Below are 72,089 nucleotides of genomic sequence, written 5' to 3'. Positions count from 1 at the left end.
TGTAATGGAAGTTTACTTATGCTATTTGATCTTTTAGGAAATAGAACGTTACATGCCTTCTATCTTGGTGTCACTTGTCTTTCTGGCAAAAATAACAAAACCTCATTATAGGTCCATTACCTACCCAATGACATGCAGCAAACAGTGTCACATATCCGACAGTCGTGCAGTGTAAACTGTTTGCTGTTTCCCTCTTTCTAGTGCAATGGGCGCATTATCTGAGCGCATGATACCTGCAGTAGTGATTAAACGAGGCAGCTGCGGAAGCAATGTTCATGATTGTGAAATACCAATGACACCACTTCAAGACACGCCAATCCATGTGGACAGTAGCTGCAACCAGTTTCAACCTGCGACCTGCTGTACCAGTAGCTGAAGATTATGACGTGGCAGCTGACTTATATTGTAAGTGATTTGCGCTCGCACATTTGCTAAGGACCTGAGTACTTTAGGAACATTACTTCTAATATTGACAAGTCCCTGCAGGCCCACCATTTGTGTCATCACCCGAGTTAGGCAGAGCCTAGTCTAGGTCTATAGTTGTGGATGCCTCATCTTGTAAGCACTGCATTCATTCAGATTGAGCAAATCGTAAGGGTTGACTTGAGTACTTTGTAGTAGTCGTAATAATTTATTTTATTTCTTGAATGCGAGAAAAAGGATACAGAAGCAAGAGGCGTTTCATGCGCCTGACAAAAGCCTCTGCATCTGTAGTTCATCACAGATACACATTTTTTTTATTGTAAATGTAACAAGCAACAAAACTAACATACCATGTAGCACATGCTCGCCAGCGAAAGAAATACTGCAATAAAGAGCAAGCAAGACATAATAAACTCTAGATAATACTAATACGCATGTCTTAGACATAAAAAATACAGAAACATAACTGGAATAATCATATACCACAGTAATACGACATGCTTTCTGAAAACTCATGAATACGTCATGGTCCATCTATACCTACTCTGTTTACAAAATATAAATTAGTCTTGATAAAGTATCTTTTATCAAATTTTCTTTAAATTTTTAAATGTCCTTTTAAAGGTGATTCTTAAGGTCACTATCTTGTATTTTTTATCAGATGTAAAACTTTCTGAAACTGCTGTTCAAGCCACCATTGCAAAAGCTGAAGCTTCAGTAAGCACCACATCATGTATGTACAGTGACAAATATTTCACGCACCATGCATTCGGATATGAAAAATGCATGGTAATGTATTGCCTGTACATTTAGTTCAGCACTAAAAGATGCTCAAACCCGAATGGACATTCAGGAAGCACTTTGAAATGATATGAAGCGGATAATCAGGCTCTACGCATCGAGTTCCTGGAGGTGAAGGGCTCTCTAGACACACTTCAGCTATCGAAAGCGTCTCTGGAGAGTGATGACAGCCGTGTGCGATTTCCCAGAGGCATACCAACCTATTCTGTTCTGATTGCACTGTTTACTCTTCTCGAAAATAGTGTATTACACAGAGCAAACAAGGCTCTTGCTAAAACCCAAGCGTTTATGCTAACCTTGTTCAGGCTGTGGATGGGAGCGGCTTTACAGGATCTGGCTTATAGATTCTAGGTAAGTGATTTGTTTGCACTGAGTATCATTGCAAGCGCTTATTTTCAGTTCCAAATGCTCTCGAGGGTTCACACTCAGCGGCAAAGTGGTCCCGTTTGCTTAATGAAACAGTGGCTTTCAGAAAAGCATTTGGGACATACATGGCTGTCATGATAGACTGTTGACTTCTCCTTTCAGATCAGCCAAGCCAGAGCAAGAAGAATATTTGACCGATGGATCAAGACCATGCATGTATGTTCGAAGGAGCTTGTGGAGTGGTCTAGGGGTGAACAACTTCAGCAGACAATGCTAATGGCTTTTAGAACATTGTTTAGGACAAGCGTCGCTGTCATAATGGACTGTTCTGAGATAGTAATTCAGTGCCCTTCCTGAATGCTTCCAAGGTCGCAGACATGGTTGCGGTATAAGCACCATAAGTCAGTTAAATCTTGTTTATCATAGCACCTCAGGGTGTCATCACTTTTGCTTCCGAAGGTTGAGGAGGCCGGATCAGTAACCAACTTATAACAGAGTCTAGTAGAATTTTAAATCTTCTTTTCTCATGGCACACAGTTTTTGCAGACAGAGGATTTACCTTTGGTGATACTGTAGGCATTTATCGTACAAGCCTCGAAATTCCCGCGTTTTCAAGGGGCAAGAGTCAGCTTTCAGCCTGGGAAGTTGAAAAAAAACTTAGAAAATTGCTAAGTTCAGAATACATGTGGAACACGTGGTAGGCTTGTTGAGGTGGGAGTATCAGATACGGTCGAGCACCGTCCCCATTGACCTCTCAGCAGTGCGAAGAGGAGACACCGCCACACAACTTTACAAAGTATTGCAGTCTGTGCTGCACTAACAAACTTGATCAAATTTGTTGTTCCAGTTGACTGATCATCATTTTAATGATGAATATTTCTCTCCATGTGATGTTGCGAAGATGTTACTTTGGTAAAATTGATGCACGGCATAGCTTGGCGAAATTGTTCTAGCCCTGTCAATAACCACCATGCCTGCGCGAAATGCACACCACAGTCACAGCGATAGCTAGAACATGAAAACACGATGCAGTAGGTGCACTTGCTTAGCACCTAATGTAGTATGATTTAAAATTTTTTTGAATTGGAAAGCACCCACTATGCCATTATTTGTTCTTCTAGGGTGAATGGAGGTACCTAGTACACAGCTGTAAGGCATTTGGGCCCCAGTTATGCGATGGCGACGATGACGAAGAATTGTAATCGCGGCGTTTTATTATGGGTTGGATGCTTTCAACGACCCACTAGTTATGCAAATCCCTTTTTTCACCTGTTCACGATTTTCTTACTATAGAACAATCTAGTACTAATGTACATATGATTCCTTACGCGACATGAAGCCTGCTTACGGTAAGCATTGACGGGGCTTGAATGACCGTAATTTTGTCTGTGAAACTTGTACTAACTATGAATGAAGTTTGGAACACCTATGCTGTAAGAAAAGCTGCGAATAAAGTTATTTTTTATCTGAATTTTTTTTCTGCCCTAATTGACAATATGTTATGTCACGTGCAACAGGGTATCTACCGATTTGATAGTTTTAAATTCTATGGTGAATGTAAGCGAATTTTGTGACCACCACGTCTGCATAGAAAACTCTGTGCACTGTGAACAAACCCGCAAGGGTAAAAAAAACCAGGCACTTCAAACAAGTACACATACTTATTAGACGCACTCAGATTGTTTTGAGCACGTGCCGTTAAAAAGAAATGTATATCTGGCCAAAATAAAGCGCCTAAGCCAGGCACTGCGATAGTCAGCTGTCTGATGTTCGGAAAAACCAGGAAGCAAACACACAAGTTCTAAGTAACCACAGATGAAACTTCTAAGGAGCCTGCGATAGTCCAACATCACAGTCGAAGCTCTTAGGAATCGTAGCAGTGGTGTCATTTCAAAGTATCTGTATAAAATGAGGACACTGCAGCCTGGCCAGTTCTGCCACTGGAGTACAATACAATTTACTATAATTGCTGTAGCCCATGCCGCTTAGAATGTGAATGGGGTTAAATTAGATCGATCTAAACTGCTGTATTTACTGAGCGAACCCTTGAGGGTGCGGATTGCTGGATTCTATAGTGGATTGCTGTAGTATACTATCGACCTGGATTGCTGTACTATACTATCGATTTGCATTCCCACCTAGTTTTCGCGCCTCCAAAATATACTTTTCATTAAAAAAAAGAGTACTACTCGCGTATTCTGTGTACCTTGCCTTGACAACGAGTAACGACAAAGCGGCAAGAATATAGCCGTACTGCGAAATTGTCTTTTTTTTTTGTTTTTGCGGCGAGCACTAGCATGTTTTTATATTATGTCTCTGGGCTGTATTTTATGTAGTGCAACGAAAGTCCTCAGACGGCTGCAACGAAACCTGCGAACAGCGCTCAAGGTGCCGATGTTTGAATATCTGGTGGCGAGGTATCAATCAAGGTGCAACAGATTACTTGATTTCACAGATGAATCACAAATATCGGCACGTTGCTTCGATTTACGTACTCTGCTGTGGACTTGACGCTGAAAAATATTTGCAGAATAATTTACACAATCTCACGAAACTGTAATGAAAAATTTAGCTGAAGTTACCGAAGAGCTACTTTCGAAACACGAGCCACCAGCAATAAGTATGCAGCTGAGGACGTTTGCTGTTGCATCATCAATAAAAATGACAATAATACAATTATAATTGTTGTTATAATAATAATAAATATGATTATTATAAATGACACGTGCTGCTCGGCAAGGTTTTGCTGATGGCTGTTCTAGCCTGGGAAAACCACACGGCCTTCAAGCTGAGCCGAAATCGCAGCGTAGACAAACATGCATAAATTTACAGACGTTGATAAATTTTTGGGTCAAAAGTCAGATATTCCATGTGATATTTAGAAGAAACAGTAATAAAAATGGTGGATGTACCAATATGGAAGCTAGAGAATGCTTTGGCCAACATGAAGGACAAGATGCCGAGCATAAATTTTCTTGGCCTTATCAAAGGCATGGGCGGCCACAGTTTGACAACCAGTACATCGGCGGAACTGGTGATTTCAAGTTAAACAACCCAAATATGACGCCACGAAAGGACGCGTGGCCTCTACTGCCCTCGCTGAACACGTGGAATCTACAGACCACCAGAAAGACTTGTAAAACTCGTGTGATCTGGAGAAAGAAGAAACCTGCATTTGGGCACGAGTAAGCACGTCACAAAGTTGTGGGGGTAACGAGTGAATATTGCGTAATTGGGTAAAGTTTGGGAATGCTTAATCATTATTTTGTCTTCACTATTCATATTCACTGATTTAAAGAGAAGCATTGTTTTCAACGAGTGGTGGGACACTGTTGCGTCGTAACCCACCATTGGTTGAAGGTACCATTGCTTCTATCGAATCTACTCGAGTCAAGCAAAGCGTCAAGTCAAAGGAAATCGAAGTAAAGACGCCCTTGACTGAATTCCAAACGCGCGTTCCAGCACCTACATATACGGTGTGGTTAGTGAACGATTGTGCAGCGTGAGCAGTCGGTTTTTACTAGCAGACGCTGCCTGCGTAGGCCTTGCGAGGCGAGATAGAAGGTGGGGGGCGACAGTTGGCACGAGACGGAAGCATGTGAAGTAGGGGTGTAGACACCACCCCCGACGCTGGATTTGCTAGTAGGTGGGACTGTAAACTGCTTCGCCTTTAAAAGAAGCGCCTGGAATCCAGATACAGACGACTGTACTATCGGCGTCAAATGAAACCCAAACAGCGGAGTGCGCGTTACAAGCATTAAAAACAGTACAGTGTTGGCCGTCCAGTCATCACCATTGACAGGCGTGCAAATCTGGTTTGGCAGCACTGCGCAATCCACCTAGAGTGCGTTATCTGCGTTTCTGCTCTAGTTTTCGTATGGTGACAATGATGGAAATTGTGGGTGTGCCGAGCGCTTTTGATCATATCACTCACAAATCCTTGCTGTTACTGCAGCGTCGCAGTAAATTCGGTGTCTTGGCACGATAAAACCAAAAGAGGAATATAATCGATTTGCGGTTGATTTTCATATGATTGTCGTATCTCGTACGCCAGCGCTGCTTCACCTGCACCCTTCTTTCAGAGAACGATCCGAAAAGACTTCATTTAAATTGGAAATGCCGAGTGTTTCTTTTGAAGAGAGCGCGCGAATTGTTTCGCTTTACCGGCACGAAGTGAAACAGCGTGAAATTGCCAGCATTATGAACTGACCTTTGTCTACTATGAATTGAATTTGCCAGGCATTCCGTGATGATTGACTCCGTGATGACAAACCGTGCTACAATACTCGCCTTCGGCTGCAGTGGTTTAACCTCTGTATTTTTTAAAAATTTTGTTCCTTTCAAATACCATACCTGGAAGACAAGCATAAATATTGCACTATAGAAGGATCGGGCAGTGCTGCCACACCGGATGTGCGCGCCCGTCTGTGTCAATGACTGGTGGACGGAGCGCACTATGTCATTTAATAAGGCTCGTGTCACGCGCTCCGCTGTTCGCGTTTCATTTGATGCCCATAGTACATAGGCTGAACAGGAATAATGGGAGGCTTCTGCCAATGTACTTAGTACACTGTGCCTTTCTTAAGGCGTTCATTGTGAACAAAGCTCCCTCTTATATCAGGCACTGCAACGTCAGTTCAGTTGTGGTCGATGGGTCGGTGTGTACGCATTACGCCAAGAAGCAAGAGTTACGCACTGTTTTTTTTCCACACCTTGCAGAAGCTCACTGTAGTTGCAGCTGAGAAACTTTTTAAGTTTGATCAATGGTAATGCTTATTTTTTGTGACAGTCACACAAAACTGCTGTAAGTGTCCATGACCTGGCCAGGTTTTGCAGAAACTCAATGACTTTTCCAGAAGGGTCCAAGTTCCCTGACTTTTTCAGGTTTTCCAGATTGGTAGACACCATGACATTACATGCTGCGCGTAATCTGTTGAAGAAAGAATCTTCTTTATAGTCCACTGATCACCCAGAGAAACAAACCTACCAGGAATAATGTTGTTCTCCCACATACAATTGCCTTCTACAACTGCACTTTCTATGCTTTTGAATCCTCTATAGCTTTAAACAAACGTGTTGGCAAGTGTGCATCACATGCCAAGCCTAACATTTCAAAGCAAGAATCTTCAAAAAGACCCAACAAGGGCGGCTCTTATTCAAAGGGTAACACTACGAATAAATATTATGTGCTGTTAACGAAGTATTTATCATTTCTTGGACAATCGCCTCCCAAGGAACATTGTAATATAATGCGAATAGTTTAAGGACTTTGTTCAGTTTTCCTTTTCATGCAGTGTAATAACTTTTGCCTAAACCGATTTTCCAGAATGAATTCTACAGGTTCTTTTATGCATGCATTTACATCTAAGACCAACGGAACTACAATAACGCATTACAATCACATTATTATCGCCACCTGTCAAAAGCCGGAATAGCCAACTGTTGAAGCATAGACTGCAGCAACACGTGCAGACGAAAATCAGTTAGGTTGTTCAAGAGGCTCACTCGGGCACTGAGCCTTGTTGACTTCAGTGCTGCAGCCAGCTGCGTGAGATTATGTGGTTGAAGATCCGTGGTGCCATATACGCTGACGTCGATGTGTTGGATGGAGCATAAAACGGGATTCATTAGAAATAGCTGTCTGTCAGCACTCAGTGAACGTCCAGTTGTGGTACTGGTGTGAAAATTCAAGTCTTCGTCACGAATGGATAGCAGTCGGCTTAGGTGCATGAACCAGACAGCTGCTCCGGAGGCTCACAAACACCAATGGTCGCTTAACAGTAGCTTGTGAGACATTGTTGGTAGCCCCATTGTTCATCTGGGAAGCCAGTTGTTCAACGGTAGCATGTATCTTCCCCTCAACGCATTTTCACAGCCATCGTTACCCTCTGTCATCGATGGCCTGTGGTGCACACCATTTCTCCACGTTGTTGAAATTGGATAGTCCCATTTTGCCATAGTAACCGAAACTATATTCGAAATGCTGTAAGTTTTCAAGGTGTTCTCGCCTTCAGCACTATATTTCAGAGGCCATTAGGGCTTAGCTTTTCATTAGGCAAGACAACGACAGCTGAGAGTGTCCCGTTTAAAGGAACCGCTATACCATGAAGAGGTCAAAATGTCATTCTGCTGTTGCTGTCATAAACACGCCTGCGGTGACCACGTTGCCAGGAAAATTTTCTGAAACTTTGCTATAACACCACAGTTTAACCCATGTTATGATCCAAAAGAAGCCCTCACTCGTTTCATTCCTTCGTTCGTTGGCTTGTCTTTCCTTCTGGCCGAGTGCTTCTCAGCGTGTCAGGAGGAAAAGTGCCGAGCGCACGCACCTGTGAGCAGAAAAAGTGTCTTGTAGTTGACGTCACAGTTAACAATTTAGGAGCTGAACACTGCTGACATGCACAAAAAGGAGAATGGACTGTTTCTTGAAATTTGTAAGGCGCCCGCAGCTCGTAGCACTGTCGCATTTGGCATTGTAGATCATGACAGCGTTCTGCACTCAATGCATGCGTTTAGAAGAGTCTGGTGTTGGTACTGTTGGTACATAACTTGGAAACAAAAAACCCCACCCTTCAGAAACACAAACACAAGAAGAGAAAAAAGACGACCACACATGCTGGGTACTGACAACAATTTAATGAAAAAACACACACTCAAAACGTAATCTAAAATGCACATGCTTCCTACATATTCTAGGTGGGAGGCTGTGAGGAGAACGGTGAGCGTGTAACGATGAATGAAGCACAACCAAAACGCACATCTGCTTTGAAAACGTTGCAGACAAAAAAAACGCAAAGTGTGGCACCTTCTAAGTAAAACGTAATCAAAAGATGCCACACTTTGAGTTTCTTTATTTGCAACGTTTTCAAAGCACATGTGTGCTTTTGTTGTTCTTGATCGATCGCCACACGCTCACCGTTCTCTTCAGAACCCCACCTAGAACACGTAGGGCGCATGGGCATTTTTGCTTTTCCGTCCGAGAGTATGCCTTTTCAATAAACTCTTGTTAATCCACGACATGTGTGGCCGTCTTCGCTCTCTTCTTGTGTTAGTGTTTTTCAAGGCTGCGTTTCCTCGCTTTAAAGCGTGCATTTACTTGAAAAGTTGAAAAATCATCGGTGGTGGTTTAGGAACCCTCCAACGTCGACTTCGCAAGCTTGTGGTGGTCACAATAATGAAAGTGGGCTGTATATTTACTTTTTGCGAGGCTTGTGATCTCTGTAAAACCAAGCCTTTTCTTTAGGACAACGCTTCAGTTTAGCACACCCATAGTGAAACCGTTTGCCGATGCAGTCCTTCCCACTAAATTCAACCATATCACCAGACACTAGACCACCACAATAAAAATACTGCAGTGTTTCGTCATCAGAAGAGTCTCAAAGCACGTTTCCAAGCATGTTTTTGCTCTCTGGCGTTGTCCAAGTCTTGAAAAAGAGCTCTGGCTGAAGCGCTACTGTGAAAAAGCCCTTTCTCGTGGTTTCCACGCCTTCACAGAAGTCAGCATTTATGAATATTTGCTCAAGATGGCTCTCTGCTGATGTCCGCGCAAAGAAATCACAATAGCTGAGCTGGCAGTTGAACAGCTTGATTAGTGTGAGATACACACGCCGTTGTTTGAGCTTGAATGTATTATTTTTATCAACTTCTAAAAAGCCAGTTTTTTGTTTCATGATGCCATTCACACAAGAAGCTTATAATGGGTACTTAATTTCCAAAACACCATCTTGGCAGCAGGCACAAGAAATCAGGCCGTCTGGACTCGCTGCCAAGTGAGGATCGAAAGGACTAATGTGTCGTTCAGACTTCTTGCACTCAAGCTCTGTTTCCTGGATGCTTGAGCAATGTATTATTTTCTGGCTGTGTCCTCCTTGCACATTCCCTTTTGGTGGCCGCCGAAGAAAATCTACTGTCCACAGTGTAACAATTCTTCAAGAGGCTTAGTGATGGCTGAGTTAAGGACGTCTGACAAGCCTCATGGGCCGTCGATGCTGTGACACGGTTTGCCCTGAAGCCGAACCATGTTGCTGAGGCAGACTGATCTTTGGTAACTTTTTGAACGTCTTCACAGACCTGCAGTTTCAACAAAATTATATTTCACAATATTGGCCAATGTATACAAAATGTCAGATATTTCAGCTCTCAATTGGTCTATTTACACAATATATATTTAGTGAATTGCTTTTTGTTTTCCTTTGCCTTTGTTTCGCATGAAAAAATAAAGATTTGTGCACCTGGGGAGAATGACGTTCTTAAAACTGCACTTAGCTAAAATATCCCAACTAGAAAGATGACATACATATCTAAGCAAATAAAAGCTGGCAATTTCAACTACTTAACAGAGCCCTTCGTCATACAAAGAGTAGTTACTTCCTCTCATTTGTGTTAATTTCAATAGAAACCTACTTATCTTGAGCTCTATAACATGTGCCTGCGAAAATATCCTGCACTCATCCAGCACCGCATTCCTTGACAATGGCTTGTCTCTTGCCAAGTTTCCCAGAAGAGCAGTGGAATGCTTCACTTACAGCGGTATTACGTACTCACAATAGTCATTTTTAATAACAGCACCGCAGAATATTTGCCAGCCCTCTTAATTTCCTCAAAGAAGGCCTTTCACTTGACCTTTGTAGGCTTTTTGATAGCGGGAGCTGGTTTCTTTGACGATGGGGACTCATGTCCCTCCAGGCGGCTTTTCTTTGTAGCTGCTGATGTGTGAAGTCCATTTCGGCAAGCGGCTAACAAGGCACGGCACTCATATATGGAGGCAGCCATGCATTTTCCTTTTGAGTGCAAGCCCGACCATCCCGGAAGCTTGAGGCCACTTCTAAATGGAAGAGCATCGCACCAATGAGTGAGCAGGCTTCGCTGAGACCGGTCATGCATGTGCACTGTGCAGCTTCGACCATTCCATCTTGCTTCACTAGAAGCCACGGTTCCAGCGGCTGAGATGAAATTTCTTAGGAGTGGTTCACTTGCGAAAGGGAGAAAGAGTTCTTTTAACCGTTGACTTCATGCATGTTGAAAACACAGGCTGCCCAAATGCACACAAAGCAACGTGACTTACTGCATAAAGAATGACTGAATTTAACGTGGGAACCACTGTAACAACACATAAGCAAAGCGTAAGTGAGCACCTTTCATGCATATGTTATATTTTAGAGACAGTGCGTGACCATCCACAACATTTTCTCCCTCGTCGAAAGTGATAATTTCAAAAAAAAACGCCGTAAGTTTCAGTAAGGGACAAAAGCTTGTGAACTTGAATAAAATAATTCCTTGGAGAATGCAGCTGAGCCTTACTTGTTAACAGCAGCTGGGTGGGAAAACACCTGTGTGATTGTTACCAGTTATTATTTTACTTTTGCTTTTTTTCTATTTCTCGCTCTCAGCTCCAAAGAGACGGCGTTACTTGACTCTGTGCTGTTGTAAAAACGCACTTCAGGAGTTATGGTTATCTCCTCACAGACAATTGTGAATGTGTTACGGGGTTACAACATTGATCACACCAACATTGATCACACACTGTTTCACATATTCCAACATTGATCACACCACTGTTTCACATATCGTAAGCAATACCTTTACAGAGTACTCCTGATATTCAGTCTATACGCTTTAGATTGTGTTGCCTTGGTCGTCGCCGTGGCGTCGCAGCTGGGGCTCTTGCATGAATCTGCTAGTCAGTAATTATGCGACTCGAGAGAATTCTTTGCTTTGAGCTGTTCGTGAGTGATGAAAATCGTCGCGTGCACGAGGTAGTCCTAAAGTTCTACCTTGGGTACGAGCGCGACTTCGCACGCGGTCTCTTTGTATGTAAGCGACAGAGAATCGACGCTACCGCAATGTTCCGCTTTCTTGATGTAGCGTTCTTTCGCACTTGCGTCTAAATTCTGCGCATACAAACTCAACGATAATGAGGGGCCCACACTGATGGTTGCTAAACACTGACGCACCTCAGAAAATGTGATGAAATGCACAGATGACTAGCCACCGTGCTGGAGAAGCATGGAGAGATGTACGTTCTGTTGACACCGCCCCGCCCCCTAACAATGGCGGTACCCACAGTAGCCAACGCAGTTGAAGCCCTTTTGCCTATTGCGCTGGCCAGGCTGCTCTATCTTGACGTCACGTGAATACCAAGCATAGAATCGAGTAGCAACCACCTTGACTGAGAAACAGTGTCACCACACTTTCAATTACTAAATAGTGCAAATTTGTTGTGCAGTGGTTTGTTGAATCAGACACACGAACTTCGACATGCACTACATATAAAACGGGTGTTCTTATTGCGTCTTAATATCTGCGTGGCGAAAGAATCGGCCACTTGTGCGCAAGGACATGAAACATGAGCTTGTGCAAAACCAAGTACCACTGCTTCGTGGCAGCACCATATTGTCGTCGGCACGAAGCTTTTTCGTGCACAGTCGCATTTTCAGCGCAGGCTAAGAAGCACTAAAGGCTTTAGAAATACGTATCTACGTATTTTCTAGTAAAGTAACACTCCGCCTAACACTTACGCGTATTCATATTGCGTCTCAGATATGCGTAATCTCTTGTTTTGGATAAGCAATGTTCAGAGGTATAAACGCAGCCAGCAGTTGAAGATGCCGTGGCGTTCAGCAAACGTTGGAGGTTTGGACAGGTGGCCGAATCGTGTGACAGGACAAAAGGCACAGTGACCTCATTTTCTGCGTTTAAGTGTCTCAAGATAAACTAGTGCCTTTAAACAATTGCGCGCTTCCCTAGGCAGATGATTGCCACAGCAGCTGAGCAATAATCCCTCGTTTACTACCTGAAGGCAGCTAGTCTTCCAGAACTAAACTCTCACTATGAAGGCAAGAAAGAAGAGCACACTTAAGGGCTCGTGTTCTTCGTTAGACACCATAGTAATGGGATCTGATTTGATTGATTTGTGGGGTTTAACGTCACAAAACCACCATAAGAATATGGGAGACGCACAATTATTGAGATAAAACAGACAATCATGCCAAGAAAAGTAGAGGAGATGTTATATGAGGTAATTGTTATATAAGCTTTAAGAAAGAAAAGTGAATTGAAAGAAACCTTGTCGTGGATAGCTGCCGGCTCGTAATAACTGCCAGAAAGTTGCAAGTCCGTAAGAAGATTAAGGCAGAAAAAGAGTGTTTATAAACTCGCCATCATGGCTACAGGCAGTGCTGACTGACACTCTTACGTTTAATTCACATATATACCCAGTAAACTGAATGGGGCATAGCAGCGATGGTTGCTCAGTCAGTAGACCATCGGACACGTTATTCAAGCCCCGCTTAAAGCGCGTATCAGTGCCAGAGACCTCAAGTAGCAACCGTTTTGGGCATTTTGAGGTAGCTTCCCGTGCCCGCGCCGCCTCAAGATACACTTACTGGCCCTTCCGTCTAGGTTCCGCTTTGCCTGTCCTTGCCACCTCAGAGTACGCTTGTCGACGCGCCCATGTCACTTGAGCTCCTCGAGCTGCCATCTCCGGGTCAGCACGACGCTGGCATTTCACTTCGGCTTTTCGAGCCCTCAAATCCGAGTGGGCTTCACGGCGAGCCCGCGCTGCACCTGCCTTGCTTACCCTCCGCTCCGCAGCCTTGTCTTCATCGTTATTGTCAAGGGCTGAATAGATAGCTTGGAATAATCACGACGGAGTGCTGAGCGGAACACGCTTCAGCTGCACCAGCGTTGCACGCATTTGCACGCCAATACACTCTATGCATATACTTTGTTCCCCGTAACATCTTTGGAGGAGGTGCGGGGTACGACTCACTATACGGCTTCAGGAGCTAGATCTTCGCAGCAGATGGTGTTTTGCTACTACCATGACGACTCGCAAAGCTATTAGGTCTGAGCAAGACCCGTCGAATCCGCAGCCAATTGTTACGGTGCAGCCCCGTGTTCCAGAACTATACAACAGCACAAGTGCCCTAGACGTCGACGACATACTGCGACCTTGATCCACCCACCATTGGTTTGCGGGCAGTTCGCTACAGCATACTACCCGCAAACCAATGGCCCCACCGAACGCCAGAACTGTGCCCTGACATATTTGCTAGTGAAGTACGTCTCTGAGGGCTACTGAGATTTCACATTCATTTATTTTTCGTCACTTTCGCGTTTCAAACTTTTCACTTCACGACACAGGTAGGTTTTCATCTTTTTGCCCGATATTTGGCTATAACCCGCCTTTACCCGTGCACACCATACTCCATTATGACGCCGACTCATCGACTGCCTATGCTCGCTATGCAGAGGCCCCTGCCTAAATTGCCCGCCAAGTAGGCCGGAATTTTTTCTGTGCTTCGCAGGTTATATCAAGTGTATTCACGATCGCCGACTCTCTGAAGTTAGGTACTCAACGGGGTCACTGCTCTTGATGTGGTTACCATCTCGACGTGTTGGTTTCTGTCAAAAAGTGATCTGCCGTTATGTTGGCCCTTACCGCATTATTCTAAAGGATACTGGTGTGTCCTCTGAGATTGCTACACTCCATCCTACGTCATCAACAGCTTCAGTACTGACCGATAGAGTGCATGTCTCAAGACACAAATCATGCTACTCACGCACTGAGAATCGATGGCACCGGGATGATGCTTCAGCCACCGGCGGGCATTGTTGCTGGCTGGGAAGATAGCTTACAAATATTTAGACGAAGTAGTGGGCTAAACACGCTTGCACTGCAGCAGTGTTGTACGATTTGCTCCTAAATATATCCTGTGCATATACTTTCTCCCTTATAAGTATAATATAGAATCGCACCGACTTACGGCTGTATTTCTTACCCCACAATAAAAAATGTAAAAAGAGAAACAAAGCACGCCAGCAGCTTGTGCGGTTTGTAGTTCTGGCCATCTAGCGATCTCCAATCAAATTACAGCACCCACTGGAGAAGAGTGAGTGCTACAGAGCCATCTATTGGCTTCTGTTTAAACTAGAAGATAGAACACAGAGGTACCTCTAGTGAGCGCTCCAACTACTAGGGGCTGGCTACGGGGATAGAGGGACAAGCCCGGACTATAAGGAGCTTCGCCCCTAAAATACCGCCTCCAGCATCAGTGGCAGCATCTTGCAGGAGTGCCACTTGTTTTACTAATGCATGGGCATTGTTCACGTTCTATAAAATCTGTTTCCTAAATATTCCAATGCGAGTTTGGCAGGACAAATTTCTTGGAATTCAGCAAGCGTGCACTTGGCACACCTGTACTCAGAGAAGCACCTTCGGCAGTCAGCTCACGTGGGCTCGTTCGCAGGTCGGCATGGCCGATGGCTGCCTCTATGACAGGTGAGGCATGCGCGGCCTCTCTGCAACAGGCAGACCAGGCTCGTCGTCCTAAGGCGCGTTAATCATAGTCGCAGCAGCTGGGAAGTTCAGCCATAGTTGGTTGGGGCCTTGAAGTTCGGCAGCGGGAGACTGTGAGGGCAAGGCTTGTCGCAGCATCCAAATCATGCACAGCGTTGTGGCCGATAAAAGGTTGGTTTTTAATTGTAGATGGTGATGTCTCCGCGAATGGGGGGTCGAATAGTTAGCATGCCGATGTCTATGCCTGCCACACACTCCGGAGCGTGTGGCAACCTAGCCCTGGTACCCATTGTTTGAGACGTTGCACGAGCCCTAGATATCGAGATAACCGTGCAGATAGACAACAGGCTAGTGAGCTGGTCCTTCGCTGTGGGCTTCAAAAGTACGCACCTACCGGCCGAGAGGTCAGCTGAAGTAAGGGCGTCTTTTACCTCGTCGTGGTCGGACGCAAGAATGGATGCTTCTGCGGCCAGATCCGAGGTAGAAAGAGCCGTATCCGGGGAAGCGGAGCCGGGGAAGTGGTCAAAGAAGGATTGTGGGCTGGTTGAGGAAGCTTGGAACTCATGGTTCGCCGAAAGTGGGTGGTAGGTTTCCTTATAGCAATCCAGCACTGCAGCACAGTAATCATGGTATAGCTGTGGGCTGGATAATAATGCGGCAGCAAGGTGACATCTCGAAGCCGCATCAAACTTCAAATACGAGATGGTGCAGTTCAACCGGGTTGGTGTGCCGCAGGTCAATGTACATTATCATTTGTGTAGTGACAATGCTCCATTCACCACGAAAATGGCATCCAGCTCTTTGAACCACAGTCGGCGACAGACCGCGTGGACTGGAGGCACTCGCTAGTAGAGTCTTGAAATCATGACAGCATCCAACTGGTGCAAGTCATAATCTTCCGGGTCGCCACTGTAGCGAGAGATGTGACACGATGGGAAGGCGGCCGACATAGCCAAACCGGGGTCCCAACACTTTATTTCAAGGCAGAGTGGTGCGGCTGGCAGCATCCATTCCGCCAGAAGCGGGAGTGTGTTCTACTTGGCTAGCGCCTTAACCTCCACCATGAGGTTGACGAGAGGTGCGATGCGGCGGCTTGTAACATGAGTATGGCGATAAACGGCTATGAACATCATGCTAAGGTTTCACTACTCAACGTTTTCGCAAATACTCATGAAGATAGATTATGTACCTTGCGTGGGCGCCATCATGTTGGTCTCGCGCCTATGGAGATTTATGGCTTATTTGATGGTCGCGAGTTGAAATGGAGATTTATGGCTTATTCAAAGGTCGCGGAGTTGAAATTCTTAGGGGGGTCCACTTAAGTTTCGGTGCGCGTTAAATATCCTCTGGTATTCAAGTTTTTCGGAGCCCTTTACGACGGTGTCCCGCATATTTATATCGTGGTTTTTGGAAGTAAACACCAACATATAAAACAATCATCACCCTCACTGGTTTTTTATTCGCATAATCATAAGTGTTACTCTTCTTTGCCAGACGGCCTCTGTGGTACTGAAGCTTGCTGGTATACTGACGGAGACTGAAATATTGTTTGACGCCAAGGATAGTAAATTGGTTTAGATGCAACCGAAGGAGGCCTGCTTTTTGTTCGCGGGACCTTTTTTGTTGCTTCAGCAATGACAGCACTGAAGTTGCCAACACAATCTTCCGTTGGGCCGGTAAGTATAGAAGAATTTTTTACTCGCAAATCGTACCAATGATGTTGACCTGAAATTGAAAGGTCGTTTTTAAGTGAAACTTTAAAATACAACCATAGGAAATGCTTTTAACACTACACAGCGAACATTTCCACAAAATTTATAGGTGGGCAAGCATTTAGGATTTTCCAAGGCAATACTGAATGAGGTAAAGGGCAGAAGTGAAAATTTTGATAGGTACTTATTAGTGCTTTTTTGTGTTCGTTGATCGTTACGTTGATTGCTTTAGCGAACTTCACAAATCACCACCATAATTCCAATAGTCTATAGAATCTGTACAAGCTAGAGTGTGTTCATCTGGCCAGGTAAAGAAAAAAGAAAGCTTATTTCTAAAATTACTAGGTCAACTTCCAAAGTATTACTAGGACCACTTCCAAAGTCATAAAAATCAGTAGAACATGAAGATTGGACTCAAAGGTTCACGGAGGTTTATTTTTACTTTGCTACAATGAAGCTAGTAGAAACTGGTGAGTGGGTATTTGGGTCTTCATCGCAATGACGTTACATGGGTGGCATTTGGTGCCAATGATACCGCATTTTGGGTGTGCCTCAGGTTATGGTGCTTTTTTTCAGTACGAATCTCTTATAACTTATGCGCACTTTACGGTAGGAGTTTTACATGACGAGTAGATATGTTTTTTCATATTCTCACCAATTCACGTCGCACAATAAAAAAGTGCCCCCAAAAGGAAGATGGGCTTGTGATAGCGCTACTTGCAGTTTTACTGTAGACCGTACGGCTCCTTTGACAAGATATTGGTCGATTCTCAAACAACATTTTTTGCTTTTCTGCACGCGGCAAGCTGGCATGTGAATACGAAAGTAGTTAGACCACTCAAGCTCTTTCCCAAAGAGCTGAGTGTTCAAGCATTTAGTTTCGTTTAGTAACATAACTTAGGTACAGAGCTGTGAGAAAGTTTTGTCAGGTCTCAAGAAGGCATGATCAGAAATGCGAAAGTTCTGGCTTTCGGTGAATAACAGCAGTATAAAACTGATTTTCTCAGCAAATAATATTGATACGTCATTCATAAAAATTAAGAACACCAAAGGGCCGAACATTGATCCACGTTGTATTACGGACGAAGCAGCAATCTATAATGATCTTCTAGAAATCTTCACAATAACTAGCGGACGGCAAAAAGGAACACAGATTTGAAGTCACTTAAACGCTTTTCCAAAAAAAAAAGTCAGCTGATAGGGTGAGTTTACAATACCGATTTGGCTTAGTGGTATTATGAAATGAAGAATAAACGATTCACCTTGAACCCTTTGTGATTTACAGACGCAATTTTTTTTGTCTAGGAAATTAAACCAGTTTTGTTTCACAGATGGAACCATGTCAAAATGATGCATAAAAACATATGTACTCGCTCAGATGTTTACCAATATTGGTGTAGAAAAAATTTGACTCACCAGTTATAATGCTAGGCACAAAAATTGGGGTGGTATAAAGCGTTATTTGCAGGTCGTTCTCTCCGACTGACCTTAACCAACCACCTCTCATTCCTGCCCGCTCTTGTAGCGAAGGCGAAAACGCGCGGGGATGTATGAAACTCGTGAGACAAACATATTTCTCTAACTTATGGTTCCCCACCATCAATCGGCTATATAATTTGCTGAGATTTATGGCGCTAACGAGGCAAAAGAATCAGTCTTCAGATTTTTTTTACTTTTGTTCACGTCACCGGGCAATTGAAGTACATGATGACACTATCCCCTGAGTGAATGAACATGAAATATTTGAAGCGATCAGTTCTCTCGATGGCTTTGGGTTGATTACAAGTCACACTTTCTTCCAGCGCGAGAAGTTGCACAATATCAAGCTATATTGCTTCGAATTGGTGTAGATAAGTTTCAAAGTTGCATTGCTGTTACTCATTATGGACAATTCGGTACCATCAAGAGTTAATTTTTCTTGTTATTATTTATTCTTGGGTGAACACTTAGGTTGACAGAAGTTATTTAGCATGGCAGCTGACTGAAAAATACGAAAGACAAACAATAAACATCTTTCTTAAAAAAATGGCCCCTAACTGCATGTTACACTGCAAATGGCGTCGAAAGACAATAGTCTTGCGTCTGGAAAGACTGAACAAAACGTTTATTTCATAATCTGTGGAAGAAAATCGGTGGATGGTATTCTGCAGGCGTTGCGATAGAGTGCCTCGAGCAGTCGTGACTCGGTGGCGCAACGATAGCCCGTCTTACTTCAGAGTCCCTCGAGCGTGCAGTGGAGGCGAACAAGTGCATCACGTAACGTCACACATGAGTTGCGCGCTATCTGGCAGTTATTCTGGATAACGAAGCGCGTGGCGTGCGCGCCCGTCTCTGAGGTGATAAGGTGTACGCAAGCCAACGGGTAGGTGCCACCACCGTGTCGTCTTAAGAGAAACGTTGGAAACACTTGCCTTTTCGAGCAAGCGTTGCATGGTCAGCGCAGCGTGATAAACACTACGGTCCTTAGAATTACTTATGTATGCCTTTTGTAGTAAAAAGACACACATACGGAATATTTATGTGTTGTTATGGAGCCACAGATATGCAATATAATTGCTTTATATTTGACAATCACACAAGCTTGAAAGCTGAATATTGAGGAATATTGGGGGGTGCTCCGGATGGCGTCGGCCGTTTGGAGCATCATTTGGTCACTTGGGTGCAGTTTTAGGTACCATTAGGGCGGACAAATAGACAAATGTACAGACAGAGAGATAGGCGGAGAGACCAATATTTTTGCGTTGAAGGTCAAAAGAGACTATCGTCTTTAAAACTGCCCCATGTTGCACCTATTATGTATGTTTGAACCCGCCTTGTCTTAAGGGTCTCTCACATGTGCGACTAGTATCATTGACCTGCCAATAAGTGACTGGCGACCAAAAAGTGACATAACGCGACAGTTGATGATACCGACGTGTGAATTGCAGTTTACTGATAGAAAAATTCAAGCATTTCTTGCGTAAGGCTTGCATTGTAGTGACCCCGTACCGTAAGTTGACGTCCTGTTTTAGAGCGTACAATTTCGGCAGTGATTTGCGACTGGGGAGCTCGAATGCAATATTTAGAACAAAGGTACTCAGACAAAAAAAGTTTTTTTGTGTGACCGAAGTGTTACTTGTGGCTGTCATCGAGAAGTCACTTGCCCTAAACTTTGCCGCTGAATTATTACTATTCACAGATCTGTACAACTCTCAGAAGTTTGTATTTGATTTGAGATATGCTGCCTAATCAATAATAGAGGTTTAGATCTCAGGTGCGACATTGTGTCGTTGAGCTTGTTGACTACTGCAGCCTTTCTCGAGCAGAGAAAGAAAGTTCAAGCTCCACCTTAAGTGCGTTTTTGTCAATCTGATAGAAGAAGTAAGCCTTTCTCTGTTACAGCCTATATATGCTGTTTTGTGTACTTGATAAAAGATACAATTATTTTTGCGGTCAATAGCTTATTTCAAGCGCACGGGCAGTTTCACTGACAATTGTGGATTTATATAAAGTAATAGTAAAATATAGCAGTTATACTGAAACTGTAACAAACTTTTTGTGTCACAACTGTCACGCTTCAGTAAAGCACTGACCATTGTCACAGTGGTTGACACATACCAGGCAGTCGAAGCCTTGATTTGAAGACACCACAGGTCCTGTTCCCACCAGCGTAGACTAGATCCTCTTCAATGACTGATCTTTTACCTGGTAAACAAGCGAATACTTATCAAGAGCAATATCGATATGCGTTGACGAGCCTAATTTTTTTTAATTATGAATTGAATAAGCTTTTTAACAGATGCTTAATCACGAAGCAATGAGCAAGAGCAATATTAGGAAGCAATGTTCTATATTTAGAACAAGGCCTAAGTGTTCACTCATTATGTTATAAAAAGTTGCACAATCAGTACTGAACCAAACTGAAATGACGGTGGTAGATCTACATTAGAGTGGCAGATCTACATAGCCTTCTTACGAAGCAACGCTCGCTACTATGTACTTTCAGCCCACTGTGCACCTTCCTACTTCCTGACCTGTGGTTCAGTGAAGGGCGCCAGAAGTTCATTGACCATTTGGCCTCATCGGAAAACAGCCAGTATATATAAACGTGTGTAGACCCGATCACGCACCGGCCTGAGGCATTACCGCTCGCCAACATCATGGCAGAGTCAGTGGCACTTGGCCTCATCATCGCTTGACTGATTGATTGATATGCGGGGTTCAACGTACCAAAATTACCATATTATTATGAGGAACGCCGTAGTGGAGGGCTCCGGAAATTTCGACCACCTGGGGTTCTTTAACATGCGCCCAAATTTGAGCAGACGGGCTTACAACATTTCTGCCTCCAGCAGAAATGCAGCCGCCGCAGCTGGGATTCGATCCCGTGACCTGCAGGTCAGCAGCTAAGCACATTGGCCACTAGACCACCGTGGCGGGGCGTCTCAGCATTGCTTAGATAAACCGCTACGGAGTAACCAATGACTATTACAGCTTATCGAGGTAGTCAATTTGTTCCCTCCAGACTTTGTTCCTTATGCTTCGTATCGACCACATCAAAACAACAGCTTACCACGCTTTTGTCTAACAGCGTGGTTGAGCTGTTTCAGCGCTTACTAAAAAATTTGATCATGGCCTCGCGATCGTTGACACCCTGGACCGAGTGCCTACCACTCGACCTCCTCGCCCTTCGCAGCACGATGCGTACAGACACGTCCTTTTCCCATGCTGAGCTCATCTTTGTAAAGACTTTAAGTCTTTCTGGCCTGTTTTTCGACGCGTGTCCTGTACCACCAATTCACGTTGCTGAGCTAGTCGCCTCAGGAGCGCCATGAGAGACGCGTCTCCTATAGACTCTTTACGAAAGAAGGCGCACCTTGCGCCGCGGACGTGAACTACAGTCTGCCGCCGTTGTGAGAGCACCGCAGCACACGACGCAAACTGTGTTCCCAGCGACGCTGATGCGTGTTTCTTGCAGCGCACACAGACACCTCTTGCGTTCCTGCAGGACGCGGACCGCGTTGAGAGGGCACGTTGGAGAGAGTCTCTTGCTGGCCAGATTCATGCATTGTTAGTCATAACAAGCCAAACTGCTCGTCCAAACGGTTAGAGGATACTAAATATTGCTCATTGTGCAGCCGAAGCTGCTCAAAAAGCTTATCGGAGAGTACTAAAAGCTCGTTCAACCTAGAAAGTGGTGCGATTGCAGCGGATGATACGGAGAACTAGCCGCAAACACAAACATTACAGCACTCACGCATTTAACGGCTCGCATTCCATGCCCTCATGATGGTGCTAGCTATCCTATGCAAGTTTCCGAATCGAAACTGACGAGAAGCTCACCATCAGGTGGCATATCTATGAAAAAGGTCTATAGGCCCAAGTTTTGTGAGTCGTGCTCTCCAGCATTGCACACATGTCTTTGTGTGGCATGATGTAATGCGACCACCACTATATCCGCCTTATGATGAACCCTTTACAGTTGTCAAGCTTTGGACCAAACACTTTGTCCCACTAATTAATGAGCACGAAGATAACGTCTCTATTGACCACACTAGGCAGGCATTCCTCGACACTGCCCTCGCAGACAAGCCATCCGACAACTCCAGACGAACACGCTTGGCAACAAAAGAAATTGCCATTTACTCATAAGAATCATTCTTTCGACCACTGGCTACCTCTCTGGAAAGGGGGAAGCATGGCAAGCTGTCATCGTTTAAGAGTTGACGATTAATGTGCGCCTCTGCAGTTCCGCACGTTCGAGCAAAGCGCAAACGAAGACAGCCGAAATAACGAAAGCACCTGTGGCTGTCCATCGCAGAGCAAACATCAATAAACTGTGTGCAAAAGCAAACGCCTCACATTTTCCTACAAATCTAATGAAGCTGCCTTGAGCAACTAAAACAAATAAAAATCGCGCATCAATATCACTAATACAACTTTATGGGTTAAGTACATAAGCAGGTACTATTTTAGGAGCGAAGCTCCTTATAGCGTCACCCGGTCGTCCCTCGTAGTCGTCGTAGTGTGTAAGCAGTCTTACATTTTCACTTCCAAGGTGGTGCTGGTGGGAGATTTCTTCTGTGCGTTGTTGAACAATAAAAAAATTGCAGCGTGCGCGTTGGCTAAAAGACGAATTCTCCTGTCCCTCATTCCCCATTAGCCGTCATTGGCATGTACATTGAGCAATATCTGACAAGAAAGGGTTACTACAGTATACTCGCTGGGCGTAGCCTCCTTGGTTTTAAAAAGGTTTAGCGAGCGTTGGGCCACAGTGCCATGGTTACACTGAATCAGTATATACCATAAACTCGAAGTGGTTAAAAGTGGGAAGTTGACACGAAGCGGAAGCCGTAAGAGAGTGTGCGTGTGCCTCCTCTGAATCAGTCCTTGGAATGTCCGCTGGAATGCGGTGCTTCTATAGAAGGAATAAATGATGAAAAGATGCGAGATGGTGGTACTTGGAGGGTTGAATATGTAAGGCGGTTTATTAGCGACGCCAGGTAATAGGCAGACAGCCGGTACGGAAACAAATGCTCGGGCAGTCCAGCGTCTACAGCTCGTGCTCCCGCTCGCGCGTCGCACTCAGCGATGGTCCCACTAGTCATTGCCTTGTGAATTCCCCACTACGATGCCCCGGCGACGAAGACGAGCCATCCTGGCGACTCAAGGTGACGAGAGAACAGGAGGGTCATAACAGGGCTTGAGGCGACTGACGTGAACCGTCTCACGACCAAGACGGCGCTTGTCTGTGGACGGCTTTAGCGGTTCAATCACATAGGTGACAGAAGAAGGGTGCTGTATGACTCGGTAAGGGCCCGTATACTTCGGTGCAAACTTGGGAGTCAGTCCAGGAGAGTGGAAAGGCAGTCGGAGCCACACGAGAGAACCGACGGGAAAGGTATTCTGAAGAAGATCATGGTCGTGGCGATTTTTTAGGAGGGCTTGGTTATCGGCTGTGAAGGACCGTGCAAGTTGACGACACTCTTCGGCATGTTCGGCCATTTCAGAAACTGGGCTGAACTCGGAGGCATCAGGATTGTATGGCAGAACTGTGTCGAGTGTGTTGCATGGGTCACGACCATATAAAAGAAAAAATGGAGAAAATCCTGTTGTTGATTGAATCGCCGTATTGTAGGCGTACGTCATGAAAGGAAGAATAACGTCCCAGTTGGAGTGGTCGGAATCAATATACATAGCGAGCATGTCTTCGAGGGTTCTGTTGAAACGTTCCGTTAGGCCGTTCGTCTGAGGGTGGTAGGCTGTTGATGTGCGGTGTACCGTACGGCATGAATGTGGGAGCTGCTGCAGAACTTCGGACGAAAATACGCGTCCTCTGTCACTCAGGAGCTCCCGCGGTGCACCGTGACGAAGAACAAACCGGTGCAAGATGAAGGTTGCAACGTCACGAGCGCCAGCCGAAGGTAGCGCTGCCGTTTCGGCGTAGCTTGTCAGATGGTCGGCAGCCACAATCACCCATCGATTACCACCAACAGAGCACGGTAGCGGGCCGTATAGGTCAATCCCAACACGGTCAAATGGGCGTGCAGGACATGGCAAAGGCTGCAGTTGACCGGGTGAATGAGGGAATGTCTTGCGCTGCTGACACTGGGAACATGAGCGTATGTGTTTGCGTACAAACGTGTACATACCCCGCCAGTAGTAACGTTGGCGGATCCGCTCATACGTCTTTAGCGCACTGGCGTGTGCGTGTTGCGGTTCAGCATGAAAATATTTGCAGATATCAGACCGCATATGGCTGGGCATGACTAGCAGCCATTTACGACCCGCCACTTGATAGTTGCGACGGTATAACAGGCCATCCCGTATGGCGAAATGCGTTGCTTGGCAGCGAAGAGCACGCGGGTAACCGGAAGTTGATGCGTCAGAAAGCATATTCAAGAGCGAGGCAATCCAAGGGTCCTTCCGCTGTTCGGATGGCATGTCTGTGACACTTACGGCAGAGAGGGAAAGATCCAGGGTTGATATATCCGTATCATCAGATTTCACGGGTGATCGTGAAAGCGCATCTGCGTTAGAGTGCTTTCGCCCCGATCGGTAGACGACGCGTATGTCGAATTCCTGGAGGCGTAGTGCCCAACCTCCGAGGCGGCCGGAAGGATCTTTCAGCGAAGCCAACCAACAGAGTGCATGATGGTCAGTTACCACATCAAAAGTTTGGCCGTACAAATAGGGGCGAAACTTGTTTAACGCCCACACAATCGCGAGGCACTCTTTTTCTGTAAAAGAATAGTTGGCTTCTGCCTTAGTCAGGGCGCGGCTGGCATAGGCGACCACATACTCCGTAAAACCTGACTTGCGTTGCGCGAGTACTGCACCAAGGCTGACGCCCCTTGCATCCGTGTGTACTTAGGTTGGCGCAGTAGGGTCGTAATGGCGCAGTATGGGTGGTGAGGTAAGGAGTTGGCACAGTGTTGCAAAGGATTCGTCACAGGCTGCTGTCCAATTCGAAATATCTGCAGGGCCAGCAAGGAGTTTGGTGAGTGGAGCGATGATGGAGGCAAAGTTCCGGACAAAGCGACGAAAATAGGAGCACAGGCCCACAATGCTCCGTAGTTCTTTAACAGTAGTCGGCTTAGGAAATTCGGCAACAGCACGAAGCTTGTCAGGGTCGGGAAGAATGCCGGCTTTCGAGACGACATCACAAAGTATGGTGAGTTGTTTAGCCCCGAAGTGACACTTCTTCAGGTTAAGCTGAAGCCTGGCGTTTGTAAGGCACTGTAGAATCTTACGCAGACGAGTGCGATGCGAAGTGAAATCGGATGAAAAAACCACTACGCCATCAAGATAGCACGAGAAAATGTTTCATTTGAAACCGCGTAAAATGCTGTCCATCATTGGCTCGAATGTGGCAGGCGCATTGCAAAGTCCGAATGGCATCACGGTAAATTCATAGAGGCCATCCGGCGTGACAAACGCTGTTTTTGGACGATCAGACTCAGCCATTGGGACCTGCCAATAACCCGAGCGAAGGTCAAGCGAGGAAAAGAATTCTGCACCTTGGAGACAATCGAGAGCGTCGTCTATGCGGGGAAGAGGGTAAACATCTTTCCTCGTAATGTTGTTTAGGCGCCTGTAGTCTACGCTGAACCGGATATAACCATCCTTTTTTTGACGAGTACAACTGGGGAAGACCAAGGACTACAAGAAGGCTTGATGACTCCACGCAGTAGCATGTCGTCTACTTGTTCTGCAATTACCCGACGCTCCGCTGGCGACACACGATAAGGGCGCTTGCGCAAAGGAGTACTCTTTCCTGTGTCAATCGTGTGCACAACGGTGTTCGTTCTTTCTAGCACCGCTTGGGGAAAGTGAAACGAACGCTTGAATTTGTGCAGCAGAGTAACAAGCTGCTCTCGTTGAGCCGGGGCGAGATCGCTGTCAATAGAACGCTGAAATGCATCGGTAGACATGTTGTTCGAGGCAAAGTGAGGAACTAACACGTTCAGCTCCATATTCGGCTTGGTGTCGAAGAAATCGGCAGGCACGATAGTACCTTCATCGATAAGCTGAATGTGGCCGAGCGTCATGTTGCGGCGCAAACTGAGGGGGCACGAGTTGGGATTGGAAATAAATATCCCGGTAGTGTCTTGACAAAGCTCAAGAACGGCGAATGGCAGCGATGTGTGGTGGCGGCTACCGAAGATGTCTGATGGCGTGAATAGGACTGTAGCGTCAGAAAGTAAAGCACAGCAGGCAGGGACAAACTGGGCGCTGAAAGGAAGAAGGTTTATGTCCGTCGCGACGACAAGGTTAGCCGCACTAGATACGGCCACATCAACAGAAGGCGCATCACGAAACGGTAACAGCTCCACTTCGGCCCGAGCGCAGTCCACGACGGCGTGATGACGTGATAAAAAATCCCATCCTAGGATCACATCGTGGGAACATGAAGCCAACACGTGAAATTCAATGATGTACAACACGTCTCGAATAACCACTTTTGCCGTACATGCCGCGACGGGCTCAGTTTGTTGGGCACTCGCAGTACTAAGAGAAACCACGGGAGAAAGCATCAAAGAGAGCGGCAGAGTCTATGACTTATCACAGATATTGCGGCACTGGTATCGATGAGTGCGAGTGTTCGTACACCTTCGACGGTTACATCGATAATATTGGCGGGAGACAGGCGAGGACTTAAACGATTAGACGATGACGCAGCTCGTGCCTCCGGAGCTGCGGCAGTTAGTTTTCCGTCTCAATGGGGGTGGGTCGTCGACGCATAGGCGATACAGAACGACGACTTGTTGAAGGTGAAGGCGAGCGGGAAGTAGAACGTCTAAAAGCGAATGTTCGGGCGCCGTAAGCAGTATGCGCATCGCGTTCGTGAACTTCAGGTGGTATGTGAGGCGCGTGGTATGGAGGCCGAAACGAATAGTCAGGATATCTTGGTGCGTTAACTGTGAAGCGCCGACGACATAGACGTGCAACGTGACCTGGAATTCCGCAAAAGTAACATATCGGCCGGTTGTCAGCAGTGCGCCAAGGATTTCCGGCGTGCTGCTGGGTAGCTGGAAACGGTGCGGTGGACGGTCGCACAGGTTGTGGCGTATACAGTGGCATACGAGGTGGAGGCATTGCCGTGACGGCCGCATAAGTCAGTGGCGCGGCAACAGGCGTTGGTGGAGAGGCAGGCGTAGGTAATGGCAACGCCTCGGAGACCTGCTCCTGAATAGCCTGTCTGATTGTCGGCGTTAGGCGGTTCGTTGGTGCTTCGGTGGTCGGCAGATACGAGAGACACGAAAGCTGTCATGCGACCTCTTCGCGTACATATTCTTTTATCTGCTCCAGCAAGGAGCTGTCACCACCGACGGCCAGGGCAGTGAGAGAGTCGTCTGCAGTCTTCGACCTCCGAACTGCTGCACCTTGTTTCCGAATCTCTTCCAAGCTCTGGCACAAGGTCACAAGTTCGGATATGGTACTTGGGCCCTTCGCCAGCAACATTTGATAGGCATCATCGTCCATGCCGTTCAAGATATGCCTGATCTTGTCATGTTCGGTCATCTCAGAGTTGAAGCGCCGGCATAAATCGATTACATCTTCAATATAGCTAGTGAAGTTTTCGCCTTGCCTTTGTGCACGTCCGCGTAGGCGCTGCTCAGCACGCAGCTTCCGCACTGCGGGGCGATTGAACACAGCTGCGAGGGTAGTCTTGAAACCGGCCCAAGTGATAAATTCAGTACGGTGATTTGTGAACCACATACTGGTGACGTCTTTGAGATAAAATGGGACATACTCCAATTTCGAGGGGTCGTCCCACTTGTTGGCGGCGCTCACCTTTTCAAACAGCTGCAACCAGTCCTCCACATCTTGCTCCTCGGTGCCGCTGAAGAAGGGCGAATCTCGATGACGCAGGGTGGTAGGCACGATGACCAGTTAAGATTGGGCCGTGCTTTGCTGGGTGGTGCCTTGCTCGGTCGTCTGATCAGGCATTGCTGATACAGTGGGCAGCTTCCGGCTTCGAAGTTCCTGGTTTGCCTACCCCGCACACTTCCACCACTTTGTAAGACGGTTTATTAGCGACGCCAGGTAATAGGCAGACAGCCGGTACGGAAACAAATGCTCGGGCAGTCCAACGTCTACAGCTCGTGCTCCCGATCGGGCTTCGCACTTAGCGATGGTCCCACTAGTCATTGCCTTGTGAATTCCCCACTACAAATAGATGGACGAACGGACCCACAGACAGAAGCATGGATTGACGCACGGATGGCTGCGTGGACGGATGGACGCATTGACTGACGCAGGAGCGGATGCATGGACGAACGCAGGGACGGACGCACCGATGGATATGTGGACGCACGAACAGACGCACGCACGGGCGGCCACACAAACACACGCATGCACGGACGGAAGCAAGAACGAATGAACGGGTGGATGCTTCGCCCCACTCTTCTTTATTCACTCCGTGGATATGCTGCCATTTTTTTGTGTTATACGAATAAACATTATTATCAATTGCATGAGCAAGTCATGTAGCGTGAAAAGGTACATGGGAACCTCGTTGGCCAAAGAACTCGTACATTCCCTTATGCATTCACCAACGATCAATTAATAAGGAAAGCGATCTCTCTGCTTCAAATTGATGCACTTATTTATACTCCTGTGCCTCTGTCAGTATTTTTCGCACGCAAAGTTGTTTGCAACTGCACCCGTGATTGACCCCCATTTCATCAAGCCATTACGTGTGTGAAGCCATAGTGATTTCGCCGGGGGACGCCATCAAGTGCACCACGTATGTTGACGTTGACACAACGGGACGCCTTCATTGCCAAAGGTTGATTCCTGTGTTTAAATGCGCATGTAAGACTTTAGCCTTAAAAGAATATGAGAACAAGTACTCACCTACTTTCCCAACGATCACCTTGTCCCATCGACGAAACCATCCTTGTAGGACCTCTGATACCCTGCATTGAAAAGCTGTATAAAATATCAAAAGAATAACAAGGACAGTACCTGAACTTACACTCGACCATCTATATAGTACGACCTGTTGAACCGAGTTGACAGCCTGTTTATGCTTAACTTGACGTCCACCGTACATAGGAGTGCTTCTGGAAGCGTTGAATTGTAAGTCCATATGGGCTCGGAAGTGTTCAGGAACTGAAAGTGGCAAACACCATGTTGCGTTTTTGACATTGCAGTGTCTCAATACCTCAAAGTATATATAAACTCCGTTGGCATCGAAATTCGTAGATTGAATTTTAGTGCACGTAAAACGCGAAAAACACGTCGCAGCACAGTTGTCACAACCGAACTATTTCGTGTGCCAGAAAACCATCATCAGATAGACAGAATACTATCTTCACCATGCGCCGGCTCGCGCTCTCTTTACCCTTTTTACCGCCTTCCTCTTCGGCTTCACTGCGAGAACACGTGCGCCGATTTGCCCAGCGTGGAACGCGATATCTGTGATGGGTGTGAGAACAAGTCAAGAGAGAAGTAAAGGGAGACAGATTGAGCCATCGACTCAAATATTCGAAAGTGATCGTGGTGACCCACTCGGCTATCCAGGCCCGCTAGGAGAGGGTACCATAGCCTTGTATATTTTAATATAGCAAGGGGCGAAAAGGGACAGTAAGGGTAAAGAAAGCAGATGAGATGAAGGGGTGGTCAAAAAGGACGAAAATTGAGTATAAAGAAATAAACATAAGGGAATAAAAAGAAAAAAAACTGAGTAAACAAAGTGAGTAAAATATGCAGCATAAAACACCATGTTAGCATGGTTGCACGCCAGCTTGAAAAAAGGCGTTCTAGCATGCTGGGCATGTCCGAAGTTGGAATGGGATGTTACGGGTTTGCACCTACGTGCCGCATAACCGTCCATTTGGACTGTCTAGAATGGAGAGAGAGAGAGAGAGAGAAACGAGAAAAAAGAAAGGCAGGGAGGTTAACCAGATACTAGTATCCGGTATGCTACCCTATACTGGGGTTGGGGAATAGGGGGTTGAAAGATAAAGGGAGAGTTAAAAAAATAAATAAGAGAAAAACACCGACACACACGCACACACAAAATAAGTCCACTCAGAGGCGTTCCGACCAGCCAGAAGTTCGTAAGAACCCCAGTAGCCCTTGCACGGCTTTCTCCTGTGACGATGAGTCATGACGATGGCGCAGTATACTTTCTTCGGACAGTGCCTGATCATGTAACCTGTTTAGTTTATTAGAAAGGTGTTGTCTTTCCAGGTTGTATTTCGGGCAGTCACACAGATTATGTCGAATTGTTTATTCATCTCCGCTGTGTGCACAGTCAGCCGTGTCGGTCATACCTATGCGGAACGCGTACGCACGGGTAAACGCGCCTCTCAACCATAGTCTGCACAGAGCAGTAGCGTCGCCTCGTCGAATTTTTGTTGGAAGCTGCATGCTTAACGTTGGATCAAGGAATCGTAATCTTGCATGCGTAAAGAGAGGCTCATTCAAAAGAGCCATAGAGCGTTGGCGAGCAAGCATGCGGAGCCTCCTAGCAGCGTCCGTCCTTGAGAGAGGTATTGACTGATCGTTGTCTTCTGTATGGGCTGAACGGGCAGCTTGATCAGCTCGTTCGTTACCGATAATTCCGCAGTGGCTTGGCAACCACTGAAATATAACGTGGTGCCCTTTCTCTGTTATATGTTGTAGCATTTCTGCTGTTTCAAATACCAACTGCTCGTGTGGACCATGGCGTAGATTTGACAGAAGTGACTGCAGTGCCGCCTTGCAGTCGCAGAAAATCTTCCACCGTTGCGTGCTTTGGTCGTTATTAAAACGCAGCGCAGCGCGACGCGCTGCAAGCTCTGCTGCCGTTGTTGTGGTTGCATGAGCTGTCCTGAATTTGATGGTTGTGGCGTGCGTTGGAATAACGACCGCCGCAGTTGAGCTGTTTGGCAGGATGGAGCCGTCGGTGTATACGTGGGTGCAGTCTTGGTACTTCTCGTACAGCAGAAGTAAGGCGAGCTGCTTGAGGGATGGTATTGAGAAATCTTGTTTTTTCTGGATGCCTGGTATTGTCAGGTTAATGACTGTCTGTTTGAGGCACCATGGAGGAATTGAAAGTCTCGCCGCGGGCGTAAAACCAGTTGATAGGGAGTCACCATGTGTAGTTATTGTTCGACAAAAGGAAGTATGAGGTCTATCCACTGGTAGAGAGGCTAGGCAGTGATGGGGAGTCCGGCCCACATGCCTTATGTGCGTCCTCAAAGCTTCAATTTCAATATGGGTCTGCCCGAGGTGGTCTTTGGCTATAGCTATAGTCGCCATTGTTGAGGCACCCTGAGTCAGACCTAGACATATTCGAAGCGCCTGTGCCTGAACGCTTTTTATCATGCGTCAACTTGTTTTGCTGGCGTTTGATAATGCAGGCAGACTGTATCGTAAAAAGCCAAGGAAAAGCACCCTGTACAGTCGTAACATAGCATTAGGCTGCATTCCCCAAGTCTTTCCAGCGAGAAACTTGAAAAAACGGCATATGCCTGTCAATCGCTTTTTCAAATACGGCACATGAGGGCTCCATGATATGTCTCTGTCGACTATGACACCCAGAAATTTATGAAATCGACGATATGGTATATTTTGACCGTTAATTGACACTCTGTAATTCGACATGGGTGTGCGCGTAAATGCCAGAAGAGGGCACTTTCCGGAGGAAATTTCCAGGCCTCGATTGCGTAGATACAAAGCAGTTGCAGTAGCAGCTCTCTGTATTCTCGCTCGTAACTGCAGGCGAGTTACCGCAGATGTCCAGATGCAGATGCCATCAGCGTATGTTGATAGATAAATATTGTTTGGTAGGTGCGTATAGAGAGCGATTAGTGTTATATTGAATAGCACGGGGCTCAGTACACCACCCTGAGGGACGCCACGACAACTGAAATGTGTAGACGTGTTCCCCGTGTCTGTACTCACAAAATAGGATCGCATTTTGAGTTAACTGTGTATCCACTTAAACATTCGGCCACCCACTCCAATCTCTTCTAGTTCGGTAAGGACGACTTAATGTGTAACGTTACCATAGGCTCCTTTGACGTCAAGGAACAGAGAGGCGCAAAGACGCTTATGGCCTTTCTCGTGTTCAACGTACGTGATTAGGTCGATGACGCTATCAATCGATGATCGACCACGTCGAAAGCCAGCCATGGCATTTGAGTAGATCTCATGATACTCCAAGTACCACTCTAGTCGGCCGAGAATCATTCTCTCCATCACTTTACCTACGCAACTAGCCAATGCGATCGGGCAATAGGAGGAGAGTTCCAATGGTGATTTGCCACGTTTTAGTAATAATACTAGACGACTAGTTTTTCAACTTAAGGGGACAGTGCCCTCTAGCCAACAATCATTATATAGCTGAAGTAGAGCTATTCTCGCGCGCTCACCCAGATGACACAGGGCTCTGTAGGAGATTCCGTCAGGTCCTCGTGCAGAGGCACGTTTGCATGAAGCGAGTGCTGCTTTGAGCTCCTGAATGGTGAACGGGAAGTCTATACAGGAATCACGTGGTGGCGGACAACTGCTCAAAAGTGGTGAGCTGCTGATGGCTTTAGTTTGCCCTGATAATCCAGCACAGAACTCTTCAGCAACGTTTAAATCTGGTCAATTTTGGTGAAGGGCTAAGGCCTTGAATGGTGACTTCTGAATAGGCGATGACCGCCAACCTCTAACCGTCCTCCATATCTGCGATAAAGGCTCACGAGGGTCGAGTGATTCGCAGAAAGTAATCCAGCGTTGGAATTCTAGCTTGTCCAACCGACGTTTGATTTTCTGCATACGTCTAGCAGTCCGTAAATCTTCTATGTCCTTCGTGCGCCGGTACTTTCTTTCAGCTCGTCGTCGCATGGCTCAAAGCCGCTCCAGCTCTATGTCGATGTCCATGATTCTTACAGGGCATGGGATCGTACACACAGTCTCTTTTACAGTGCTCTTGATGGCCTCTTGTAAATCGGATATGTGTTCTTGGCATTGGTCTTCCATACAAGACTGAAATTTTTTCCAGTTCACTCTTTTAACCATGTCGCACACTTTAGGAGGCGACAATCCTCTGATCTTGACGTATGTTGGAATGTGATCACTCCCGTGCGTTTCTATATCCATGAACCATTCAGTATGTTTCATTAGACTTCGCGAAACAAAAGCCAAGTCGAGACAGCTACTGTATGTGGAGCCACGTAAAAATGTAGGACTGCCATCGTTCAGTAACCAAAGTTGATTGTCGGAGGCAAAAGACACCAAGCTTTTGCTCTTCCTGTTGGTATTCTGACTTCCTCATAATGTATAATGAGAGTTAAAATTCCCAATGATAGCTCACGGGTAAGGAGTTAACGCTATGATGTCTCGTAGTCCTTTTTGATCGAAACGGCTTGATGGGGATAGGTATGCGCCAACCACAGTGATGTTGAGCCTCCTCTTTTTCACTCTTAAGCATACGTATTGGTTTCCGTCTTGAGGTGGTACAGGTTGGAGGATGTAAGTGAGGTCTCGGCGAATGGACACCAGAACCTTGCTGCTTTCAGTAACAGTAGACGACATAAAAGGCTCGTATCCCGAGGGTCGTATTGCACTCGATAAGTTCGGCTCACAGATGACGATTACAGGAAACATATTGACGTACACAAATCGACGAAAGTCACCAATGCGCGATCTCAGTCCCCTGGCATTCCACTTCAGTATTGCTGCTTTACGAACCTCAGCCCTGAAAGACCGTGGTGGGTTAGCCATGGTCTACTCTAGGGCTGCTAGCACCGGACTAAGCGCGTTCAGTACTTGAAGGGCACTTTTGGCTGACGGTGTATTCATGTCGCTTGACAACACGCCAATGGTGTCCACTAATGATCTTAGCATCACCATCACGCGATGATCTGGCTTCTCGGCCGTTGCAGCATTTTGTTCTTGTTCTTGAGGCGGCTTCGGTTGAGGCTCAACAGGTCGTGTAGGCGGCTTTTGTTGAGGCTCAACAGATCGTATAGGCTGAAGGAGTGGCCATTATTTTGAAAAGAGAGATCTTCCAGCATCTTCTGTTTCAGCGCAGATGTTTGCCGTACTAGAAGCCGTGCCTGTCGATTTCACTTGAATTTCTGACTTTCTCGTCAGATTTTGCACTGTCTTTCGTGAAAACCTTCGACAATGACGGCGCCTTCGCCATACTTTTTGCGCAGCTTCTCTGTGAGTCGAGTTGTCTCGCACCATTTGCCTCAGAATATAAATCTCTTTCTTAATCTGAGGACAGTCCTTGGAGGAAGCACTGTGAGCTCCTTAGCAGTTAGGGCATTTCAACGTAGTTGCATTACAGTCGTCCTCTAAGTGGTGTTCAGCGCATCGGGGGCACACTGCAGAATTTCTTCACGTGGCCCTTCACGTGGCCAATCTTCTGGCACTTTAAACACTGAATAGGTTTTGGAATAAATGGGCGAACCTGGGGACGGAAATGGCCAACCTTCACGTAAGAGGGAAGACAGTCACCCTTGAATGTTATTCGCACACAACGAGAGTTGCCTAGGCGACCAGCATGCACAATGGCGTTGTTTTCACTCACTGGTTTTATCAGTACAGGAAGATATTTATTGGCGATTTCAGTGTCTATGTCATAGATAACTCCTGTTACAGTGTCACCATTCCCTGGTATGATGAATCAGACTTTGATGTTTCCCAGCTCCGACACATGCTGTAGCGTGTTCAGTGCACTCGGGTTCCTCACGTCGATTGGCAAGATATTCTTCCTTGTGTTTATCCTGATGTCCTTAATCTCGTTAGGCACAATGTTTTCGAGGTACAAGGACACTGCTTGCCTGTTGAGGAAGCGTAGATTGGCAGTAGCATTCTGCGGCACAAACAGCATGGAGTGAGGCCATCGCTGAGGTGCTGTCCTCACAGTGGCTGTACTTGATGCCAATGATGCGTTCATGATTCTTCGTTTTGCCTTGCGGTAGAGCACAGGTTCGAAGCCGTCTTCCGAGGACTCGTAGTCTGATGCAGAGTACAGCTCGGTGTCCTCGCTCTCACTAGATGAATTACCACGCTTTCTTGAAGCAATGCCCGTGCATGAACTGGTACTGGGCGGGATCTCCGGGGATTGTACTTCAATGACCGCGATGTAGGGGGCTGGAGACCCCGCTGTTGCGCTGTGGAACGCAGAAAATACAGCACAGACCGCAAGATGTGTTCCACAAGAGAATCACTGATTTGATTGATTTGTAGGGCTTAACGTCCCAGAACCACCATATGAATATGAGAGACGCCGTAGTGGAGGGCTCCGGGAATTTCGACCGCCTGGGGTTCTTTAGCGTGCACCCAAATCTGAGCACATGGGCCTGCAACATTCCCGCCTCCATGGGAAATGCGGCCGCCGCAGCCGGAATTAGATCCCGCGAACTACAGGTCAGCAGCCGAGTACCTTAGCCACTAGACCACCACGGCGAGGTGTCTGAACTGATGATAACAGGCCCGAGCGTTGTTGTTCTTACGGTGAATTCATTGGGGCCCCGACATGACGAGCACCACCGGGACATACACTCCAAGCCACAATCCGAAGTGTGAGTGTAAATAAACAAGGTAAATTGTTTTGCTTCCACCCGCCGCTCAAAGCGTTGTCCGTATTGCGCATTGTCCACGTCAACAGAGTATTTTAGAGAACATGCGGCCGCTTCACATTATAAATTTTACCGGCCTTATGTGTGTGGCTGAAAACAATAGATATCTTGAGGCTGAAAGGCACAAACAGTGTATCCAAAACACTGAACTGATTTAGTTTTGAACAAAAAAAATTGTTAAATAAAATGGTGTGCCTTTTCGAGCAAACATTTGCGACTTTCCGTGCACACCACTTGTGCAGCGATGTGCAGGTATTAGACGTCATGCTGCTAAGGTAGAGTGTGCGAGCTCGTTCACCGGCCACCGTTATTTTAATAATATAGCGAAATGCAAGAACACTTGCTCACTTGGATTTATATGCATGCTCTTTACCATGACCCTGAATCTAAGCATTCAGTTACTCTTGCCAATGCTGCCTTGTGACACGCTTCATTCAGAGTGTGCATTTTTTATCTATTAGTCCTCAAAATCAAAAATATATACGCCTACGCATGCTTCCTTAAAATAAAATAAGACCTTTCAAACGGTATTGCTTGAAATCAGTGTATTTCTGCCGGTAAATATTCTACTTGCAGGATAAAAAATATCTATTGTATGTAATACTTCAAAAATGAGATTAGAATATACAGCAGCACACTTCACAGCACGTTATCTCGTATTTTGCTTTCTTTCAAAAGCGAAGCTTCTCTAGCAAACATAAGGCAAACAGCCTGTTCTTTCTAGCTATCTATCTATCCAGCCAGCCTGGGAGTGCTCTCTTGGCCATCTCCGTTACTTCTAATGTACATAAACTGTCAAAGGAGAACACCAGATTACGCCGGAGAATATTCATTGCATGGTGGACGGTGAGTTTTGAGGGCACTGCGATGTGGGCCTTACTCCTGAATGAAAGTCACGCCAACCTCCTATAGAAAGAATCGCAGGTGAGCCGCAATGAACCAAACAGAACACGTCCTGAATCCAAATGACCGCTCGCACTGGCCCTTCTTCAGCACAATTGAACATGCACTTTTGTACAGCGCGGTTAAACTCAATATGGCCGCCACTGTTTTGCGCTTTTCATGCGCAAATTATCTTGCTGTTTCACATCGTTTCGCTCTAATACATGCAGCTTGCTTGATTCCAGTCTGATTGCAGTTTGCGATTTCGCACTTCTAGCGATACAAAACGCTGCATCTTGCTAGCGCACATCGTTTCGAACTTTAACATGAAGTTTGCATGACATCGCACTTTCTGAATCCCAGCAGTACAAAACGCTGTATCTTGCTAGTTCACATCGTTTCCTGGTCCTTCGTGACGTTTGCATGATATCCAAGTTTCGCACTCCCGGAAGCACACAACGCTGTATTTCGCTAGTTCACATCGTTTCGAGCTTCCTTATGCAGTTTGCATGTTATCGCAGTTTTGCACTTCTAACAGTACAACACGCTCTATCTGGCTAGTTCACATCATTTCCTTCTCTTCTGTCTTTTACATTAGGAACCCTTTCACTCAGTCCTGTGTGGCACATACTGACATACCATAGTTCATGTTACTCGGGTATGTGGCACATGTGCTTGAGTATGAATCGACACATTAACCACTAACACACACATTAAAAGCGCGACACAAGTGAAGAAGTGACGGCACATTACAAACAAGCTATAGACTACCATGCACTCGTCCGCGAAGCCCGCGAGAATGACAAAGTGTTCTTATGAGCCTGGACGGTGGCCTCATGCAGACAGAGCATGACGTCAGATTACCCGGAGGCCACTTTTCGACACGCGAAGAAGTCCTTATAAGTGCCTTGACACCCCACGGCTGTTGTATACCGCAATTAAAGGGCACGTGTTTAGAAAAGACGAGTGCGTTCTTCGTCACAAGCATTGCATATCGGCTTACTGCTGTGCTGTTTACAATACCCATGTTGCTTTTCGCATCGATAAGCAATTGTAGACAACTGGTTGTATATAAAAAAATATGCGACTCTCTTGCATAAGTGTGAGGCATAAAACTTTACATCATAACGTCGTTTCAGAACATTTTGCTGTTAAAAAAAATAAACCAGTCACCTTCCCACTGTATGCTTCACCTAACATCTGTTCGAATGCATCGAATCTGCCAAATTTTCGTACAAGCTTTCTGCGCTCTCAAAAAGGTCATCCTTGGCTAGTATGTGGTGCAAACGAGCCCGAGCAGCAAACTTTCTGGGAAATAATATCATGCGCGTTACGCCTTCAGAAAAACATTATGAAGTGTAGAGTTACCATATTTTCACGCCTAATACAAATTAAGGTGCATAAAAAATGCGCCTGAGCACGTATGCGTCTAGCCGCGGCACTGACGTGGCGATTTCCCACACTCAAGTATGGCTTCGTATGATATGGAAAGGGAATATTCCCTGATAAGCAATATTGTATCAGATCATTCTTCCCATCTACACATAGAGACAAGGAATAAGGTGGGTATTCTTTGTGAATTCCCGGCAAATCACTGCAACCAAGTTTTTCTCTTCATTACATCAAAATGACTAAAGTATACACCAATTATTTATCATAGCTATGCTAATAAACTCTGACTGCGAGTAAGAGCCGCCAGGAGTAATCTCTTTTTTTTTGGACATCTGTGCTAACGTGCTTCGAAAAAATACAATCACCAACCCTTCGCCTAGACTTCCTACAATAGGTTCTTGTTACACCTGATATAAAGAAACATTTGACTAATTGCATTTAAGAGTGCACGCGCACACCACACATGCCTGTTTGAGCGATATGTTTAAGGTTGTCTGTGCACTATTAAACTGAAGAACATATTTTATGTGCCTGAACAACTCACTTTAAAAACGTTAGAGAAAACATAATAATGTTCGTAAGCTAAGGTGACACTGAAAGATGGCAGAAGGTTATTAATTGCTCTAAAAAGTGCACCTATTCGTAAAGTTATACTAGCTAACTACTGTTCAATAAATGAGGGATATAAAGTAGATTGTTTGGGGCGCAGGTACTTCCAAGATTGCTGTGTTTTTTGTTCGCTTGTACGTTGATCTCACGCAAAAGGAAACGGGAAGTTCTGTTACCTTTCTGATGCGGTAGCGGGGATAACGCGACTTCTCTTGGAAATCTTCTGAGCTGGCGGCTAATATTAGCAGGAGGAATAAAGTGAATGCCGATGAAAAGGAACCCAGCATGGCTGACCTGAAACCGTCGTGGCGCGCAGACAATGAAACGTAAGGCTTTACAAGTTCAAGCATACAACAAATCATACAAGTTGACAATACAGTGCAGCTGCTTACGCTTTTGAAGGACTTACAATGCTGTATTGTTCACATTTACAGATTCCGGCACTTTTTAAAACCCATCAGAAAAATACCACATCAATAGGGACATTTCAAACTCGGCAAAAATGCACCCTGAGTGTTTGGTAAGAAACAAATACTTTGTGTTCATCTCGAACAAACACCATTAGTTGATTTCAAAATTGAATCTTGCCTGTCTTTCAAGTAACACATAGTTTAAGCGTTCTGCGAACACCGAAAAAGAACGAAAATCATGGACAGGTGTGCTTGTTAGTGCTTTATCCCATTTTTCGTGATTTGTCATAACCTTCAATGCTTAAGGAAAAAACAACCTTAATGTATTCCCTGTTAACAGAACCTTTATCGCACATTTCGTTTTGATGCGTTGGTTCCCACCTGTACACAGGATACTATAAGCCGTATAAGAAGTTTACTGGCAATACCTACGTTATGTAACAATGTATCAACATATTGTCACTACCAGCAGAAAAAGAATGCATGGTACTGTGAAAAAAATAGATTTTGTGATATTTTATTCCGGCAAATCCAAAATTTGCAGTAAGTTTTTTTTATATTACCAGTTCACAGCTCAGCAGAGGGAAAGCAAACGCCTGTGATGCGTTATGTGCTATTGAATTTTGTTTTGTAATAGGAAACTATAAGGGAGTGAATTATTGCTAATCATTGACAAAAAAGAACCTTCATGTGCAAACGTTTTTGTTTTTTTACCATGGAGCTTACGGACAAGACTAGCAGGGCTTGCAGTAGCACAAGGGCAAGATAAGAACAGGTCGTAAAGATTGCCAGAACGTTTTCTGAGACAAGGCGAACGTGTGAATAAAGAGAAGAGCGTTAGGCGGGCAAATTACTTTGAGACATATGCATAAATTACGCGGCCACAGCAAACGCATTGTCAGGTGTTTAGACGATGCATGAGAGGGGCCTGCGCGCAACAGAGAAGGTAGTAATGTTGATTATGGTTATGATTTGATAATGTAGTATTCATAAGGCAAGCAAGAGCATGAAATTGTTAATGAAAAAACGTACAACCCGGCGTGATAATGAAGTAACCTGCGCAAAAAGTCTTGACAATTTTGCAATTTATATTTTTTCTTTTTATAGATTTACGCCAATGCTCGATCACCTATGGCGAATGCCTAGGTACTATGGGGCAAAATAAGAACAGTATGTGGGTGTGTGCCACACGATAACTTTGGAGATGGTTTTAAGACGTGTGGTTAGGGCGGCATGTTATTTATATGATAACCAGTCTTCGCCATGCCCTGGTGTACTTCTAGGATAATTTTGGAACGCACTGAGTTACATCGATGCCCAAAAGAGCGCCAGTGCATAGATATACAGGAACACTCAAACTAATTTTCATTCCTCAGAACGCTTTGTATTTATTGAGCTCATACGATAACTTGCAATATAGTGTTACTGTGTCAAGCTCTGACGTTGCCCTCTCGCCAATAGATAAGTCTCCCCAGTTCAAGAAACCTCACTGTGTCAAGCTCTGACGTTGTCATCTCGCCAGTAGAAAAGTCTCCTCAGTTCAAGCCTCTTCAGAAGACACCATTCGCGCAATGAATTGTGGTCTCTCGACCTGCTCGAGCAATATGAGAAATAATTAATGAAAGTACACGCACATACTGAGATTAAAGCTTTACATAAAAGGAGATATTTGTTATTCGGTAGTTGCTTATAACACACAGTGAAACGCGACATTTCTGATACTTGTACCACCATCCTGAATTGCACACAGTGGTCAGTTCATCCACACCAAGAAAAAAAGAGAGAGAGAGAACCAGTACATCACTGCGTCGCCAAAGTGTTCCGTTCCACTCGCTATTTCTTTTGCACATTTCTGTCGTGTCTTATAAATTACCACACTTCAACTATTTCTAGCAGTCGTCGTCAGCACAATACACCCAGCACGTATTGCCAGTTTAAATTTTTACCAAAGCGTGTGAAGAGATTTTTTCATAGAGTGTGTATGCTAGGTAAAGGCTAATACAAAATTGTCTGTATTCTAAAAGAAAACATTACTCTGTCATGTCAAAGTGTAATGTGGTTCTCGCGCCTGTTCTATAATCTTCATGTTTGCAGAACCCGCTACAGTTGTTGCGTATACCTTCCGCTGGAAAAGACATACACGTATTGATAAGCATCATCTGCATACGCCTCATGCATCACCACAATGCATGATTTTGGACATCCGGTTTATGATAGATAAAACAGGAATCACACAGACACTCCAACCAGTTTCAAGAGTATTGCAACATGATTTGCATGAAGCTAAGTTTATTTTCTCGAAATCAACTACCGGTGTCTTTTAAACAAAGAAAAAGTAGTGTATAGCTCGCAACTTCAAAAATGAAGACCAATATTTCACCCTTAACAATTCTTTTTAAAATCTCTCAGTTGGCCATCCCACTAAATCTTGATTTCAAGCTACTTTCCAAGATGGAATGTTTCCTTTGAGAAAACACAACAGTTATAGAGGCGAAGAACGTCATGGGCGAAACTTGTCCATCTGTTTGACTTATGGCTATAGTTGAAACATAGGTAAGACATAAAAATTGGCATATCCCACGTACAGTCGGAATCGACGACACACGAAGCATGAATTAGAAATTTTCATACGTCACTTTAGAGAGAGAGAGATAAAGATGGAAGGAAAAGCAGGAAGGTTAAACAGACGCACATCCGGTTTGCTACCCTGCACTGGGGAAGGGATAAAGGGGAGAAAAGAGATATGTCACTTTAAAATCAGTACAACGTTACGAGGTGGGAGTAATTGATGCCGTGATGACTTTCGTTTTATTATTATCATGTTCGGATGTGTCGTTTACCTTCATCATCTATTCACGTCACGTGATGAGTGAATGAGAACAACTTTATTATGGTCCAGTGCAGATGCTGAGGTTGCCACGCGTCACCCGGCTACTCCCACGTGGGGACCGGCAGGTCTAGCCAGACGGCCCTGTCGCGGGTACACTGGACGGCCAAAATTTGGTCCTGAATTTCTGGGGTGTGCAGAAGCGCATCCCACTCGGGTTTGCGATACGTCGGTCCAAGCGACCCGCACTCCAAGAGCATGTGTGCTAACGTAGTGGTCTGCCCGCAAGCGGCGCAGGCGCCATCGAAGAATTGGTGAGGATAAATTGCATTTAGGTATGCTAACGACGGGTACGAATGGGTTTGTAGTCAGCGCAATGAGACGGCCTGTGCTCTGGTGAGTTTTGAATGTGGCATTGGGAAAGCCCGCCTCACCATGTAGTAATACTTGGTAATCTCGTTGTGTGTAGTAGGTGTGTCTTTATGTCCCACGTCGTCGGCACTGGCGCCGTCGCCCAGGTCGAGAGCAGCACGGTCAGTGAGTGCGCGCGCGGCTGTGTGAGACGACTCATTCGGGTTCAGTGCAACATCGTTTACGGAGCCGACATGCGCGGGGAACCAATGTATGGTGTGAGGGACAATCGTATCGCTGGTGGAGCTGTTCAAGATCCTGGCTGCCTGTGTTGATATGCGGCCCTTTTGAAATATGCGGCCCTTTTTAATCCGCAGTCAGAACCTTTTGAAAGGCTCTGACGGCGGATTTGGAGTCGCTGTGCACCTCTTCGCACCGACCATTTAGCAGAGCCAGTGCGATGGCCACTTGTTCGGCCACCTGGAGATTTGTTGTGCGTACCGTGGCGCAGTACGTAGTCGAGTCGGTCTGGTCCACGACCACCGCTGCGAACTTTTTGCCGTCTCGATGTGCTGCAGCGTCAACGAAACTTGCATTTACGCCACCTTTTCCCAGCTGCTTCAGTAGAGTCGTCGCCCTTGCCTGACGAAGTCCCTCATTGTGTACAGGGTGAGTGTTGCGGTGTATTGGGGCAACAATGACGTTTTCCTGTATATGTTTTGATATACGCACGTTATTTGTTTTCAGTTCCATTGGGTTAAAACCTAGCTCGTCAAGTATGCGCTGACCAGCCATCGTAGTGCACAAGCGAGCCAGCTGCGAACGTTGCTGCGCTTCCGCTATCTCAGCAGCAAAGTTGTGCACACCGTGCGCGAGCAAGTTCTCGGTGTGTGTGCGTACGGGAAGCCCCAGTGCTTTCTTGACGATCTTTTTAATAATCACGTCGAGCTTGTCCCACTCCAACCTAAGTCGGAGTGAGACAAGCTTCACCTTCGCCGTTCATGGCAACGGTATAGGTAAAGTGGCAGAGCACAAACGCATTGATGAGCATTAACTAATTGTGTTCCTTAAGGTCTCTATGTTTCCCGGAGACTCTTTTGACGAGTCGAAAAGCGTTGTCAGTCTTGGCGACAATCTTCCGCAGAGCAGTACCGTTGCCACCGTTCGCTTCAATAAACATGCCCAGGATCCGGTGGTGTTTACCCTCGAGATTTTCTCGCCATCATTCGTGTAAATGTGTATATTGCTTTCTTCGACGGTTTTCCATCCCTTAGGTCGGCCACCTCGTTCTTTTCTGTAGAGCAGGAGCTCCGACTTGGTGGGTGAGCATCTCAGTCCCGTTTGGCGAAAGCACGATTCCACCTCGGCGACTGCTTTTTTGAAGGGCATCTTGCACCTGTTCACATCGATCAGTTCATGCGTCCATCCATGCATCTGTCTGTGTGTCCGTTCGTTCATTTATTCAGCACTCCAAGTACCACCATCTCGCATCTTTTCATCATATATTCTCCATATAGAAGCACCGCCATCTATCGAACATTTCAAGGACTAAACGGGAGGTGGCACATGCACATTTTCTTACGGCTTGCGCTTCGGGTTTACTTCCCACCTTTAACCAGCTCGAGTTCATGGTATATACTAGTTCACTGTATTCATGGCTATGCGGCCCAATGCTCGCTAAACCTTTCTATAACCAAGGAGGTTACACCCAGCGAGTATAACGTAGCAGCCCTTTATTGTCAGATCGTGCTCAATGTACATGCCAATAGCTGCTAATGGGGATCGCAGCGTGCGCGTTACCTAAAGGCCAAATGCTCCTGTCGCTCATTTCCCCTAGCAGCCATTAACATGTGCATTGAGCACAATCTTTTATTGTTTAACAACACAAAGAAGAAATCTCTCACCGGAACCACCTTGGAGGTCAAAATCGTAAGGACCGCTATTTCGGGTATGTGCCACTAGTGGTTACGTACTACGAGGGACGCAAAAGCCACGCCATAAGGAGCTTCGCCCCTGAATTCTGTTCCTCTTCACAATTAGCTCCTCGGCTATCGACGTGTACGGTAATGGCCACGTTGCCAGGCGACGCACCCTGTGGCGCAAATTTAGGCAGTTTGGTGTGAATTTCTAGCGCAATGATGCTCTCGTTCATTGCCCTAAGCCCCTCTACTGGGTCACTGAGTGCAGCCTGCATCTACCTAGCACTCTCGGTGAGGGTAGCTACACTCCCTGCCACCATCCTAATGTTCTCTGTAATTGTAACCAGCGTTTGCTTAATCTTCTCGACTTGAGATTTCGTGTTCTTCAGCTTACTTACTACCGCTCAGTGTCTGGTTGCCATAGGCCCATCACCAATAGGAGCCGGAACCAGCGTATTTGTGGTTTCGCCTTCAGTTTTGCTGTGCATCGTGCTCAGCATTCTTTTAAACTCCGTCATTTCATTTGCCATTTTAGTAAGCGTATCCTTAAGCTCGGCGTTTTCCTTTTTTAATCGTAATATCTCCGCGTCTCTAGCATGCTCTGGGGACGAGTCGCATTGCATCGGTTGCTCGTCATCATTCCTACGAACCCTGTTGGTCCAGGTTAGGTTTTACTTGCCCCTGCTCTGGTCCTGGGTGGCGTGGACTGCCCCGGACAGCTGGAGTCCCTATGCATGCCCGCAGTCTGTCCTGGGCGAGGGGTCCGGTCTGGTGCTCGGTGCGTCAGTCTTTCCCTAGCCAGGTCCAAGACCAGATCCGAAACGGGCACCAGAGCTGGGACGTTGTCTGGTGCCACCCCTGGATTGAGACCGTGTCCTGGACATGAAGCGGGCCCCAGATCTCGAACGGGGATCCGAGACGCAATCTGGACGTGGAACGACTCTTGCAGCTGCCTCTGGTTCTGGATCTCCCTCGTGATTTGAATCGGCCTCCAGGAGCCGACGATCCGGGCTGGCCCTGCTGATATGACAGTCGTTGAGCTCGAGGAAGCCATCGACATTGACGGATGGAGACCTCTTCCGAAGGGCGCGGGCCCTCAAGCCTCGCCTGCGCCTGACGGCATAGGGTACCCGATATCGGTGCTGGCACTCCCTAGAAGCAGTGAGGTGCTTTGCGCCACACAAACTGCACATTGGTTCACAAACACGATCCTCTTGTTGCTGGATAGTTTGTCTGCAAGCCTTGCAGACTGAAGCGTCGGGTGTTGGGTAGACGTCAGAGCGGTGTCCTAGTCGGCCGCAGGCATAGCAAACATCAACTTGTTTCCTGTATATAGTGCACTTGATGAGGGTGCCACCATAGGAAACATAATTGGGATTCTTGTACCCGTTGAACAGCACCATGATTACGCCAGAATTGTTGAATCTTTTCGCTCCAGGAGCCAGTGGATTTTTCGCGTTGACAATCTTCCGGTCGATGACTCCTGGATGATCACTAAGAGCGATCCCATGGATGACTCCCTTGGAGGTTGCATGCGGAGCAGCAACATATGCACTGACTTCGTGGCGCTGTCCAGCAACCGTAATAGCTTCAACGTTAACGTAGCGCTTAACATTATCTTGGCTCGAAGTACTGACGACCATATATTTTTCAGGTGATAAGGGCACATTGTGCCTGTGTTTCTCTCTTCCGGACCGAGCCCCTCCGCACTCTAATGGCCCCTGCCACGACAGACGCGCCAGACTTGCTAATACACAGACCGCCTCTCGGCCTCACGACGACCTTAGTTTCTTCACATGACAGCGGTGGCATTTTGCTTCCCCTTATAAGGTTTTTCTTGACATCTCTGATGCTGTGACGGCCGGGCGTATGTTTTTGAGCATTCGTCTTAGACGCCGGCGTTCCGGCGCCAGCAGCTCTACTGGCTTTCTTCACTACCGATCGTCTTTTAGTCACCGTAATCCGCCAACACCACCTACACTATTCACAAGGCCCGTTCATAACCCTCTCTCCAGACGGCATACGTCACGCTAGTTGTCCGATGTTATGACCGGCACAGCAAGGAGGTGGCTTGCAAGGGACGCTCATCGGCGTAACGGTCAAACGCTGTCCACGTCCTGCAAGAACGCGGGAGGCGTCTGTGTGCGCCGCAGGAAATGCACATCAGCGTCGCTGGGACACACAGTCGGCGTCTAGCGCGTGCACAGACGGCTATAAAAGGAGCGTGTCGGGAGTGCGCTGTGCTCTCTCTCTGGACTTCGCTGGCCCACTCGTCTCGAGTGCGCTCTGGGCCCTTGTGATGGAAAGGCGCGTCTGTACGCTCTCGTTGCAATGTAGTTCTCTTGCAAATATGTAAATAAAACGCATCTTCTACTTGTTCGTGAGACGCGTCGCAAGAGTCATCCTTCGCCGGATCCTGGGTGGCAGCCTCAACAACTCCCCGGGCATATCACCGACTGTCCAGTGGCCGAGGACGCGTCGCTCAGGTGGTGGTGTTGGTCACCCCGCGCACTTTTTTACCCCAAACGCCGGACAAGCCACGACAGGTTTGCCTTTCATTGCTACCTGCTTCGCTGGTTAGACTGCGTTAGGCTTGGTGCTACATCGCACTGCTCTGAGTCTTCGTCCGTTCCCACGTGTCCTATTTTATTGGTGTTGTATTTGTGAGTATGTGATTACACATCGATCAGTGCGACATGGGACGTTGTTGTGTTCCCGGGTGCCGCGGCAATTATGACAGTGGTCCCAAAGTACGTGTTTTCGCATTCCCCAAGGATGAAGCTCGGAAGAAGGCTTGGATAAAAGCCATTCCGCGAAAGGATTTCACACCAAGCATACACTCCAACGTGAGAAACTGCTGAAGTTTGTTGTCTTACCGGCTCTATCGCATTACTGGCGATCTGGCTCTGTTACTGTTGAACGGAGCGAGTATCGTGAGTGGTGATGGTAGTTTTGTCGCGCTTCAGGTAGGTCAGTGCGGTAAAATAGAACAGAAATACTCAGGCTCGTGTCAAAGTTCCCATTAGCCCGTTTCGTATGAAAGTAATGAAGTCACTGTTATGCTTGGCGCAGGTCTGTGAACTCCACTTCCTCGAGGCTGACTTCATCACTAAGCTGTCACAGTTTGACGCAGCGTCGGGACGGACATTGACAGTCGACAGCGAGAGGGTGCGCCTAGTGTCAGATGCTATACCATTGGTGTTTCCGAACTGTCCGTCCTACCTGAGCACGAATCGCAATCGTCGAGAATCTCCTGTCTCGAAACGAGCTCGAATGAAAGACGAGGCCTTGAGCAAAGCGATTAAGGACTCTATATGCGCAAAAAAAAGCGAAAAGGAGAGAAATGCTGTGTCTTCTTTCGAACACTTAAGAGGCAAGCTTTCTGCTGTATGCAGTGATGATTTCTGGACCATCAAGGCCAACGATCGTTGTGTGGTGTTTCTCCGCATCGAAGATAATCCTTCACCGCACGTGAGGTTTTCCGTCACTGTGCTTGCTGATCTCTCACTTGCAGTCTCAGCAGGTATGATCAAGCTGGTTTCATTACCTTGCGGAGGCGCAGTTCCAGACCTAGTGCGCGACATCCGGACGTTGTTCTCACTGCTCCAGCAGCTGGAAAACCACATGACTGAGACGCCTGAAGTTGCAAGTCCGTCGAAAACAGCGTCAGTGTTGCAGCATATCGGCTCCCTATTGAATGAACTGTCCCAAGACAGTGACACGACCGAAGAACACAGTGCTTTGTTTCGTTGGCTAAATGAGCAAATAGCTCTTGCACTTGCTGCCCCCACTCGTCGCTACAGTGCTGAAACATTAGTGTTTTCTAGCATCCTGCACTCCATATCTCCACACGCATATAACTTTGCCAGATCAGCGTCGACCTTGACTTTACCCCATCCTTCAACCCTGCGCCGCGTTTGTTCCAAGTATGGAGGCAATCCACTGAAGGAGCAAAACGAAGCGAACTTACTCTCCTACATTCGAGAAAGAGTGAAGTGCATGCAGCCGCACGAAAAGACTGTGACGCTAATGGTTGATGAAATTCATATCAAGCCATACTTCGATTATAAAAGGGGCAGCAATTGGATCTGCAGCCAATTCTCAAGAGGCAGCCACAACCGCTCATGTTTTCATGCTTCAGTCGCTCTTGTCATCAAAAGAATATGTGCTTCACGTTCTTCCTGTTGCTAAAATGACCGCCGAAATTCTACATGAGTTCTGCAAGAAAGTAATTTTAGAAGTGGAATCTATGGGCCTCAGGGTCATTGCTGTAATTACCGACAATTCCCTCAACCGGAAAATGATGTCGTTTTTCTCAGAGAAACAGGAAGTAAGCGTTGTATATCCTCATCCAGCCGACAACAATCGGCCTCTGTTTTATGTCGTAGACCCTTGCACATACTGAAATGCATCAGGAACAATTGGATGAATAAAAAAAACGAAGGAATATGCTTTTACTTTCCTGAAGTGAGCCTGTCAGGAATATTGCCCAACGGGCCGCCCAGAATGAAAGCAGCATCATTTAAAGCCGTACGGCAGCTGTATGCACTAGAGCAGACATCGCTTCTCAAGCTTGGCTACAAGCTAAATGCCAAGGCAATCAATCCAACACCTATGGAGAGACAAAATGTAAGGTTGGTGGTAAATATCATTAATCCGTTTTACAAACGCACTAGAGACGCGTGGCGATGCCCTTGAAACCACATGTGCCAGTTCAGCAGCTCTCTTTATAAACATCATATCTACGTGGTGGAAAATTGTCAACGTGAAGACCCCTTCGAAAGGTCGCCGAATGAACGACACCCTTCAAAATCCAGTGAATTCTACGGTGGATCAACAGCTGGTTTTCCTTAGTAGCATGGTAGACTGGCTGGATGCTTGGAGCAGCGTCAACATGAGTCGTGGCTGCTTGACAAGGGAAACACATTCTGCGTTGAGACTTACTTGCTACTGCCTTGCTGAGCTGTCGCGGTACTGTTTAGAAGAACTGAAATTCAAGTATGTCTTGCTGGGAAAATTTCAAACTGACACTGTTGAAGATCGCTTCGGTCGCTACCGTCAGCTTTCTGGTGCACAATATCATGTTTCCGTGAGGCAGCTTCTGGAGTCTGAAAAGAAAATTCGTCTGCGAAAGCTGCTGATCCTTCCCCAGCCAGACATCAGCAGCGAAAGTGACACAGAAGTATCACAACATAACTTGTGTGTTCACATCTCAAATGATGAAATTTCCAACCCAAAGCATGACATAGAGGTCGTTGCTTATATCGCTGAATATTGTGCTCATTCAGCTCTGAAGAAGCTGTCTTGCGCATTTTCCAGCAGCGTGCTCATCCTGCAGAGCAGGAACATAGATGTGGAAGGTAACGCAATGATTGACAACTTGTCAAAAGGAAGCTTAAAGTTTCCGCAGCCATGTACTGTGCACATGGTGCTGGTGACAACGCTTGTTGTCGAAAAGCTCACCAAGGGAGATAATGCAAAGGCGTTCCTCGCGTCGAACAACCAACGTGGCATTGTAAGCTCCAGTACCACATCACTGCTAGGAGATGTTGAGCTAGAGACTTGCGAAAATGGCCATACCTCTGAGACTATCGTGCGGTATGTAGTGCGTGTTGCAACAAATGTTGCTCTGAACAACTTTGTAGACTTCGAAATGACACCATCCAATGCACCGCACAAAAAAGGCAGCTGACGGAAAATCAAAACCTTCAACAAGAAATGAGGTAGGATGGTTTTAGCCTTTCGTCCTAATAAAACCACTTCTACAAATGCATTTCTGACTATTACAGTTAGATCAATAAAGTGTAAAGGCAGGCGTAAACAAATGCAGACCGCGCAGGAACAAAAAAAGACCAAAAAAAAGAAACACTGGCTTTCATTAAGTGCCCACAGCAGATATAACGAGAACGAGTGGCAACGACGGCCAGGGTGCAGGTGGGCAACTAGCGTGACGTCACGCTCTCCCTGGAGGGGCCTTGTGAATAGACTAGGTGGTGTTGAATCCACCCGGAATCCTTGTTATTCTCTTCAGCGTCTCGGGGTCTTCGATGATTCATCTTCCATCTCCTAATGTGGCGAGAACAAGTTCTTTTCTGTTTGAGACGCGGGGCCTGTGCACAGCACAAACAACGGAGAGGCTGCGCTGAACGGCGGCGTCTGTAGCTGCACACTCAGCGTCGTCGTCACGAAAGTCACTTATTAATGTACAAATAGTCCACCCACTGGTGTGATTCTTGTGTCCACAGCGTCCCGGAGATCTTAGAAGTCCGCTGCGACCCACTTTCGGGTGAATGCGGCCTCACATAAAACCAAAAAGCGAAGAAATCACTGGAGCTGATCGCAACGCGTCCGACCTGCACGGCGCCATCACCAACCTCTCGTCACGTGATACCAAGTTTAGTATACGTGGAGCTAGCGAAACGGCCGCGAGCATGCTATGAGCGTAGTTTGTTGTCATGTTCTTACATGACACGCGTGTCAGGATTATCACGTTTGCACTAGTCATGTCCCTCTTATACAACCCTCTTATACAATTGTCCCTCTTATACAACCTAAACACACCAAGTCTGCCAGTACGAGACCCTCGTTCAATGAAAATAACGGAAATAAGTGTATACCTAAGGGCTCGTTTTCCGTGTTTTAACACAATAATTATGAGATATAACAGACAGTAATGCCAAAGAATGTACAGGGGAAGTTATTAAAACCAATGGAATGTAAATAAGAGGAAAGAAAAGTGGATTAAAAATAACCAGCCGTGAGCAGGAATCGAACCTACGACCTTCGAATAACGCGTTCGATGCTCTAACCATTGAGCTATCACAGCGGCCTTCCCGCCATCCACTTTTTTGGGTTTATATGTGAATTTAGAAGTAGGAGTGACAGTCAGCGCCATCTATAGGCCAAACGGCGAGTGTGAAAACACTCTTATGCGCATGTTTTGGCGTGACGTAGCACGTGAACTTATTACGAGCGGGCAGCTGATTAATTGTCCCTCTTATACAGCCTGTATATATATATATATATATATACAAAATCTTTAATAATTTAACATTTTCATGCAGTATATGCACGCTTTTACGTTGTTCACATGGTTTATATATACATTATATACAAACGTTTACCTAGATTTTTATGAATTAGAGAAGAGTGCTCCTCGATAAGCTCGGAGACTCGTTTCCCTTCGAAGATGACTGCTTTGTGGTCCATAAAGTAAGCAGCGAAGATATCTTTAAAGACAGGATGCAATTAAGAGTTTGTGAAGCCAGCGTTGATACAGGTCCCTCTGATGCTGGTGGGACGCTTGCAGTCGACAACACGCATCAGCAAGCGTAATTATACATCGTGTATTGGACTGGCCAATCACTTTGCATGATGTACACGTTAGGGTCTCCGACAACTACGAAGGGGCCGTGTTTGTACTTGGTTGTTTTCAGCTTCGTAGGCTCCCACTGCATGGTCTTGGCGGAGAGCTCGTGCTGCTGCTGTCTTGCAAGCTCTCTCAGCCGCTGCCTCGGCTTCTTGTGTGTTCACGCTGAGTAGCGGTTGTGAAGTGCACTGAGTGAATTGCCGGCAAAGAGAAAAGAAGCGTGCCGAAAAGAAGTGCTGTATATCAGTGCTGCCCTCTAGCGGTCACCTATGTAACCAGCACACGCGCCGAGTGTGCACTGAAGTGAGCGGCTCCGCCTGATCGGTGGTGTGTCATGTAGTGAGCGTGCTCGAATCACTGAAGGGAGCCCAGCTGCTCCTATAGCGGAAGCAATGATAACTAGCGGATACGGGGCGATAGACAAGGCACGAGCAAGCTCCCGAAAAGAAATATATATCGCCTAAGTAACTATAAACAAAATATTTAAAATTAAGTACCGCAGCATCACACATGAAAGTTTACGGTGAAGCCATAAAATCAGGTCAAGCTTCGAATTCGGAAAATTTTCAAGCATATACATGAATGCGTGTTGTAACAAAGGGATGGGGATGACAGTGCCACGCTTTCTTTATGTCTTATGTTGAGTTAAACCACTTATAATGCTCAAGCTGAAGATTGGACTTTCTACCTACGTCTGAAATCCTCAGTGCATGAATGTATGTCATCATGGCATCCTACGACGTGTTGTCTCACTGTGAATCCTGTCCTACTAGGCTTAGATGAAGTGTTGTGCATGAGTTTAGTCAGTGGCATTCAACTTGGCAGAGTCCCACTTGCAGGCTCAACATCTGTGCGTAAAGGCTGCGCAGTAAGCTTTTCATGCTTAGCACAAGGGGGTGGGAGGGACGAGGTCTCAGACGCACAGCTGCGAGTAGTCAGTATCTGTATCAACTAAAAAGTTTGTTGGTGATGACTCACCGGGAAGCTGTACGGAAATGTAGCTTCGGTTTCGAGCTCATTTTCTATGCGCCAATGTACGGTGGCTCCAGTGCACGAAGTGGCTTCTTCCTTTAACACGTAGCATAGGAAATAATTATGCTATGTGGTATACCATAACAGGCCTTCAACACTAACAAAGAAACAATTTTATTGCTGATGTTTCTCGCAAGTATTCGAAAGAGACAATGTTCATCTCATCTCAAGTGCTCATCTTTCACAGAGGGAGGCCAAAGGCCTAAAATCGGCCGAAGTATACGTTGGCACTGAGGATCATAAATTGGGTTTCCCGTAGCCTTCATATTCCCGCCTTTTTTGAGCGGTTTAGTTTTTGTTCCTTTATTTAGGGCTTCTTTGAAATATTTTGAACAATCCTGCCTTGGTCCAGTCCGAATAGAAGAATTCTTTACTCTCAGATCGTGCCAAGGCTCTTCACCTGAAATTGAGGAATCGCGTCGTGAGAATAATCACGTCACTCGCTGGTGCCATTCATTCTGCATATTTTCATATCTGGGCAATAATTGCAGAGACAGATAACTTCGCCATTACAACAGGTGATCAAGTACACTCCTTCAGCTGTACCGATCTACTTTGTGTTGAAGTTTGGGAGCAGTTCTTATGAGTTGTATAGGTTGTGCCTGAGGTGACGATTGGTTTCCATTTTGGACTCAGGAACCTACGTTTTACCAGCACAGATGTACAACCTATAACTTGACAATGTGAGGGAATGTCAAGTAATGTCTACCAAAATATTTTTGCCCACGAACATGGATCATTGAGTGCTTGTCAGGTAAAAACCAATTATTTTCGTTAGTCAGATCTAATTTGACACACACCCAGTTTCTTTTAATTTGCATTGGCAGAACTGACAACACTCGATGTCTGTGCGCGCATTTGTACATATATTTAGAGCCACTTCCCAACTTTTCAATCAATAAAGAGTACAATGTCTTACAGATGCGTGTCGGGTAGCTCGCTATGAGCAGGATGATAAATGGCATAATATTTTAGTGGATTCTTCATGGTCATTCTCATCACATCAGTTTTATCAGCACAGATGTACAACCTATATCTTAGCGATATGAGAGAATGACAAGTAATGTCGACCTAAATAACTATGCCCCCGAACTTGGATCATTGAATGTTCTTCAGGTAAAAACCAATTATTTTCGTTAGTGAGATCTAATTTGACACACACCCAGTTTCTTTTATTTTGCATTGGCAGAACTGACAACACTCGATGTCTGTGCGCGCATTTGTACATATATTTAGAGCCATTTCCCAACTTTTCAATCAATAAAGAGTACAATGTCTTACAGATGCGTGTCGGGTAGCTCGCTTATGAGCATGATGATAAATGGCATAATATTTTAGTGGATTCTTCATGGTCATTCTCATCACATCACTTTTATGAGCACAGATGTACAACCTATATCTCAGCGATATGAGAGAATGACCAGTAATGTCGACCGAAATAATTATGCCCCCGAACTTGGATCATTGAATGCTCTTCAGGTAAAAAACAATTATTTTTGTTCGTCGTGATCTAATTTGAAACAAACCAAGTTTCTCTTATTTTGCGTTGGCAAAACTGACAACACTTGATGTTATGTCTGTGCATGCATTTGTATATGTATTTATTGCCTCCTTCTAATGTATCGCTTAATAAAAGTACAATGTTTTAGAGATGCGTATCGGGTAGCTCGCTTATGAGCAGGATGGTGAATGGCTACTTTTTTAGTGAATGCTTCATGGTCATCGCCGTACCTTGCATGTGCTGTGCCACGGTGCCAGAGAGAAGATGAGTGGTTTGCAAAGCACTTGATCGTCATCATCGTAACCGTCGTCATCATTGAGTGACGACTAGGGGGGGGAAGCATGGCTTGACTCTAATGATCTTTGTGTCTAAAATAAAAATAGAGCTATTGCGGCGTGGCTGAGGGTCGGGCTGCGCAGCTCCTTTCTATATGATCAATCATGTGCCATCCAAGCCCGTGAGGCGGGTTGGGTACAGGTTCTCCATTCTTCGTGAGTGGTTAAACGAGGCCATAAATTTGCCCGACTTTTAGAAGCTTGCTCCTTATGCTAGGTGATTGTTCATCGCCGTAGCCGCTCCTTTAAAGACGATTACGCTGATCACGATAAATAACAACCGCGTTCCAGAGCACACATGCTCTTTTCTCTATCACGGCACAGCAGATGCAAGGTATGTCCGCTATACACCATGACGATAGATAATAAACACCCGCTTAGTGCTGATAAGCGAGGTACTCGCTATACATCTGTAAGGCTCTCTTTAGTGATTTCAAAAGTGTCCATTACATGGCGCACCGCCACTGAGGTGGCGCTTGCTTGTACGCTACTTGTCATGAACGCCCTGCAAGGCAAGACAGTGCCACGGAGCTTTTGGAATGGAGAAGCAGCGCAGGCTCGCCACCGAGACGGTGCGATGAGAGCCCGCGAGTTGGAAGGGAAGCGGGTTCGTCAACATTAGTCCGCAAGACCGAAGACGTCGATGATGTCACGTTACCCTCTCTGGTGCACTTCATGCACGCGTCCAGCCTGCCTCAGTGGCACTTGTGTAGACATCGACTTCTCGAACTTACAGCTAGATTCTACAATTCAAGATCCCGTGGCCTTGCGCAAAGGCGTTTGAATTGTGATGTGTATAGTGCTGCCAAGGCAGCCGAAACGCGTTTAAAACGTGTTGCCTTGAGGCAGTAAACGTGGCGACCTGCCCTCCTCTCACGTGTCACGTCTTTGTATGATGATGTTTATAAAGACGTACAGACAATTCACGGCTTACCGAATTCAATCTCTGTAGCAAGCTCATTCACTATTATTCATATCATCATCCATTCAATAACCTTTTCTGCTTGGTTCCCCGAACAAGTGTGCCTGGCATGTGCTCTCTCGCTCTGCAAGTTTGCCCAGCTTGGGACGTTATAACTGGTATCGGTTATAGCACTAGTATAGAAAGAAAGTTAGAGAACTAGTATAGAGCGAGAGAAAGTAAGAGTGAAAGAAATAAAAATTAGGAAGAGAGAGAGGGGGCAAAAAAATAAAACAAAAGAAAGGAAATATAGACAAATATTGAAACACGAAGAAAAAGAAAAATATATACAAAAATTATGTTAGCATCTTTGACTACTTATGGCAGTGGTCAATACCTAGCCCACTGAATACCTAGTCGACAGTACATAGCCCACTGATAATATTGAATGCTGCGATAAATACATATAGACCCTACTTGTGATTGCATGTGTGATCACGCGAGCACTTCTTGCATTGGCGTGTGAATTCACGTGTGCCTTGACAAGCAACGGCCAGTAGAGTGTCGACCAGCTCTACCGTGCCCCATTCTTGCTAGGCTTTGTGGAAGCATGATTTTTTTTCTGGCATGTTCTCTTTTTAGTATTTCCAGCAATTTTTAAATTTCGAGAGAAAGATGGGCAACAGTCAATGCCTATGATGCTGTCGCTTTTTCCCAGCCTTTGTTATTTTTGTTCAAGACTATACTTAATAGGCGTACAAATTAAATTCTGGATATTGAATGAAAACTATATAGCAGAGTATTCGCCTCCGCTATTTTCGATAACGTTTATTTTGCTGCTGTACATTGACAAATCTCTTGATGATTTCACACTAATAACAACATCGATTCTAATGTCAGCACTGCAGCCACGCAAATAAAAACACTATCATGATATCATACCAGGGAATGGCAGCGTCACCTTGAAGACACCACAACTTGCATCGACACTCGCGTAGACAAGTTTTTCTGCAATAACTGGCACATTCCCTAGAAAAAGAGAAAAAAAGACAAATGCCGCTTACTACATTTATGTAACTTCGAAATTTTTTTCATGCTAACATGAAATAAACGAGCCAATTTCAGCTTTTCCAAATACGAGAACATATAGCATGGCCATCATTCACTACATTTAGAAAAAAACGTACATACTAACGTATCAGAAACAACTATGAAATTTTCAATGCAAAGGAATACTAGACTGCGCTGTTGCCGCTAGCATAACGTAGGTGCTTGATAGTCAAACGATTTTTTATTGTTCAAGAAGTATACCTTAGGGTCAAACAGGCGACTCCGGATAGTCGCGGCCTCTTTTATGATTTTTACTTAAACAGGCTCAGGGGTGGTACAAGCTCTGTGCCTTAGTGTGTTAGGCAGAGCGATGCCGTGGAGGTCTTAAGATGCCTTTGCCACCTTTAAACAAATGCAGCTGATCCTAAAGAAGTATTTATGTGTGTTATTGATGGCTACCACCTAGCGGAAGCCATTGAATCCACGAGCTGTTTTCATATTGTGGATCCTGAATTTGTATCATTGTGGTGTTCATTACATTGACACTCTAGGTACAATATAGTCACCGTTGGTTTGGGCCTGCGATTCTGTACAAACACCACTTAGATAACACCGCCCATACAGCCATATGTTGGAACTTGTAGCGTGGCCAGTTGTATGACGTGGGATTGATACATGTCACCAAATACAAATACTCGAGATGAAAGAGTACACGAATTTGTTCTTTATATATATCGCGTCTTTTTCTTGGTATGCGCTAGCATGTATTGCTTCGACATCAAATGTTGCTTCCGAAATTGTAAGAGAACGCAAAATGACTATAATTGAAGGTCAACTTAGCTGAAAACACGCCCAGTTGAACACTCTGAACCTAAAATCTTTGCGTCCTCAAGCGCAAGCTACTTTGAAAATGTATCAAGAGGTTCCAAGGAAAACTGCTAACTTTGACTGACTGGGCGTAGTCACTGGCCTTCCTCTGCGCTCCATCTCCACAGGGACCAACAAACTATGCCTACTTCTTCATGTGTTTTGTTATCTATAAAACGTTTTATTTGAAGTCATAGACAGCTTGAAGGTTGCTCCGCCTTCTCTGGCAGCCATGATCGCTTACTCCGACATTAAGTCGTGCTGCGCCAGGTCTTGCACCTTATATAGCATTCAAGTTTGTTGAAATCGAAATATTTTTTGCCTCGATTTAACACATGCAGCTGAAACTTGACAGCTCTGGGCTTCGCCCCCTTATCTTGCGGGTTCCAAATTTACTTCGAAGATGCGACAATGCACGACCGCTAGTCTGATGCCGTTCAAGCTTCAGGTATTAGGTGACTTTGAGATGAAGACAAAAAGCATAAAATGTGAAAATTGAGCGGCGTTCGTTTTTGGTTAACCCCGGTCAGTAGGAACAATACTATACATCATGGCAAAAAGCGCTCCCAATATCCTGTAGGAACTTGAACGCCGTTTATTGACGCATGCTTAAACCAGTTGTTTGCACAAGCATTTGTCCCTTCGTCTGGCTTGCGAATTGTTCATGAAACTGATTAATGGTAAAAGTTTACTGGTAAGGCCTCGAGGGATGCTGATGACTAAACCACAAAGGAACAGTGTATTGATAGCTACGCAATTACGAACACTGATAACCACATAACCAATTGATGTATGTTGTAGCGGTACTTTCGATAACTCTGACAAGCTGCACGGCCAACTCACGTGACCTGACAGTCCTCGTGAACAAGGGTGACCAAACCATGAGCAAATTTTCAGTACATGGTACTCTAATGAGACGATCACTATTTACACTCAAAAGAAGGCTACGTTGAACATCAAGTAGAACGATGGGCACACGATGGTGCCATTGTGAGACGAGTTGACCGTAAAATAATTAAGTTCTAGATACCGTGACTCATAAATCTGCAAATATTAAAAATCAAAGTTAGTGATCGGCTTAGACGTTAGGTTGCGTCATTTGTCCGAGCGTGGTTAGCAGCGGCGGCTTGGTTTTCATAGGAATGATCAGGCGACTTCATGGTAAATAATCAACGAAACTATAGCGTGTATGAAACGTCACTTGAAACCCGCCATTTTAACGAAGCGTAAATGTGCAGGTCTTTTGTGGTGACGTACGTAGCTGGTGACATGGTCGACACACAGGCAGTGCTCTTGTTTGCAGTGTTTCTCATTGGGAGCAAGCTAACGAGAGGTAGCCAAGCGCAGTGGAGAATGGTGACAATGCCACTCAGATGAGGATATGTAACATAATATTGTAGAAAGGTGGATTATGGTGTTCATAGTAAAAAAATTAACATGAAAACACTAAACCTTTTTATATACAAAACATTACCTGCCTGTATATGCGCATAGACACTACAAAACTGCAGATGCAGTAAGATCAAGTCGTTTCTTAAATTACCATAAAGTTATTTACTAAAAGCACATTGAACGGTGAAGATTCTCAGACGTGGAAAAATGAGCCAACAAGTTGCGCAAGGTCGTCGTGTTGGATGTACCAAAATTGATGAATATTAGGCACGAATGCCATTTTCTGGGTCCTAAAATAGTAGAGTAAAGTAAGGAAAATTGTTTAGTGCGAAATAAATATAAGTTGATGTGCTCACCTAGAACGGCAACAAACATCTCATCTCTTCGGTGCTTTAGGAACCATCCCTCTAGGTGCTCTGTTCGTCTATAATGAAAGCGTTGATAAAGCATCTTCGAAATATTAACAAATAATCAAAGTGAACTTACACTTGCTTGTTAATATCGTACGACCTTTTGTACTGAATTGAATATAGGCTGCATTTAGACATAACGTCCACCTGACAGCGCAGCGTTTCTTCCAGCGTTGAATTATAGGTCCATATTGGCTCCGATGTATTAAGAAACTGGAAGGGCAAACAGTAGTCTCAAGTCATTTTTATTTCACTGTACGAGTGCCTCAAAAACTATGATGACCAACGTTGCAGTCATAGTCGTAAATTTATTTTTGGGCGTATAAATCTTCAAAATACGCCATTACTCACGTCCATTCGTGGGAACGTGTAACATGAAAGGTTGCCCCCACAACGGTACTTAGGCTTTCTGTGGCATCGCAAAATAAAAGATGCAAACCTTGTTAATCTGCGACGGACGTTTAGAAGTTTTTAGGGCTTTAGTAACTCGTGGGTGTCTTATAGAGCGTTGTATATAAAATTGTGCACTTTGGTAACTGAGTTGTAGTTGTTGTTTATAGATGGGCAGAAAATCACAGTTCGTGATCAGCCTGAACCACTTGATTTTTGTTCCTTCTGAAAGGCCAATATACTTTAACGCTATGACAGAACGCGACAAGAACGACATTACTTAGATATACAATGAAAGGCTTCTTTCCGGCGAAGCTCCTGCTCCATGGCACCACTGAAAATTCAAGCTTGCTGGGGCAGGTCAACGGCTTTTAATTTGCTGTCATTTTCCCACTCGTAAATTCCCCCGTTCCTCGACCAATTATTTGTTGAGGGTCGGTATGCCGCACAATATAGCGACGAACAGACCCGGTGTGCGATAGTATGTGCTGTGCCCGAGTGTGGGGTCGCAAGACCGAAACATATATTTAACAGTGCTTTCGGGGTGGTCAAATCTATGCTGAAAAAAGAACAGAAGGAGAAGAAGCAAACCACACACCCCTACCGCATACTGCAAACAGTTTATTCTTGTTATTCTGAGTAGAATAAGTCTCACAAGTAGAGCTTAAGCACTCATTGACATTGTCACAGATACATGTGCAGATAAATATGGGACAAGATTCAGTGGATTTTCTGTACAAAAAAAAAATTGTCAGATCCCACGTACGGCGGGAATCGATGATATGCGAAGCACGAATGAGAAATGTCTATATGTCACTTTGACATCGACACAACGTTATGAGGTTGAGGTAAGTGAAGCCATACATGAGTTCCGTGTCATGATGGTCATGGTTGGATGTGCATTTAACCTTCGTAATTTATTCACGTCACGTGATACCAAGTTTAGCATATGTGGAGTTAGCAAAATGGCCGCGCGCACGCTATGGGCGTGGTATGTCGTCATGTTCCTACATGACACGCGTGTTCTACAGTCTGACGCCAGGTGCGACCAGCCTCCGTCAGCGCGGCCCGACGGCAACCAGCGCGATATGCGTCATGCTGCATTTCACACTGATGCGTTACCCAGACAACATTGCGTCTCCCTCTTTTTGTGACGGAGAGATGCCGGATGCGCTGACACGCGCATGCGTCAAAGCAATGCAGCGCGGCGCGCGCCTGCGAGTATGGCAGGACCGGTGCCTGGCGTGGCAACGCCGGCGAGACGCGACGAAATGAACGCCGGCGAGCACGCGCACCGTGTCATGTCGAAATGTATTGGCTCATTGACAATGGCATGTAGTCATGTTCTCACATGACACGCATCTCATGATTATCATGTTTGCACCAGTCACGTACCTTTGCCATCCATTGGGGTCACGTAATACCAAACTTGGCATATGGAAAGCTAGCGAACGACCACGAGCGCATAATCAGTGTGGAATGTATTCATGTTGTTACATGACACGCACGTCGTGATTATCATGTTTGGATGTGTCATTTACCTATGTCGTCCGTTCGCGTCACGTAATACCGAGTTCGATACATGTTAAAGTAACGAAACGGTCGCGAGCGCATCATCAGCGTAACATGTAGTGATGTTGTTACATGACACGCATCTCATGTTTGTCATGTTTGCACCAGTCACATACTTTCGTCATTTATTCACGTACTGTAATACCAAATTTTGTATATGTGACGCCTGCGAAACAGCCGCGAGCGCATCATGAGCGTGACATGTAGTCCTGTTGGTACATGACACACAAGTCATGATTTTTATGTTAGGGTCTGTCTCTTATTCTTATGTTCGCCATGCAATCATGCCATACCATACCAGTTTCGCAAGATGCCATGTGAACGAGACCACCGCAAGAGCTGCAGGACCATAAAAAATAGGTCATGACATTCATGACATACATGTCATGATTTTCATGTTATGACTAGTCAAGCATGTTCTTCATAGAGGCATGGTATTTCATATGAAGTTTAGTATTGATACCATTATGGAAACGGCCAGAGAGCTATAGATAGATAGATAGATAGATAGATAGATAGATAGATAGATAGATAGATAGATAGATAGATAGATAGATAGATAGATAGATAGATAGATACGCTCAAGTTACCGAAGTGTTCTAAGAAATGCTTCATTTAGGGTGTAAACACGCTACCGTCAGGTAAGATATGAACTAACTCGTATATCATAAATTCCAGTGAATGTGATGCACGACACAACACCTCTTGAAACCACCTAGGCGGATAAAACAACCCACAATACCATAATGTGTGATTACATGTTTAGATTTCTGCATTACTTGAATGCTAGTACAACAATAACCCTAAATAAAAAGCTGGCTGCCCGCGTTCATGACGTGTAGCTCTTTCATCGCGTGTGTTGTTCTTTTTCTGCGAGTTTTACCCACACCCAAAGTTCGAACTTACTAGCCCACAATAACGACCGACTATTTCATTCTTTTGTTTCCATTGCTCGCTGCTTCGTCCTCAATTTAAGCTGAACCCTTTTTGTAAGTCTCCAGGTTTCTGCTCCGTAGCTAACTACCGGCAAGATACAGCTGTTATATACCTCCTCTTGAGGGATAGTGGCAATCTACCTGTCATAATTTGAGAGTGCTTCCCGAATGTACTCCACCCCATTCTTATTCTTCTAGTTACTTCAATCTCGTGGTTAGGCTCTGCGGTTATTGCCTGCCCTATGTAGACATAGTCTTTTACAACTTCAAGTGCACTATTACCTATCTCGAAGCGCTGCTCCTTTCCGAGGTTGTTGTACATTACTTTCGTTTTCTGCAGATTAATTTTAGGACCCACTTTTCTGCTCTCCTTGTTTAACTCCATAATAATGAGTTGCAATTCGTCCCCTGAGTTACTCAGCAATGCAATGTCATCGGCGAAGCACAGGTTACTAAGGTATTCTCCATTAACTCTTATCCTTAACTGTTCCCATTCTAGGCTTCAGAAAATCTCCTGTAAGCACGCGGTAATAGCATTGGGGAGATTATGTCCCCCTGCCTTACACTCTTTTTGATTGGTATTCTGTTGCTTTCTTTATGAAGTACTATGGTAGCAGTTGATCCCCTGTAGATTCCTTCCCGGATGTTTGTATATACTTCATCGACACCCTGATTCCGCAGTGTCTGCATGACAGCTGATATTTCTACTGAATCAAACGCCTTCTCGTAATCTATGAAGGCTATGTATAGTGGTTGGTTATACTCTGAGCATTTCTCTATTACCTTATTGATAGTATGAATGTGGTCAATTGTTGAGTAGCCTGTTCGAAATCCTGCTTGTTCCATTGGCTGATTGAATTCTAATGTTTTCTTTACTCTGTTAGCAATTACCTTTGTAAATAGCTTGTATACTACAGAGAGCAAGCTGATCGGCCTGTAATTCTTGAAGTTCTTGTCATCTCCTTTCTTAAGTATTAAGATGATGTTAGCGTTCTTCCAAGACTCTGGTACCCTTCCCGTCAGAAGACACCTCGTAAACAGGGTGGCTAGTTTTTCTAACACAATCTGTCCTCCATCTTTCAGCAGATCTGATGTTAACTGATTCTCACCAGCAGCTTTGCCTCTTTGCATGCTCTCCAAAGCTTTTCTGATTTCTTCTATCATTACTGTTGGGGTATCATCTGGGTTACTGCTAGTTCTTATAGTATTAAATTGTGGTTGTCCCGGCTACTGTACAGATCTCTGTAACACTCTTCCGCTATTTTAACTATCCTTTTTATATTGGTAGTTATTTTGCCTTCTTTGTCCCTTAGTGCATACATCCGATTTTAGCCTATCCCAAGTTTTCTCTTCACTGCTTTCATGCTTCCTCCGTTTTTCAGAGCACGTTCAATTCTCTCCATATTATACCTTCTTACATCAAATACCTTAAGCCTATTATTACACTTCGAAAGCTCTGCCAGTTCTATTTTGACTGTTGTACTTGAAACTTTCATGCTTTGACGCTTCCTAATTAGGTTCTTCGTTTCCTAAGAAAGCTTGCCAGTGTCCTGTCTAACTACCCTGCCTCCAACTTCCACTGCACACTCCGTAATGATACTCTTTACATTATCATTCATTGTATCTATGCTAAGCTCGGTTTCCTCACTAAGAGGCGAATACCTCTTCTGAAGCGTGACTCTGAATTCCTGTACTTTCCCTCTCAGTGCTAGCCCATTCATTGGCTTCTTGCGTATCAGTTTCTGTCGATCTTCCCTCTAGTCTAGGCGAATTAGAGACCGTACCATTCTATGGTCACTACATCGTACCTTGCCAACCACTTCCACTTCCTGCACGATGCCTGGGTGTGCAATCATTATAAAGTCTATTTCGTTCTTATTTTCGCCATTAGGGCTCCTCCATGTCCACTTGCGGTTTCCTCGTTTTCGGTAGAAGGTATTCAAAATCCGTAAATTTTTGCGTTCTGCGAATTTTACTAGTAGCTCTCCTCCGGCGTTTCTAGTACCGATGCCATAATCTCCTACTGCCTGGTCTCCAGACTGCTTCTTCCCTACCTTTGCATTAAAGTCTCCCATCAGTATTGTATACTGTGTTTTTACCTTACTCATTGCCGATTCCACGTCTTCATAGAAGCTTCATAGAAGCTTCATAGAAGCGTCATCATGGCTGGATGTAGGTTCTTAAGGAACCTTAAGAGGCAAGAGGAGGGCAGAGTGGATTAGGGAACAAACGGGGGTTGAGGATATCATAGCTGAAATGAAGAAGAAGAAATGGACATGGGCCTGGCATGTAGCGCATAGACAGGATAACTGCTGGTCGTTAAGGGTAACTAACTGGATTCCTAGAGACGACAAGCGGGTTATTGGGAGACAAAAGGTTAGGTGGGCAGACGAGATTAAGAAGTTTGCAGGTATAGATTGGCAGCAGCAAGCACAGGACCCGTTTAACTGGCGGAACACGGGAGAGGCCTTTGTCCTGCAGTGGACGTAGTCAGGCGGATGATGATGATGATAATGATGATTTCATTATTGCATACTTCGGGAAATCTGTCGTTGAATATGTGAAGTCCTCCTTCTGTATTTTGTGTGAGCCTCTCACCTTTCGATTGTTGCGCTAATGATGAAATGATCTTTTGTTCGCCGTCCGAATAACTGAGTTCCAAGAACGTCTTTTGGTGTGTGCCTGGTACCAGAAGCGCATCTCGTGGAACGTTCACCGTAGTTTGGTCTCTCAAGCCTCTAATGAAAAGTTTAGCCCGAATGTTGCCTTTCATATTCGTATTTACTGTACTCTAGAAGTTACCGCGACCGGCCTGAGGACTTGGCTACAACACGGAATGAACGGAGATGGTAGAACTTACCCAAGGAAGAGATGGCCGGTGCACTGAGAGTATGTTCGTATGCATAACTCGATTGTCTCCAGCTTTCAGTGTACTTTATTATCTATATCCACCATCATATACCTGCTGGATTATAGCAGTTTGGCATAATAGCATTGCAAAGACTGTCGAGCCAAAAATAACTCAATCTTCGAAGATCTCAATCATGAAGACGGCCATCAAGCAGACAGGGCTGTTTTACCACCATACCATAAGCTGCACTTTCACGCATCCCAGTTCAAAGGCAAGAGTGAACTGATGTTTAGTATTACTACAACCAGATGGTAGTACTAACGCCAAACAATGTTTAAATATGTGCACAGTAGTGTAATTTTTATTTACTGGGCATAAGGAAAGATTGCACAGATATGCTTCACAGCAGAGTTCTAAAAGCGAAAGTAATTACAATAATTGACTTGAGAATCCTTATAGTACATCCGTTCTTCGTATATCGTATCTTACAGTGTACATTTTCCAAATCACACTTTAGCTGCGCTTGAGTAATCGCCTTCAGTCCCTGTGACTGCAGCTCTATGGGATTTGTATTTTCATATTCACGCACATTTCGCAAATATTTGCTTCATTCTTTATTGCAAAGGGAATAGATAAACGGAGCACCTCAAAATAATAATAAGGCTCTAAATATTTTATTGAAAATTTTTGAAAAAGTGGCTCCTGTTGTCAAAGTCACAATGACAGGCATTCGAATTTCAGCTGATGACTTCAGTCTTATTTGTGTTTGGCGCTGCGAAAGAGGCAAACTTTTGGTGGCACTTTGTACCAGTAGTAGTATTAAGGTGAAAAAACAGTAGTAAAAGAAGTAAGTCTTTGGAGTGGAGAGGCCTTGGTCTAACTAATAACCTCTCGAGCTGACACCTTTTACCTTCCTGTTTGTGGTCTTGCTTGTGTAAACGGAAATGCAGTATGTGCTTTTCAGATTTTCCTAACGTTGTCGAAGATATTTCCACGTATATGTGTATATTCTCATAATCTCCTATGCGGAGCTTTCACTTGTGTGTAAATCGCCTCCCCAGTTACTAGACCAAAATGACACAATCTCCGCTTGCAACCACTAAATCACTTGCCATACCTTGAATCGAGCTCCTACATTCCCTCAGATTAAATGCTCCACTACAACATTTTGACTGGAATGTTTTACTATATTATGTATTGCCCATAGTATTACATTTCGCGTAATTTATGAGTTCATTAGGATAAAAAGTTTAGCTTCCACCTTGCGTTTTGTGACAAACTGCGAAGAAAAGTGCACATTATTTGTCCTCAAACCACAATGAACGCATGGATAGACACTAATTCGGTAGGATTTGCTGCCAAGAATATTGCACTAAATTGTTGAGATGGCCGTTATTGTACAAACACGTGCGTCATTTCCTGCGATCTAATGCGCCAGGTTAGCAGACGTAGAATAAGTCTCTGTTGAGCGATGAAAGCGTACGCTTCTAATGGTACACGAATTCCACAAGCCCCGTATATTCAATTCAAGTCGATGTTAGGTAATGCCAGATTGTCAAAATTATCTTCGAGTCCACGCCTACAGGGTGCCTTCTAATAATACTTTGTTTCAGCGTATCAAATCTAAGCCCCTGAAACAATAAAATTGGCTTTGCTCACTCGACCAAAAAAGATTCCCACTTGAAAATAGAAAGTCTGTGTATTATTTAGGTTTAGTGTAAAATGCCGCATCAAACATATAAAAAAAACACACGCGGGCTTGATATGTCTCACACGATGCTTACGTGTAAACGATTAGGTGCAAAAATGAAATTCTATAAACAATGGCCACGCTAAAAAACTGACGTGGCAATTTCTCATACATCTGAGCAAAGACTTCAAGCTGAAAACAATGTACTCATTATGTAGGATTAGCGAATCGAATGACTGCTTACATACATCAGGTATGGCTATACACAACCCTTATTTCAAAGGAAGGCATTCCATGCAACTCCCTGCATTTAAGATCATTTAATGTGTGGGGCATGCAAACGGCACTTTTTTTATATTACTGTAGTACACGTCAATATGTTCAGGACGTAAGTTCGAGCAATACAAACCGGCCGTTACTATGCAAGTTTGTAACAAAAATGGGAGTTTAAAACTGTGAATAAAAACTCTTTCTATAGCTTTTTTAAGAGATGTTGCATTCTCTACCACAAATATGTACACTTCTGCAAAGATGGCTGCACAAGATATAAAACTGTAGACAGCAATTAACCCAGAATTCATATGTACTGTAAGATTTCTGGAACCAACATCTCATGTGGAAAGTTATTAGAATATGTAAACTACTTCACCAGAGTGTAGCTACTGCTAAAGAAATGCCAGTGTGCTCTGTCCTTAAAATTTTCAATATAAATCTACTCATTTTCACTGACAGTGTTTACATTCCTCCTTTTAACATACTACGCCTTAGCCTCAAACCACCGAATTGAAAAACTTTCGTTACCTTTCTGATGTCTCGAGATCTGGGAATGCGCGATTTTTGACGAAATCCTTTTGAAGTTTCGGATAATAATGGAAATAAAAATAAAATGGCTACTGATAAAACGTAGGACTGCATAGTTACCGTGAAAATGTTCGAAAAATAGAGGCAACGAAATGCTGTGCTTTATATTACTACTGAGCTTGCAAAAGACCGTACAACTTGACAAGAAAATAGAGTGCTGTAGTTTTAGGGGCCTACAATGCTACATTGTTCGCCTGCCTAAAACATAGTCCTTCGTTATTAGAGCACGTATGCAGACACATTCCTAAGGGTACATTCGAATATAACCAAGACTGCTCGTGTATTCGAGTTTTGACGAAGTTTTCTTCACACAGCCAATTTCTAGCTTCCTGGTTAGCTCAATTAGTAAAGTAACTACCCCGGAAACGCGTTGGTTTGGTTTTTGAAAATAGAACTTAAGGAAATCTTTTGGCAAGAAGAAGCTTTTCTTTCTCAGAAATATATACGGATTTCCTTGTGTCTTTGTTCTACAAAGGGTGGTTGTCTAGTTTGCATTTCTTAACTCTTCTGCCTCTTCGCGGGTTTTAGCAGAACTCATTTCCACTATTGAGATCAATTGCGTCATGCTTAGAATACACTGAAGGACTGTAACTGAAGTGCATTTTCTTATGTTTTAAAGGAAATTCGAAAACGACAGACCTTGTTTTTTATGAAAAGGTAGATTATACACAGCGATTGTTTTTTGCACTACCAAAAGAAAGCTGCAAAAACCACGTGTGCTCGTGCAGTTCCGTATTCCAGCGCTATCATTCATGTAGCGAGAAGACAAACGTGCGCCGAGCATCCGCCTATAGGGAACCACAATGCTCTCTGACGCTTCCCGCCATTAATAAATTCTTACGCGCGTGACGCAGATTCCTAGAATAGCCACTCGTTTTACCATGGCCTCTTACGCGTGACTCTACGAACGCGCGATAGTACTATAACACAGAGCTAGATTGAGGACTAACTGGATCATGTGCGAACAAAAAGACTCTATAAAAGCACCCTGCATGGTGTTACGCCTGGTAGTCCACACCGAATGCCAATGCCTCTGCAAAAGCAATCTGTGTCAAAGCAAGGGATCCAGCCTGCCTGACGTGATAACTCAACGACGTCGCCAAGCGGCGCCTCCGGTCTGTCTTACGCAACGCACAGAGAACTCCCTCAGCCCTTGAGCCCCATGAAGCATTCGGCACCTACCAGTCTGGCGAGCCTTACACAATGCTTGGGAACATCACTCTTTTTTGGGTGCAACCCAGAGCGAGGATTCGGATTTGATGATCATGCCGCAGCCCAGTGGTGAGTCCTCATTAGAGGATTCTGACATCACGGCCAGTGGCGCTTCTGGTTGGAAGTTGGTGACGCAAAGGTCCACCTGGTGCCTATAAAAAAAGCCAAGTGGCGCATCGCCAGCAGCTGACCTATGCGTCAGAGGGAAGCCGACGTATGCATGCGAGAGAAGACATCTCGTTGCTTCGAGCCCTTCCGCTGTCGGCGTGGCTGGTGTCCTTGTAAGTGGCGAATTTCGTGGTGGCCTTCGTAACCGCGTCAGCGGCGCGCCTTCGTAACAGTGGATGGTAGCTGCGGGATCGCCGTCAGCGACATCGTTGCGATGAGTGCAAGATGCTTTCCCCTCAGTTCACCAGACTACTCTAGCACAGGTTATAGTAGTTTAGAGAAGGTCTGTGTGAAGCATTAGTGAATGAGCTTTGATCGTTTCAAGCAAAGTCTGAGTGGTTTGAAATCAAAGTTAATGTTGAGGAAAGGAGCGACCCGCCCTGTCTATGGCGAAGCCCGCCGATCGACTTCTTTCTTCTTCCGAGTCCAGGTATCCTCCCTGATGATGATAACGTCGCTCCTCGTCTTCTACACAATTTGTAATATCCTGCGTGCCCCCACAGTGGCGCCTGACGACAAAGAAAACTGAATGCTCACATGAGTTCCGAGTACAAAATGTTCGTCAGTATCAATAAGAGTCCCACGTCAGTCCTAGTAGTGTCATCTTGCTCTTCTCCTGCACTTGATCTCCCAGCAGTGTTTTCGGCGCTTGTGCCACGTTCGTGCTATTGAGTGCGTTGACATAGATGCACCTCTGTTGCCACTGAGCAGGTTTCCCTAGTATTTAAATTCCCGTTGAAGGCACTTCAGATAAAGATGGCAGCATATCCACGGGGTGAATGATGGAGAGTGGGGCGAAGCATGCGTCCGTTTATTCGTTCTTGCTTCCATCCTTCCATGCGTCCGTCTGTGTGATAATCAGTGCGTCCATCCACCCGCCCATGCGTGCATCTGTTCGTGCGTCCGCACGTCCATCCATGCATCCGTCCCTGCATTCATCCTTGCATCCGTCCCAGCGTTCGTCCATGCGTCCATCCGTCCATGCAGCCATCCATGCATCCGTCCATGCATCTATCGGTGTGTCCGTTTGTCCATGTAGTCAACACTCCAAGTGCCACCATCTCGCATATTTTCATCATATATTCCGCATATAAAAGCACGGCCATCCAGAGAACATTCCATGGACTAAACGAGTCGAGGCACACGCACATTTTCTTACGGCTTGTTCTTCGCGTCTACTTCCCACCTTTAACCACCTCGAGTTCATGGTATATACTATTTCACTGTAGTCATGGCACTGCGGCCCAACGCTCGCTAAACCTTTCTAAAACCAAGGAGGTTAGCAACCTTTTCTTGTCAGATAGTGCTCAATCTACATTCCATTGGCTGCTAATGGGAAATAAGAAACAGGAGAATTCGGCATTAGTTAACGCGCACGCTGCGAATTTTTATTGTTCAACAACACACCCGAAAAATCTCTCACTGGCACCACCTTGCAGGTCAAAACGTAAGACTGGTTACGCACTACGACTTCGACGAGGGATGAACGGGTGCTGCTTTAAGGAACTTCGCCCTTAAAATACTGTGCAGCTTTTTTTCAGGCAACTTTTTCTTCGCTTTATTTTCTGGCTCCATTTACCTTGCAATTACGTTACTTCTGTCTTCGTCTCATCCTTTTCCTTCGACGCTGTCACACTGTCTTGGCATTTCGACACTTCGCGGTAATCAGCAATGCGGTACATGTTCTCTTGATTTGTGCACATGAGAAACGAGAAATGTGCACAACAAGATGCACTCGCTTGATTTGTGCACATTTCTCATGAGCAGAAGCTTGGCGCTGTACAAGGTGTTTGCGTTCTTGTCGCCACGGATTTTCCTTTTTCTCTTTCATTTCTTTTTGCTCTATGAAGTGATCTTAATTTTCCTCCATTGGGCACTCGAATACAGGCTGATGAGGGCTTTGTAACGTCTGAGTCAGCCACCTTTCAATTGGATGCATTAATAATATCTCGTGAATGGCCTTTTGGGAGTGCCATGGGAATGCTTTTCACCTCTAACACTGCAGTTGTTGTAGAGTTCTTGTCAGTAGCTATGTGAGTGCAGCACGTTGGTGAGATCTCTAACGGTGCGGAAGAGGCCTTTTTTGTAGTTGAAGTTCCAGCTTGTGTGCTGCAATTTTGTCTCTATATTTGCCCCGTGATACACTGATCTGAATTCTGTGAGACAAGATGGCTGTCGAAGACGTAATTGTAAGATTGCGGGGACATTGTCGGTGAAAGTACTTTCTTCTGGGCTTCCACTCTCATATGGTGCCGTATTAAGTCAATGTGCTTCTGCCGAGCCTATAATGTATATGCGATCTTATATTCTGCTCTGACCCTTGGTATAATAGTCATGTGCTCGTAAACGTCAGCTTCCTCCATATTTGCTGCCAAGTGATCGATGTCAACTGCGTTTTCAATCGCCTCCTCATCTATTCCTCAGAGACGCTCGTACTGTTCAGTTTAAATTTAGTGAAACTTCTTCAACTCACATACTGATGGGTGGTCCATATGCCAAAGGTGTTCGATATTTGCGATTACCTGCGTGACGGCCTTTCGTGTTTGACTCCGCCTTTCGTTGAGGGGCTCCAAGATCCGGTTCAATGTCGGAAACAGAAGAAATCACTGGCTGACCGTGTTACGAGGCGAAGTCGGAGTCAACACAGGATCCACCGCAGAAGGTTCACACAACGGATATCCGTCACTTGTCGGGCTGTCGTTCTTCGTAATCTTGTGCATATCTGGTGATTGTCGGGAAGGGCGAGTTATGACTGAGCCGAAGAAGACATGAGGGGTCCCGTCTCACGAGCCTCCAGACGATGCCTGCACTCATGAGGCTGCACTGTGAATATGTACGTCCTTTATTGACGATAACGTCGCTCCTCGTCTTCTACACAATTTGTAACAGTTATTGCGGAGGGTGTAAACACGGCAGCGTTGAAAATTGCTTGTGCATCTTGCTAGTATATTTTGAGTGGGTACGGCAAGAAGATTCTTAACAGGGGCAAACAGCAAGAGGCTAGTGTGAACGATAAAAAACCTTCAGGGGAAGGAACTCATCGGAAGTTGTGGGGAACTTGGTCTTATTTTGAGTTGTGCGAAACGAAAATAAGCGATCCTTGAGATCAAGAGAGATGCAGGAGCGACGACTGAGGAAGTCGATGAGGCCTGGGCGGATATCAAAACATCCCGCAAGAAGGCTGAAAGGCGAGAAGTTTCCAAACGCGGTGAAGCTGAAAGGCGAGTAGTTCGCGAACGTGAAGAAGCTGAAAGGCGAGAACGCCGCGAAGAGGCCGAGAGACAGGAGTGTCTTCAGTTGAAATGAATAGAATTGGCAATCCTACAGTGTTCGCAGGTGCCTAGCGTAGCTTCTGCGACAGTTCAGGTCCGATGTCTGAGAATTCGCGATTAAATGCCACCGTTCGTAGCAGGCGAGGACAAGGTGAAGTATCTCGTCAAGTTCAAACACGTCTGCGAGAGAAATTCATTGGTGGTCTCTTTGGGCACAGAACCTGTTAGCTC

The 72,089-nt window shown here is 45.4% G+C and overlaps 2 protein-coding genes across 3 annotated transcripts; both read right to left on the bottom strand.

The window, feature by feature from the left end:
* Window positions 1-16,329: 16,329 nt before the first annotated feature.
* LOC119167398 (uncharacterized) lies at window positions 16,330-38,853 on the bottom strand. Of its 2 annotated transcripts, none has more exons than XM_075865436.1 (5): window positions 38,720-38,853; window positions 29,066-29,202; window positions 28,945-29,006; window positions 20,175-20,286; window positions 16,330-16,615 (listed from the first exon to the last, which is right to left on the bottom strand). In XM_075865436.1, exons 1-4 carry the CDS (start codon window positions 38,828-38,830, stop codon window positions 20,180-20,182), a joined length of 417 nt encoding a protein of 138 aa, XP_075721551.1. In that variant the 5' UTR covers window positions 38,831-38,853; the 3' UTR covers window positions 16,330-16,615; window positions 20,175-20,179. The 2 variants fall into 2 exon arrangements, with proteins under 2 accessions (XP_075721551.1, XP_037274769.2); XM_037418872.2 differs by having other exon boundaries at window positions 20,200-20,286.
* Window positions 38,854-52,547: 13,694 nt separating this feature from the next.
* Window positions 52,548-67,297, bottom strand: LOC119167399 (uncharacterized). The gene is made up of 5 exons (XM_037418873.2): window positions 67,147-67,297; window positions 58,984-59,120; window positions 58,854-58,921; window positions 56,131-56,217; window positions 52,548-52,851 (listed from the first exon to the last, which is right to left on the bottom strand). The coding sequence occupies exons 1-5, from the start codon at window positions 67,258-67,260 to the stop codon at window positions 52,613-52,615; spliced, it is 645 nt and encodes a 214-aa protein (XP_037274770.2). The 5' UTR covers window positions 67,261-67,297; the 3' UTR covers window positions 52,548-52,612.
* Between the last annotated feature and the right edge of the window lie 4,792 nt (window positions 67,298-72,089).

The sequence above is a fragment of the Rhipicephalus microplus genome, chromosome 6, assembly GCF_043290135.1.
Source record: "Rhipicephalus microplus isolate Deutch F79 chromosome 6, USDA_Rmic, whole genome shotgun sequence".
Taxonomy (NCBI): Eukaryota; Metazoa; Arthropoda; class Arachnida; order Ixodida; family Ixodidae; genus Rhipicephalus; species Rhipicephalus microplus.
The sequence above is the reverse complement of the archived record's forward strand: the minus strand, read 5'-3'. Positions and strand labels throughout refer to the sequence as shown.

Bases quoted from the DNA above. Each gene is read 5' to 3' on its own strand.
- LOC119167398 (XM_037418872.2), bottom strand. From the start codon at position 38,830: ATGCTGGGTTCCTTTTCATCGGCATTCACTTTATTCCTCCTGCTAATA. The intron at 29,203-38,719 runs GTAACAGAACTT...TGCCACTTTCAG, and splicing joins CCCGCTACCGCATCAGAAAG to TTCCTGAACACTTCCGAGCC. The intron at 16,616-20,199 runs GTATGTGTCAAC...TTTCAATTTCAG, and splicing joins ATCAAGGCTTCGACTGCCTG to GTCAACATCATTGGTACGAT.
- LOC119167399 (XM_037418873.2), bottom strand. From the start codon at position 67,260: ATGCAGTCCTACGTTTTATCAGTAGCCATTTTATTTTTATTTCCATTA. The intron at 56,218-58,853 runs GTGAGCACATCA...CTCTTTTTCTAG, and splicing joins GATGTTTGTTGCCGTTCTAG to GGAATGTGCCAGTTATTGCA. The intron at 52,852-56,130 runs GTATGATATCAT...CCTCAATTTCAG, and splicing joins GGTGACGCTGCCATTCCCTG to GTGAAGAGCCTTGGCACGAT.